Source organism: Oncorhynchus gorbuscha, linkage group LG13, assembly GCF_021184085.1.
Source record: "Oncorhynchus gorbuscha isolate QuinsamMale2020 ecotype Even-year linkage group LG13, OgorEven_v1.0, whole genome shotgun sequence".
NCBI lineage: Eukaryota > Metazoa > Chordata > Actinopteri > Salmoniformes > Salmonidae > Oncorhynchus > Oncorhynchus gorbuscha.
The window spans coordinates 51,659,839-51,731,927 of record NC_060185.1 but is presented as its reverse complement, the minus strand read 5'-3'; the positions used below and the strand labels follow the sequence as shown (position 1 = coordinate 51,731,927).

At 43.7% G+C, this 72,089-nt stretch overlaps 1 protein-coding gene and 1 long non-coding RNA gene across 7 annotated transcripts in view; both read left to right on the top strand.

The window, feature by feature from the left end:
• LOC123993120 overlaps nt 1-24,849 on the top strand; it is a 211,473-nt gene extending 186,624 nt beyond the window's left edge. For 2 of the 3 annotated variants that reach the window (XR_006831366.1, XR_006831368.1), the window contains exon 7: nt 18,757-20,046. This is a non-coding gene — a long non-coding RNA (uncharacterized LOC123993120). Of the gene's footprint in view, nt 1-18,756; nt 20,047-20,300; nt 20,382-24,499 lie in introns of those variants that run through there. The other variant, XR_006831367.1, reaches the window with a different exon arrangement.
• A 7,971-nt stretch (nt 24,850-32,820) lies between these two features.
• LOC123993119 (myeloid leukemia factor 1-like) lies at nt 32,821-59,738 on the top strand. Of its 4 annotated transcripts, none has more exons than XM_046294925.1 (8): nt 32,821-33,744; nt 41,526-41,688; nt 55,153-55,197; nt 56,317-56,403; nt 56,584-56,724; nt 57,965-58,124; nt 58,711-58,858; nt 59,071-59,738. In XM_046294925.1, the coding sequence occupies exons 2-8, from the start codon at nt 41,563-41,565 to the stop codon at nt 59,153-59,155; spliced, it is 792 nt and encodes a 263-aa protein (XP_046150881.1). In that variant the 5' UTR covers nt 32,821-33,744; nt 41,526-41,562; the 3' UTR covers nt 59,156-59,738. The 4 variants fall into 4 exon arrangements, with proteins under 4 accessions (XP_046150881.1, XP_046150882.1, XP_046150879.1 ...); XM_046294926.1 differs by lacking the exon at nt 32,821-33,744 and adding an exon at nt 35,978-36,174 and having other exon boundaries at nt 58,791-58,858; XM_046294923.1 differs by lacking the exon at nt 32,821-33,744 and adding an exon at nt 35,979-36,174.
• Nucleotides 59,739-72,089: the final 12,351 nt, after the last annotated feature.

The following is a 72,089-nucleotide window of genomic DNA, read 5'->3' as shown; positions in this document are numbered from 1 at the left end:
CACACACACACACACACACACACACACACACACACACACACACACACACACACACACACACACACACACACACACACACACACACACACACACACACACACTTGCGTACACACACACATACGTGCGCAAACACACTCACACACTAGCAGTGCACACATACCCACACAGTTCAAATCACTTTATCAATTAAATATACTGGTAAAATGTATCTTATTTCTCGTAAAGGATATTACCCCATGTTTCGATTAAAGCTGGACTGAGGTCGAAACATGCACTTGAATCACCCAGAATGCAAGATAATCATATTTGAACATTACAATAGGCATAATATTTTAGTATTGCACGCCCACATAATACACAGGCACTAAAACACACTCGTACATACAGAGAGGGTCTGGTCTTGAGGACGTCACGGTTCAGGCTGTGAAAGCTTCACATTTTAGTGGCACGCCGTGATACAGCACAGACACTGGCTGTCTGCTGACACCCACTCACCCTACACACACACACAGACACATACACACACTCACCCTACACACACACACATACACGGACACACACAGACACTGGCTGTCTGCTGACACCCACTCACCCTACACACACACACACACATACACGGACACACACAGACACGGAGTCGCACGCACAAACACACGGACACACACCTGTCTTTAGTTAACCCATAGTGCTGTGTGTGCAGTCTGCTCCCCTCACCCTTCTATCCCACCCTCCTTATCCCCCCCCCCTCCATCTAACACCCACCCACCTTGACAGTGCACTGGGCAGGGTAAGTGGACAGATCCAAGCCCACAAAACCCCACTCCCTTTCAGGGTAAATAGAAGGCTTATGGCTCAAGTATTAGGGTTGCGTCTTCAATAGCAGCCTATTCCTTTTTAGTGCACTATCCATAGGGCTCTGGTAAAACAAAGTTCACTATAGGACATGGTGTCATTTGGTGATGCAGCCTGGGTGCACTGTAATGCGGTCTCTCGTGACTCTAGCACAGTTTGTTTGTGTGTCGTGAAAAGAGGGCCTTTTTGGATTTGGATTTGGCTTCTTTGTTAACCAGATAAATAGAGGTTTTGCTGTCTGTCTCCATGTGCTGTTTCTGTCTATTTATATGTATGACGGTTGGGTTTTGTGTGGATCCCAGAAAGAGCAGCTATTGCTAAAGTCACAGCTAATAGGGAATTCACAATTAAACACATTGCATTATCAAATGCCCTCCACGCTATTCATACCATCAAAAAAAGCATAGAAATAAGAATGAATAGAATGGGCTTGGAAGCTCTAACCCTGGCAAATGACTGGTAAGGAGATGGTGAAGGAGATGGGAGCGCGGCGGCAGTGTCTGCCTGTCATTAGGCTCTGTGTTGGGGTAATTCATTAATTATTGGTCCCTTTATTGAGTGAAGAGTGGAGAGGATGCTTATCTCTCTAGGAGACGTCAGGGAGTCCAGGACGCACGAGGTGTCTGTCCTCAGCTGCTCTGACTAGGACGCTGGCCGTCAATATGGGGTCATGTACTCAGGGAGAAAACTTTGGGCACGGAGATCATCCATCCATCCAACCTTCATCCATCTGTCTGTCCTTCAACCAACCATCCATCCATCTTAAACCCTACTGAAAATGTAGGCTTCACATAAAGCATTGAAGAGATGGGATTGTGTTAATATCAATGCCATTTAGACACAAGGCTCTACGGTTGAGGAGAGGGCTGTCATAGACTTTCTTTGTTGCTATTTAGTTTGAAGTATTGTGATACTTCAGGTTATCAGAGTGAGCATTGGGTTTAGTATTTACACGGAGGTCGGTGGTCATAATGGGTGTAGGTGGGACATTAGTGTTGTGACAGGTGACTTCAAGGTGTCACACTGAAAATGACAGGGATCAAGGAGAGGGTGCACCCAGGGCAATTGACACAGTGATAAGGATTTTAGGACCATGGGGACTCGGCACGCGTCGCTTACGTATTTACTGGGGGGCGTGTGTTTTGAGGAGGTAGGGATGCTTGGTTGATAAGGAGCTGTGTGTGTGTTTGTGTGTGTGTGGTCCCGTGGGGGACCTTACAATGCGGCTGTGGCAGCGTCATTAGAACAGCTTGGCCACCTGCTGTGGTACTGGGCGGTCCCCTCCCTCTCTCGGACATCTGGCCCAGGCTGCCACTCTGTCCCCCTGGTGTGACCCCCAAAACCCCCTAGCAATAATGGCCAGCATGACGTGCTAGCATGCATAGCACAGCAGCACTGTACATCACAAGTCTTAAACATCACACATCACAGCACAGCAGAATGTAGCACACCACCCAACGTCACCGCACGGCAGCATGCTCCGTCACATCACAGCACAGCAGAATGTAGAATACCACCCAACGCCACTGCACGGCAGCATGCTCCGTCACATCACAGCACAGCAGAATGTAGCACACCAGCCAACGTCACCGCACGGCAGCGTGCTCCGTCACATCACAGCACAGCAGAATGTAGCACACCACCCAACGTCACCCCACGGCAGCGTGCTCCGTCACATCACAGCACAGCAGAATGTAGCACACCACCCAACGTCACCGCACGGCAGCGTGCTCCGTCACATCACAGCACAGCAGAATGTAGCACACCACCCAACGTCACCGCACGGCAGCGTGCTCCGTCACATCACAGCACAGCAGAATGTAGCACACCACCCAACGTCACTGCACGGCAGCGTGCTCCGTCACAGCACAGCAGAATGTAGCACACCACCCAACGTCACTGCACGGCAGCGTGCTCCGTCACATCACAGCACAGCAGAATGTAGCACACCACCCAACGTCACTGCACGGCAGCGTGCTCCGTCACATCACAGCACAGCAGAATGTAGCACACCACACAACGTCACTGCACGGCAGCGTGCTCCGTCACATCACAGCACAGCAGAATGTAGCACACCACCCAATGTCACTGCACGGCAGCGTGCTCCGTCACATCACAGCACAGCAGAATGTAGCACACCACCCAACGTCACCGCACGGCAGCGTGCTCCGTCACATCACAGCACAGCAGACCACACCACCCAACCGCACGGCAGCGTCACCCACACATCACAGCACAGCAGAATGTAGCACACCACCCAACGTCACCGCACGGCAGCGTGCTCCGTCACATCACAGCACAGCAGAATGTAGCACACCACCCAACGTCACCGCACGGCAGCGTGCTCCATCACATCACAGCACAGCAGAATGTAGCACACCACCCAACGTCACTGCACGGCAGCGTGCTCCGTCACATCACAGCAGTTCAACGTAAAACAGCACAGTTCAGCACAACGCAAGACGTATGTTGTCAGACAACACAGCACAGCAAAACAATACACATCACATAAAGAGCACAATAACCGCACAACAAAACACACCACATCACAATACAGCTCAGCCTAGCACATATCACAGCTCAGCCTAGCACATATCACAGCTCAGCCTAGCACATATCACAGCTCAGCCTAGCACATATCACAGCTCAGCCTAGCACATATCACAGCTCAGCCTAGCACATATCACAGCTCAGCAGCACATATCACAGCTCAGCCTAGCACATATCACAGCTCAGCCTAGCACATATCACAGCTCAGCCTAGCACATATCACAGCTCAGCCTAGCACATATCACAGCTCAGCCTAGCACATATCACAGCTCAGCCTAGCACATATCACAGCTCAGCCTAGCACATATCACAGCTCAGCCTAGCACATATCACAGCTCAGCCTAGCACATATCACAGCTCAGCCTAGCACATATCACAGCTCAGCCTAGCACATATCACAGCTCAGCCTAGCACATATCACAGCTCAGCCTAGCACATATCACAGCTCAGCCTAGCACATATCACAGCTCAGCCTAGCACATATCACAGCTCAGCCTAGCACATATATCTGCATCAGCTCAACCTAGCACATATCACAGCTCAGCCTAGCACATATCACAGCTCAGCCTAGCACATATCACAGCTCAGCCTAGCACATATCACAGCTCAGCCTAGCACATATCACAGCTCAGCCTAGCACATATCACAGCTCAGCCTAGCACATATCACAGCTCAGCCTAGCACATATCACAGCTCAGCCTAGCACATATCACAGCTCAGCCTAGCACATATCACAGCTCAGCCTAGCACATATCACAGCTCAGCCTAGCACATATCACAGCTCAGCCTAGCACATATCACAGCTCAGCCTAGCACATATCACAGCTCAGCTCAGCCTAGCACATATCACAGCTCAGCCTAGCACATATCACAGCTCAACCTAGCACATATCACAGCTCAGCCTAGCACATATCACAGCTCAGCCTAGCACATATCACAGCTCAGCCTAGCACATATCACAGCTCAGCCTAGCACATATCACAGCTCAGCCTAGCACATATCACAGCTCAGCCTAGCACATATCACAGCTCAGCCTAGCACATCATCAGCAGCTCACCTAGCACATATCACAGCTCAGCCTAGCACATATCACAGCTCAGCCTAGCACATATCACAGCTCAGCCTAGCACATATCACAGCTCAGCCTAGCACATATCACAGCTCATCACATATCACAGCACATATCACAGCTCAGCCTAGCACATATCTCAGCTCAGCCTAGCACATATCACAGCTCAGCCTAGCACATATCATCACAGCTCAGCCTAGCACATATCACAGCTCAGCCTAGCACATATCACAGCTCAGCCTAGCACATATCACAGCTCAGCCTAGCACATATCACAGCTCAGCCTAGCACATATCACAGCTCAGCCTAGCACATATCACAGCTCACCTAGCACATATCACAGCTCAGCCTAGCACATATCACAGCTCAGCCTAGCACATATCACAGCTCAGCCTAGCACATATCACAGCTCAGCCTAGCACATATCACAGCTCAGCCTAGCACATATCACAGCTCAGCCTAGCACATATCACAGCTCAGCCTAGCACATATCACAGCTCAGCCTCAGCCTACACATATCACAGCTCAGCCTAGCACATATCACAGCTCAGCCTAGCACATATCACAGCTCAGCCTAGCACATATCACAGCTCAGCCTAGCACATATCACAGCTCAGCCTAGCACATATCACAGCTCAGCCTAGCACATATCACAGCTCAGCCTAGCACATATCACAGCTCAGCCTAGCACATATCACAGCTCAGCCTAGCACATATCACAGCTCAGCCTAGCACATATCACAGCTCAGCCTAGCATATCACAGCTATCACAGCTCAGCCTAGCACATATCACAGCTCAGCCTAGCACATATCACAGCTCAGCCTAGCACATATCACAGCTCAGCCTAGCACATATCACAGCTCAGCCTAGCACATATCACAGCTCAGCCTAGCACATATCACAGCTCAGCCTAGCACATATCACAGCTCAGCCTAGCATATCACAGCTCAGCCTAGCACATATCACAGCTCAGCCTAGCACATATCACAGCTCAGCCTAGCACATATCACAGCTCAGCCTAGCACATATCACAGCTCAGCCTAGCACATATCACAGCTCAGCCTAGCACATATCACAGCTCAGCCTAGCACATATCACAGCTCAGCCTAGCACATATCACAGCTCAGCCTAGCACATATCACAGCTCAGCCTAGCACATATCACAGCTCAGCCTAGCACATATCACAGCTCAGCCTAGCACATATCACAGCTCAGCCTAGCACATATCACAGCTCAGCCTAGCACATATCACAGCTCAGCCTAGCTCAGCCTAGCACATATCACAGCTCAGCCTAGCACATATCACAGCTCAGCCTAGCACATATCACAGCTCAGCCTAGCACATATCACAGCTCAGCCTAGCACATATCACAGCTCAGCCTAGCACATATCACAGCTCAGCCTAGCACATATCACAGCTCAGCCTAGCACATATCACAGCTCAGCCTAGCACATATCACAGCTCAGCCTAGCACATATCACAGCTCAGCCTAGCACATATCACAGCTCAGCCTAGCACATATCACAGCTCAGCCTAGCACATATCACAGCTCAGCCTAGCACACAGCTCAGCCTAGCACATATCACAGCTCAGCCTAGCACATATCACAGCTCAGCCTAGCACATATCACAGCTCAGCCTAGCACATATCACAGCTCAGCCTAGCACATATCACAGCTCAGCCTAGCACATATCACAGCTCAGCCTAGCACATATCACAGCTCAGCCTAGCACATATCACAGCTCAGCCTAGCACATATCACAGCTCAGCCTAGCACATATCACAGCTCAGCCTAGCACATATCACAGCTCAGCCTAGCACATATCACAGCTCAGCCTAGCACATATCACAGCTCAGCCTAGCACATATCACAGCTCAGCCTAGCACATATCACAGCTCAGCCTAGCACATATCACAGCTCAGCCTAGCACATATCACAGCTCAGCCTAGCACATATCACAGCTCAGCCTAGCACATATCACAGCTCAGCCTAGCACATATCACAGCTCAGCCTAGCACATATCACAGCTCAGCCTAGCACATATCACAGCTCAGCCTAGCACATATCACAGCTCAGCCTAGCACATATCACAGCTCAGCATATCACAGCTCAGCCTAGCACATATCACAGCTCAGCCTAGCACATATCACAGCTCAGCCTAGCACATATCACAGCTCAGCCTAGCACATATCACAGCTCAGCCTAGCACATATCACAGCTCAGCCTAGCACATATCACAGCAGCCTAGCACATATCACAGCTCAGCCTAGCACATATCACAGCTCAGCCTAGCACATATCACAGCTCAGCCTAGCACATATCACAGCTCAGCCTAGCACATATCACAGCTCAGCCTAGCACATATCACAGCTCAGCCTAGCACATATCACAGCTCAGCCTAGCTCAGCCTAGCACATATCACAGCTCAGCCTAGCTAGCTCAGCCTAGCACATATCACAGCTCAGCCTAGCACATATCACAGCTCAGCCTAGCACATATCACAGCTCAGCCTAGCACATATCACAGCTCAGCCTAGCACATATCACAGCTCAGCCTAGCACATATCACAGCTCAGCCTAGCACATATCACAGCTCAGCCTAGCACATATCACAGCTCAGCCTAGCACATATCACAGCTCAGCCTAGCCATAGCAGCAGCACATATCACAGCTCAGCCTAGCACATATCACAGCTCAGCCTAGCACATATCACAGCTCAGCCTAGCACATATCACAGCTCAGCCTAGCACATATCACAGCTCAGCCTAGCACATATCACAGCTCAGCCTAGCACACAGCTCAGCCTAGCACATATCAGCTCAGCCTAGCACATATCACAGCTCAGCCTAGCACATATCACAGCTCAGCCTAGCACATATCACAGCTCAGCCTAGCACATATCACAGCTCAGCCTAGCACATATCACAGCTCAGCCTAGCACATATCACAGCTCAGCCTAGCACATATCACAGCTCAGCCTAGCACATATCACAGCTCAGCCTAGCACATATCACAGCTCAGCCTAGCACATATCACAGCTCAGCCTAGCACATATCACAGCTCAGCCTAGCACATATCACAGCTCAGCCTAGCACATATCACAGCTCAGCCTAGCACATATCACAGCTCAGCCTATCACAGCTCAGCCTAGCACATATCACAGCTCAGCCTAGCACATATCACAGCTCAGCCTAGCACATATCACAGCTCAGCCTAGCACATATCACAGCTCAGCCTATATCACAGCTCAGCCTAGCACATATCACAGCTCAGCCTAGCACATATCACAGCTCAGCCTAGCACATATCACAGCTCAGCCTAGCACATATCACAGCTCAGCCTAGCACATATCACAGCTCAGCCTAGCACATATCACAGCTCAGCCTAGCACATATCACAGCTCAGCCTAGCACATATCACAGCTCAGCCTAGCACATATCACTCAGCCTAGCACATATCACAGCTCAGCCTAGCACATATCACAGCTCAGCCTAGCACATATCACAGCTCAGCCTAGCACATATCACAGCTCAGCCTAGCACATATCACAGCTCAGCCTATCACAGCTCAGCCTAGCACATATCACAGCTCAGCCTAGCACATATCACAGCTCAGCCTAGCACATATCACAGCTCAGCCTAGCTCACATATCACAGCTCAGCACTAGCTCAGCCTAGCATATCACAGCTCAGCCTAGCACATATCACAGCTCAGCCTAGCACATATCACAGCTCAGCCTAGCACATATCACAGCTCAGCCTAGCACATATCACAGCTCAGCCTAGCACATATCACAGCTCAGCCTAGCACATATCACAGCTCAGCCTAGCACATATCACAGCTCAGCCTAGCACATATCACAGCTCAGCCTAGCACATATCACAGCTCAGCCTAGCACATATCACAGCTCAGCCTAGCACATATCACAGCTCAGCCTAGCACATATCACAGCTCAGCCTAGCACATATCACAGCTCAGCCTAGCACATATCACAGCTCAGCCTAGCACATATCACAGCTCAGCCTAGCACATATCACAGCTCAGCCTATATCACAGCTCAGCCTAGCACATATCACAGCTCAGCCTAGCACATATCACAGCTCAGCCTAGCACATATCACAGCTCAGCCTAGCACACAGCTATCACATATCACAGCTCAGCCTAGCACATATCACAGCTCAGCTCTAGCACATATCACAGCTCAGCCTAGCACATATCACAGCTCAGCCTAGCACATATCACAGCTCAGCCTAGCACATATCACAGCTCAGCCTAGCACATATCACAGCTCAGCCTAGCACATATCACAGCTCAGCCTACATATCACATATCACAGCTCAGCCTAGCACATATCACAGCTCAGCCTAGCACATATCACAGCTCAGCCTAGCACATATCACAGCTCAGCCTAGCACATATCACAGCTCAGCCTAGCACATATCACAGCTCAGCCTAGCACATATCACAGCTCAGCCTAGCACATATCACAGCTCAGCCTCAGCACATATCACAGCTCAGCCTAGCACATATCACAGCTCAGCCTAGCACATATCACAGCTCAGCCTAGCACATATCACAGCTCAGCCTAGCACATATCACAGCTCAGCCTAGCACATATCACAGCTCAGCTCTAGCACATATCACAGCTCAGCCTAGCACATATCACAGCTCAGCCTAGCACATATCACAGCTCAGCCTAGCACATATCACAGCTCAGCCTAGCTCACATATCACAGCTCAGCCTAGCACATCATCACAGCTCAGCCTAGCACATATCACAGCTCAGCCTAGCACATATCACAGCTATCACAGCCAGCCTAGCACATATCACAGCTCAGCCTAGCACATATCACAGCTCAGCCTAGCACATATCACAGCTCAGCCACATAGCACATATCACAGCTCAGCCTAGCACATATCACAGCTCAGCCTAGCACATATCACAGCTCAGCCTAGCACATATCACAGCTCAGCCTAGCACATATCACAGCTCAGCCTAGCACATATCACAGCTCAGCCTAGCACATATCACAGCTCAGCCTAGCACATATCACAGCTCAGCTCAGCCTAGCACATATCACAGCTCATCACATATCACAGCTCAGCCTAGCACATATCACAGCTCAGCAGCACATATCAGCTCAGCCTAGCACATATCACAGCTCAGCCTCACAGCTCAGCTCAGCATATCACAGCTCAGCCTAGCACATATCACAGCTCAGCCTAGCACATATCACAGCTCAGCCTAGCACATATCACAGCTCAGCCTAGCACATATCACAGCTCAGCCTAGCACATATCACAGCTCAGCCATATCACAGCTCAGCCTAGCACATATCACAGCTCAGCCTAGCACATATCACAGCTCAGCCTAGCACATATCACAGCTCAGCCTAGCACATATCACAGCTCAGCCTAGCACATATCACAGCTCAGCCTAGCACATATCACAGCTCAGCCTAGCACATATCACAGCTCAGCCTAGCACATATCACAGCTCAGCCTAGCACATATCACAGCTCAGCCTAGCACATATCACAGCTCAGCCTAGCACATATCACAGCTCAGCCTAGCACATATCACAGCTCAGCCTAGCACATATCACAGCTCAGCCTAGCACATATCACAGCTCAGCCTAGCACATATCACAGCTCAGCCAGCCTAGCACATATCACAGCTCAGCCTAGCACATATCACAGCTCAGCCTAGCACAGCCTAGCACATATCACAGCTCAGCCTAGCACATATCACAGCTCAGCCTAGCACATATCACAGCTCAGCCTAGCACATATCACAGCTCAGCCTAGCACATATCACAGCTCAGCCTAGCACATATCACAGCTCAGCCTAGCACATATCACAGCTCAGCCTAGCACATATCACAGCTCAGCCTAGCACATATCACAGCTCAGCCTAGCACATATCACAGCTCAGCCTAGCACATATCACAGCTCAGCCTAGCACATATCACAGCTCAGCCTAGCACATATCACAGCTCAGCCTAGCACTCATATCACAGCTCAGCCTAGCACATATCACAGCTCAGCCTCAGCACATATCACAGCTCAGCCTAGCACATCATCACAGCTCAGCCTAGCACATATCACAGCTCAGCCTAGCACATATCACAGCTCAGCCTAGCACATATCACAGCTCAGCCTAGCACATATCACAGCTCAGCCTAGCACATATCACAGCTCAGCCTAGCACATATCACAGCTCAGCCTAGCACATATCACAGCTCAGCCTAGCACATATCACAGCTCAGCCTAGCACATATCACAGCTCAGCCTAGCACATATCACAGCTCAGCCTAGCACATATCACAGCTCAGCCTAGCACATATCACAGCTCAGCCTAGCACATATCACAGCTCAGCCTAGCACATATCACAGCTCAGCCTAGCACATATCACAGCTCAACACATTATCATGATCTCAGCCTAGCACATATCACAGCTCAGCCTAGCACATATCACAGCTATTCAGCCTCACATATCACAGCTCAGCCTAGCACATATCACAGCTCAGCCTAGCACATATCACAGCTCAGCCTAGCACATATCACAGCTCAGCCTAGCACATATCACAGCTCAGCCTAGCACATATCACAGCTCAGCCTAGCACATATCACAGCTCAGCCTAGCATCACAGCTCAGCCTAGCACACAGCTCAGCCTAGCACATATCACAGCTTAGCACATATCACAGCTCAGCCTAGCACATATCACAGCTCAGCCTAGCACATTTTCTTCACAGCTCAGCCTGCTCAGCCTAGCACATATCACAGCTCAGCCTAGCACATATCACAGCTCAGCCTAGCACATATCACAGCTTTTCAGCCTAGCTATCACAGCTCAGCCTTTCTCTCAGCCTAGCACATATCACAGCTGCTATCACAGCTCAGCCTAGCACATATCACAGCTCAGCCTAGCACATATCACAGCTCAGCCTAGCACATATCACAGCTCAGCCTAGCACATATCACAGCTCAGCCTAGCACATATCACAGCTTTATCACAGCTCAGCCTAGCACTCACAGCTCAGCCTAGCACATATCACAGCTCAGCCTAGCACATATCACAGCTCAGCCTAGCACATATCACAGCTCATCTCATTTGTCACATATCACAGGCACAGCTCAGCCTAGCACATATCACAGCTCAGCCTAGCAGCAGTGTGTTACTTTTATCTTTTTCTCTCCCATTTCTCTTGCTACCAGAGATCTCATTTGTCAAGGCAGCAGCAGACAGGCAGCAGGGTATTAGTTATGCAAATATTGACGTGCCGCTTTGGCCTGGTAGCTATCAATTGAAATCAGCAAATCGATGGGCCTAATAGCTCCTCATTACGCACTTGATGCATTTTCAGTGCTAGCATCGGAAGCTGTCAGCGCGCCATAATCAATGCAGTCCAAAACTATTACCGGACCACGGGGCCAGACACCTTTTTAATAACCCAGCCTTTGTTTCTGTTTTTGCTATTTCTCAGGGCTGGGATGGGCTGGCTGGAGATGTGTGTTTTAAGATTTGCTGAGTGATCTGTGCCTTGTAGAGAGACACACTCATGCGCACACCAAGATAAATACCTGCTGGTAGCACTCGACACAGTCCTGTCCTTCGACCTCATAGCTTGGTTTTTGCTCTGACATGCACTGTCATACCTTTATATAGAGAGTTACTACAGGTGGACTACAATCAAGTTGTCGAAACATCTCAAGGATGATCAGTGAAAACAGGATGCACCTGAGCTCAATTTCGATTCTCATAGCAAAGGGTCTAAATACTTATGTAAATAAGGTATTTTTGTTTTTAATACATTTTTTAAAAATTCTAACAACCTGTTTTTTCTTATTTAGTCAATTTTATAATAAGGCTGTAACATATCAACATGTGGAAAAAGTCAAGGGGGTCTGAATAATTTCCGCATGTACTGCCTGCACCCGCACGCCTGACCAGCATCACCACCCTGGATGGATCCGACCTTGAATATGTGGACATCTATAAGTACCTAGGTGTCTGGCTAGACTGTAAACTCTCCTTCCAGACTCATATCAAACATCTCCAATCGAAAATCAAATCAAGAGTCGGCTTTCTATTCTGCAACAAAGCCTCCTTCACTCACGCCGCCAAACTTACCCTAGTAAAACTGACTATCCTACCGATCCTCGACTTCGGCGATGTCATCTACAAAATTGCTTCCAACACTCTACTCCAGCAAACTGGATGTAGTTTATGACAGTGCCATCCGTTTTGTCACTAAAGCACCTTATACCACCCACCACTGCGACCTGTATGCTCTAGTCGGCTGGCCCTCGCTACATATTCGTCGCCAGACCCACTGGCTCCAGGTCATCTACAAGTCCATGCTAGGTAAAGCTCCGCCTTATCTCAGTTCACTGGTCAAGATGGCCACACCCACCCGTAGCATGCGCTCCAGCAGGTGTATCTCACTGATCATCCCTAAAGCCAACACCTCATTTGGCTGCCTTTCGTTCCAGTTCTCTGCTGCCTGTGACTGGAACGAATTGCAAAAATCGCTGAAGTTGGAGACTTTTATCTCCCTCACCAACTTCAAACATCTGCTATCTGAGCAGCTAACCGATCGCTGCCGCTGTACATAGTCTATCGGTAAATAGCCCACCCATTTTTACCTAACTCATCCCCATACTGTTTTCATTTATTTTGTTTTCTGCTCTTTTGCACACCAATATCTCTACCTGCACATGACCATCTGATCATTTATCACTCCAGTGTTAATCTGCAAAATTGTAATTATTCGCCTACCTCCTCATGCCTTTTGCACACAATGTATATAGACTCTCCTTTTTTCTACTGTATTATTGACTTGTTAATTGTTTACTCCATGTGTTGTCTCTGTGACTCTGTGTTGTCTGTTCACACTGCTTTGCTTTATCTTGGCCAGGTCGCAGTTGCAAATGAGAACTTGTTCTCAACTAGCCAACCTGGTTGAATAAAGGTGAAATAAATCAAATAAAAGTATGTCCTCATGTATAAACTCAGAGCTCAGGCAGAGCTGAGAATTGTACAGTTGACCTGGTTTTGCTTTATTTCAATAATCGGCCATTTGGTTGGAATGTGGATTTTGGGGTTATAGCGATAACTTGACGTTTTCGGACTGAAAACATCAGTGTTCATCCAATGTGGTTTGAACGTATTCCCAGACCCAGTCATGTATTAAACAACATGTTTAGGCCTCAAGAAGAAGCACTTTGAGGCTTAAGGAAGTGCTACAGTATTTCAGTGTATAACTCTCAATGGCCCCTAGCGCTGAATGAAACTAACCGTTTGATGCCCAGTGAACCTGTGTTCTGTGTACTTAGCTTTGCGTGGGGTTACGCAAACAACAAGGTAGGCCACAGGTAGGCCAAGACCCACCGGGTATCCACCAATAGGAACATAGCTGCTCCATTTGCTCTGTTACCTTGGCATCCTGGTAAGGAACATGGTAAACAGAGATGAGTTCAAGTGTGTGTGTGTGTGTGTGTGTGTGCGTGCGTGCGTGCGTGCGTGCGTGTGTGTGTGTGTGTGTGTGCGTGCGTGCGCATCTGCGTGTTGGCGGGTGGTGGCAGGGATAAATCATTGGAGGCAAGGGTTATTGGAAATGCAGGGAGATGAAAGACTGAAGAAACCAGTAATTGCCTTAAAGATCAGACTACAAAGCATTACTTTGGATTTTACAAGGTCAGCCGGCAACAAAAGGGCGGGTAATTTATGAGCTCAGCGTAAAAAGAATAGCATAATTGCATTAAAAATTGATGATAATGAGCCCTAAAATGGGGAAGGTGGTTATTATGAAAGTTTGTATTTATCTTCCCCGGCTTGAATGATGGCTAGTGGCTTAATTAATGTCTTAATTTCTATAAATTAGCGGGCGAAAAAAAATCTAAGGCTAGACTATACCCTAAATTGAGCATTGAATTATACTTTACTGCAGTGCTAAGAGGGAGGGTAAGGGGAGGCAGGGACGTGCTATGGACCAACAGGACCATGTAGGATCATGCCCTGCCGTAGCGCCAGCCATCCCTACTGCAGCCAGCTCAACTCTGTCCAATTACATCCGCCATGTCAACAGCAGTAAAATTTGCCCTTTTCTCCCCGCTCGCATTTTTTATTTCTTATTTTAATGTCACCATTAGCGTGCTCTTTGCTTGCCTTTCGCAAATATAACACCAAAGCACCTTTGAAGGTACCTTTAATTTGTGACCGACCTCGAAACAACGTACAGTTCGTTTCCTTTATTTATTTGCTCAGCACAATGAGCGCCGTCGTAATTTAGCTCGCGATGGTATGCACTCAATTACTCGAATTAATCATTAGCAGCGATATATTCAGCTCTCGCTGTTGCTGATTGACAAACTGTGGAGCAAAGTCACATTTACAAAGACACCACGGTCTGGCACTGTTGGAATCTGTGGTCAAACAGCGCCCTCCTCTGTTTGGACTCTGTCACTGCAGCAGAAACGCCATTTCTCTTTTTTTCTCTGACACGCACACGCACACACACACACACATACACACTTTCTGTCCCGTATGGCTCAGGGAATCTGCTTTCTTTCTTTGGTGTTTTTGATTTTCTCTCCTCTCTCCACCCTTTTAATCAATGAAGTAGACAAACAGCTATTTAGAGGGCACAATACACTACACACACACACACACACACACACACACACACACACACACACACACACACACACACACACACACACACACACACACACACACACACACACACACACAGAGCCTCTCTCTCCACACGGCAAGTGGTACCAGAGAGCTAAGTCTAGGTCCAAGAGGCTTCTAAACAGCTTCTACCCCCAAGCCATAAGACTCCTGAACATCTAGTCAAATAGCTACCCAGACTATTTGCATTGCCCCCCCCCCTCCACACCACTGCCACTCTGTGTTGTCATTTATGCATAGTCACTCTCTCTTTAACTCTACCTACATGTACATACTACCTCAACTAACCGGTGCCCCCTGCACATTGACTCTGTACTCTGTTATTTTATTTTGTACCGTTGCTCTTTAATGACTTGTTACTTTTATCTCTTATTATTATTCATATTTTTTAAACTGCGCTGTTGGTTAGGGACTCGTAAGTAAGCATTTCACTGTAAGGTCAACAACACCTGTTGTATTTTGCGCATGTGACTAATAAAATTTGATTTGATAAGAAGCAGATCAATCACTAACCATTGTTAGGGTCATTATAACGAGTGAATACAAGGATGAAAAAATGTGAAGGCACTCAATATGGTCTAGTGTATTGATCATTCTGGTTTGATGCCCCACCAGGTCACTCATAATGGTGGTAAGACCATTTAAAGGCCTACTCCACTGTTTACAGCTATTTTTGGTCCTGACTTAGCTGGATAACTCTATGGAGAGTCATACAGCAGTTTAATGAATATATTGAGCTGTCATAAACGTGCTGTACATTGAAGGCATTGTCTTTCTAATAGTTTTACTGTCTGTTTATGTCCCCTCCTCCCTCTCTCTTCCCTCCGTCTTTATCTCATCGCCGACAGACCAGCGCTGCCAGTAATGCGGTGACAATCGAGTCGCGCCGCTAAATTCATTTTCCAGATAATGTGTCAATATTAAATATCAACTTTGACCTCCCGGGCTCTCCACTCTCCGCTACTCGGTCGGCACGGGTATTGATTTTTGTTTTGTATGTAGCTCGGCCCGTCCCTCTCTCCCTCTATCTCTCTCTCTCTCTCTCTCTCTCAAAGTCCATTATTTTTGATTTTCCTATGAAATACATATCTTTCCCCGCTGACATCTGACAAACAGCATATGGAAGTCATTTTATCTACCAATAATGTGTTTGTCAAAAAGTATGAGGCTTTAATGGATTCCATAGGCCTCGTCCGTCCACTCTGCCGCCCGCCCGAAGGTCTGTCATTGATATATCTGGGCAGATAGGGTGGGGAGGGGGCTTAGGTGTGTGTGTGTCCTTTATTAACTCTTACCTCCGAGGGCGGAGGGTTGATTCATCGATCACTGATTGAAAACGGGATTCATTGTTGATGGATTTGGCTCTCCGTCAAACTTGAACACACACATTCAGACACACACACACACACACATTCAGACACACACACACACATTCAGACACACACACACACACACATTCAGACACACACACACACACACACATTCAGACACACACACACACACACAGACACACACACACATTCAGACACACACACACACATTCAGACACACACACACACATTCAGACACACACACATTCAGACACACACACACACACATTCAGTCACACACACACACACATTCAGACACACACACACACACAATACTTTTTTATGATGCTGTGGCTGTCATGTGAAGGACAGGCCACAGTCTTCAGGAGGATATTGGGCCGGTGCTCCCGCTCTCCATCTCGCCGCACATTCAAGGTAATAACTATTTTTGGAGATACCATGTCTATTTTTCTTCCCCCTCTCCTCACACAACAAGACAGACTGTCATGGATGGAATGCTGAATTCCAGTTGTTAGTCAGTCTGTCCAGTTCTCCCAGTAAATATGAATGGAAACAAAGTTTGTTGGAACAACATTATGTCCTCCTCTTTTGTATCTTTTACCTCACTCTGTGCATGTGTGTACATGCGTGTGTGCGTGCGTGTGCACTGAGGCAAATAATGAGAAGTGTGTGTGAAAGTGTGTTGCTGTGCCACTCACGCTAACCTAATAAAAACCAGAACAAATATGAATCTATTCATTAAACACGCGGCCCAGAAAGATCTGTTGTGACAGCTTCTCTGTGGCTGGTAATGGGTGCATTTAATTCCTGTCATTAGCTCAAACTGGTGTGTCTTCGTTGTGTGTGAGTATGTGTGTGTGGTTATTTGTCCGTGTGTGTGTGTGTGTGTGTGTGTGTGTGTGTGTGTGTGTGTGTGTGTGTGTGTGTGTGTGTGTGTGTGTGTGTGTGTGTGTGTGTGTGTGTGTGTGTGTGTGTGTGTGTGTGTGTGTGTGTGTGTGTGAGACACTCATCCGTGTCATTCATTGTGAGCCCACACCTGTTCATTGAAACTCTGGAATTTCCCTACCAGGTACTGTAGTCACAGCTTCTGTTATTGAAGCATATTGCAGACTCACTGGAGGTCTCTCTCTGTGCTCCTCTCTCTTCTACATGGAACTCAAACAGAGACAGGGGTATCTCTCAGATTGACAGCTGGATAGATGGAAGTGTGCAGGGGAGGATGAATGGATAGGTAAGCGAGGGATAAATATTGACTGATTGGTGGAGAGATTGACAGGCGAAAGAAGAAAATGATGGTTCAGATTCTTACAGTCCCTACCTTTCCAGACACACGTTCATAAATCAAAAATGTGCCTTCCGCCTACGTCTTTTTAATTTGATGCGTAAAATGTGGATTTCATTTTTCTTACACTTAAATCGTTTCATAGTAAGATAATCGACTGTGCTTACTGAGATTTGCTTAAATGGGCAATCAACAGTTGAAACAATAGCAAAGCGGACACCCAGCTTCAGTTTTGATAAAAAGTTGAGGGATGGGCCTAGAGAAATGTAACAACTCTTAAATTCATAGACAGAACTATTGATGCAATGACTGACCATCCAATATATTACAGATATTGTTTTAAGCATATTTTGAGGCTACACCGTGTTTGTTTGCAATGACAATGTTTAAAAACATTCTAATATATATTCTATTTAGTCTGATGTTTTCCTAATCATACTGTGATCCTCGGGTACATCCCAAATGCACTACTTTTGACCCATAGGGCTCTGTTCAAAAGTAGTACACGATATAGGCAATAGGGTGCCATTTGGGACCGATCAACCTCCTGTGTTTGTTTTGTTTGTTTGTCTTAAGTGTCTTGCCCTGTGTATCTCTCTCTTTCACGGGGGTAGGCCCCAGACCTGACCCCCTGTCAGGTCGCCTTAGCTAATATCTCCTTTGTTTTTTTTAAATACAAAGATTTGGTCACATCAGAGATTTCTTAGCAAGTGCCAAAGAGCATTACTGCCAAGAGAACATGGACAGAGTCAAGCATCCTAAATGTAATCGGGTTCACTTCCCCAGATATCCCTCTTGTGTCAACGTGATTTGAGGGCAGCTAACAAATCCCAGTGTGTATGACCTTTCCCCCCTAACGCTGCTAACCTCTCTCTCACTTTCTCCCTCTGACTCCCTCTCTCCCTCTCTATCTCTCCCCCTCTCTCAATCTCTATCTCTCCCTCTCTCTCTCTCTCTTTCTGTTTCCAGAGGGGACGTCACTGGCTGATCATGTGCGAAGGATAAAGGACATTGAGGCCATTGAGAGTGAATCCTTTGTTCCTCAGGCTTTCAAATCATCCCGAGACAGTGTCAAGGTGCGCTTTCTCTCTCTCCTTCTCTGTTCGCTTCTTTCTCTCTCTTATTAGATTTCCTTCCTCCCCCCCTCCAGTTTTTATTCCATCTGTCCGAGGGCGGCTCCCGGACCCAAATTAAACCATTCCCATTCAATGCCGTTTGCTCCGTCTGTTTGTTCAGGACGAGAAAAGGGGCCGGTCGGGACTGTTTTTTGATCTGCTCGGCCGCCACAAAAGCGGGATAACCGCCACAAAAGCCACCGCGGCGGATTTCTGTCCCTCGCCCTCTCTCTCTCGCTTTCTCTCTCTCTCTCTCTCTCCACAGACACAGCGACAGAAGCACAGAAGTCATTATTGAAATGCTCCTGCCTGGGAAAACGTGGAGGATATTAGATTTGTTGGCAATCATTGCCGATCCTGGGAGGGTTAGGACAAAAGGTGACAGTCCAAGTGGAGCGGGTTGATAGATTACACCAGGCACTGGGACCGGGTCCTGTATCTATCCCTCTGTGTGCTGTTGCTCTCTCTTTAAAAATAAAAATAAATGTTTTATCTCTCTCTCTGTCTTATCACGACTGTACCTGGCCTGTGTAAGTGGTATGAGAGGAGAACAAGGAAAGGGACGTGATTGCGTATGGTTGTCTTCTTACCTACCTTAGTTGAATGCACTTATTGTACGTTTCTCTGGATAAGAGCGTCTGCTAAATGACCAAAGTGTAAATGTCATTGAGGTACTTTTTATAGTTAAGTGTTCTGAGGCCCCCAGGGGCCAAACACCTGCAGCCCTCTTCAGTTAGCACTTAATTAGCCACCGATTTACACATGGCATGTTCAAATAGAGGCCCTAATGAAATAATGAGGATACAGGGTGTGAGGAGAGTGGTGTGACCCCCCTAGCTGCCAAGTCCTAACCTCCTTCCATCCCCACTCGAGTAGGGGTGAATTTTCCATCAGGCTCCACACGCGGGCACATACACCCTCATCAGTGTCCCTCCCGGCTGCAGGAAGTGCATGTGTTAAACAAAGACACACGCACACTGCTCAGAAGATCCAGTCAGTACTTTAGACTTATACTCACATTGCCATCTTCTGGGCAAACACCAAACTACATCTGCTGCCTCTGTTATTCCTCTGCATGGGTGTTCTAGCTCGTTAATGCCAGCAGCACATTGTTTTGTTCTTGTCAGAAAACTTGATGTGACAAATAAATGGTACATTACACGACTATCCCATGTGATTGATTTGTTTGGTCTGACCTGGTGTGATGTAGAGTTCCAAAATTCAGATGACTTTCCCAAAATTCCAAGGTTTTCCAGAAATGCCGTCTGGAAGATTCCTAGAATTAGAAAGGAAAAAAGGCAGGAAGTTTAGAATCCCATAACCAGGATATCTGGAGAACTTAGAAATGTTGCAGCCCTAGTGTAATGTTATATCAACGGGCCTTCTCTGTGTTTTTAGACATCCGCAGACATTACAGACATCAGCTCTCTACCTACTACAATCCGCTACAACGGCAGCGACACGCTAGCACACCCCAGGGTATGTTCTCCCCTGTCACACACACACTATTTTCCGATTGGGGGACACAAACACACACACACACACGAATATGAAGTATCGCATAGATTGTCTCAGGGTGTTGGGCCCACTTATCACCCACACATGTCCCCTCAGACTCTTTGACTCTAACACACACACACACACATCCCACCCCACGACAATCAAGAATTTCCATCCACACAGAGTCAGGCCTTAGGATAGGAAATGAAGCCTAACTTGAATCTCTCTCTACCCAGACACCCCCCCCCCCCCCTTTGGAAGAGCTGTGTGGAGTCATTTATCTCCCTGCGGAGGAAAGTGAGTTAGCCCTGACACATGCAGATCAACCCACGACAGCCTGATCTATGGCAGCAATATGCCCCAGGCGGGGGAGAGCCAATCAGGAATAATGATTCCCCATTACCCCTACTGTAGATACTGTCATCTCAAACTCGTTACTGCTGCGACACCCCAGAGCCTGGGCGAGAGGGGGGGGGGGGGGGGCACTGATCTAGTCACCGTGTCAAACCCTAGATAACACACAGGGAACGGTGTACACCCCATACTGTGGGTTAGGCCATACACGTATGTGTGTGTGTGTCGTCGTGTTTAAGGCGAGAGATGAGTGATTCACAAGGCCGCTACACAACAGACGCTGCATCTTTAGCTCTCCTAAGCTATCAGACGCACATTGGATAAATCAAACATCATTATATACACACAGAGACACTGGATATGAAGAGATGGAAATGATCTGTCTTTCGAACGGGTTTTCTTTGTCAGGCGGCCCGTGCTCTGCGAACGGCTGCAGTGGATCTTTAGGGTGTCCTTAGCCTCCAAATTGTAGAAAACAAAATAGACACCTGCACCTCAACTTGCCTTAACTGAAGCAAATTGTGTGACCTGGTTGTAATCATATGGATCTCATGACAAATGTTCTTATCAAGGCAGAGACTTTGGGCCTCTTAGTAGGGTTGTACCAATGCACCAATTTGTAAGTCGCTCTGGATAAGAGCGTCTGCTAAATGACTTAAATGTAAATGTACCAAAATCCTGGAATTTTGGGTAAGATACCGGATATTTGCATTCCTACATCTTGGTGTGCTGAGGGGGGGGGGGGGGGGTGATATATTCTAGACAATAATCCACTTTAAAAAATCATATACTAGACATATATCCTAACCAGACAGTTTATTAGGTACACCCATCTAGTACCGGGTCAGATCCCCTTTGCTTCCAGAACAGCCTGAATTCTTGCTGGTATGGATTCTACAAGCTATCAGAAACGTTTGTTGCTCTATTGCTATCAAGGGACCTAGCGTTTGCCAGGAAAAAATTCCCTACACCACTACACCACCGCCACCAGCCTGTACCAGGCAGGATGGGTCCATGGACGCGTGCTGCTTACGCCAAATCCGGACTCTGCCATCAGCATGACGCAACAGGAACCGGGATTTGTCGGACCAGGCAATGTTTTCCCACTCCTCAATTGTCCAGTGTTGGTGATCGCATGCCCACTGGAGCCACTTCTTGTTTTTAGACAAGGATCAACGAGTTGTACATTCCGAGATGCCGTTCGGCACACCACTGTTGTGCGCCATTATTTATCTGTTTGTGGGCCGCCTGTTAGCTTGCACGATTCTTGCCATTCGACCTCTCTCATCAACGAGCTGTTTTCGCACACAGGACTGCCGCTGACAGGATGTTTTTTGTTTGTCGCACTATTCCCGGTAAACCCTAGACACTGTCATCCATGAGAAACCCAAGAGGGTAGAGCTGTTTCTGAGATTCTGGATCCGGCGCACCTGTCAACGACGACCATACAACATTTGAAGTCGCTTAGGTCACTCGTTTTGCCCATTCTAACTTTCAATCAAACAGTACCTGAATGTCTCAATGCCTGTCTGCCTCCTTTATGTAGCAAGCCACAGCCACATAATCATTTTTGTGAACGGGGTGGAGTACCTAATAAACTGTTCGGTGAGTGTACGCTTCTGTCACCCACCACAGCCATGAACCCCCAGTAGTATCCCATCATGGCTAATCTGACATGGGTTCAAAAAGTGATTTATTTCAAATGCTTTGAGCGTTCTTTTGAGTCTGTCCGAAGTTCCCGGTGAGCAGAGTTTGCACTTTTGGGATTAATCCACTGGTTACGATGCGCCAGCCACATGTACACTGAGTGTACAAAACATGAATATTGAGTTGCTGGCCCATGTTCACTCCAATGCTTCCCACAGTTGTGTCAAGTTGGCTGGATGTCCTTTGGGTGGTGGAAAATTCTTGATAGACACGGGAAACTGTTGAGCGTGAAAAACTCAGCCGTGTTGCTGTTCTTGACACAAACCAGTGCCCCTGAACACTTACTACCATAACCTTTTCCTTGGCACTTAAATATTTTGTCTGGCCAATTCACCTTCTGAATGGCACAAAAAAACAACCAATGTCCCAATTGTCTCAAGGTTTAAAAGTCCTTCTTTAACCTGTCTCCTCCTCTTCATCTACAACGATTGAAGTGGGGATCATAGCTTTCACCTGGTCAGTCATGGACAGAGCAGATGTTCTTAATGTTTTGTACACTCGCTTATCCAAAGTGACTTACAGCAGTGACTGCTTCTTTTTGCGCCAGTAGCCCCCGTTGGGATTTGGACCCACAACCCTGCTGTTGCTAGCTCCATATTCATACCAACTGAGCCACGTAGGACCATTACATGGCAGGCAAGCTCAATTAAGCACCTTTCAATCAACACAATTCTGTGGCTGACTTATGGCCATGTGCGAGGTTGGGGTCAATGCTAGGTTAGTTCAGTAGGGCGGAGCACACACCCGTGTGTCAGGCTCATGACCATTGTGGCAGGTCAGTGTGCTGCCCGGACGGGACGGGATGGGGGCTAGTTTTGACACATCCTGCGTGTAAAAGCACACTGAGCACCAGGAAGAGGTGTCAATGTATGACGGAGCACCACACCAGAGTGAGCTCAGTCAGGGAGCCTCCCCTCCTACTCCCGGATCTGACTCAGTAGGCCCTACACACATACACACACACTCGTACGCAGGCATGCACATGCGTATAGACACATGCAAGCACACACACATACATCTTGTTCTCCTGACCAAGTCTTCTTCTAATGTACACTGAACAAAAATATAAACGCAACATGCAACATTTTCAACTGAGTTAGTTCATATAAGGAAATCAGTCATATGCCCACCCACTTGGGAGCCAGGCCCACCTACTGGGGAGGCAGGCCCAGCCAGTCAGAATGAGTTTGTCCCCACAGAAGGGTTTTTATTACAGACAGAAATACTCCTCAGTTTCATCAACTGTCCGGGTGGTGTCCGACCATCCCGCAGGTGAAGAAGCCAAATGAGGAGGTCCTGGGATGGCGTGGTTACATGTGGTCTGTGGTTGTGAGACCGGTTGGACATACTGCCAAATTCTCTAAAACGACATTGGAGGCGAGGCGGCTTATGGTAGAGAAATTAACATTAAATTCTCTGGCAACAGCTTTGTTGGACATTCCTGCAGTCAACATGCCAATTGTACACTCCCTCAAACATCTATGGCATTGTGTTGTGTGACAAAACTGCACATTTTAGAGTGGCCTTTTATTGTGCCCAGCACAAGGTGCACCTGTGTAATGATCATGCTGTATAATCAGCTTTTTGATATGCCACACCTGTCAGGTAGATTAATTATCTTGGCAAATGAGAAATGCTCACTAACAGGGATATAAACAAATTTGTGCAATGTTTGTTGTTGTTGAGAAATATGCTTTTTGTGCGTATGGAACATTTCTGGGACCTTTTATTTCAGCTCATGAAACATGGGACCAACACTTTGCATGTTGCGTTTTTATATTTGTGTTCAGTATAGTAATATTCAAGGTTACTGAAGTACAGCATTGATTGTCTCAGTGTGTTTCACCCACTAATCCCTCACTTTCTCAACCACACATCTCCCCTCAGACTCTTTCACATGCACACACACATACACACCTTTCTCCAGACCCTGTCATTCATTCCAATAACTTCTCTGTCTGGTTGTTTGTGTGTTCTGTTATCTACTCATTTGTATCTAACCAGTGCACTGTGCTTGTCTCTGTCTTCTCTTCTAGTTGTTCCTGGACAAGGAGAAGGCCGAGGAGCTTTGGCTCAACAGGCTGATGTCTCTCCGCAAGGAGAGGCTCATGGGTAGTCCTGTGCCATGATTGGACGAGCTCTAATTAGTCTATCCTTGTCAGGCAACACCGTCAGGAACAATCCCCTGTCCCTAAACATGAATCTTTATACATTTTTATTTAATCCCTCATTCACTGGACTTCCCTCAGACTTTTTGTCAAGAAACTACAATGTTTCAAGAAGATTTGTATTTTGTCATTTAAAAAAATTAAGATTTAAAATAATAGTTTAAGATTTTTTTTAATTTATAAACTTGGATTAGCTAACACAACGTGCCATTGGAACACAGGAGTAATGGTTGCTGATAATGGGCCTCTGTACACCTATGTAGATATTCCATAAAAAATCCATAAAAAATTTTCAGCTACAATAGTAATTTACAATATTAACAATGTCTACACTGTATTTATGATCAAATTGATGTTATTTTAATGGGCAACAAATGTGCTTTTATTTCAAAAACAAGGACATTTCTAAGTGACCCCAAACTTTTGAACGGTAAATATATTAAGTAGGAAAGAAATTCCACGAAATAACTTTTTTTAAAGTACACATGTTAATTTAAATGCATTCCAGGCGACTACCTCATGAACCTGGTTGAGAGAATGCCAAGAGTTTGCAAAGCTGTCATCAAGGCAAAGGGTGGTTACTTTGAAGAATCTAAAATATATTTTGATTTGTTAAACACTTATTTGGTTACTAAATGATTCCATATGTGTTATTTTATAGTTTTGATGTCTTTACTATTTTTCTACAATGTAGAAAATAGTCCAAATAAAGAAAAACCCTTGAATGAGTAGGTTTGTCTAAACTTTGCACTGGCACTGCATATGTGTGTGTACATACAGTTTGGACACACCTACTCATTCAAGGGTGTTCTGACGAATTGAGGCTGTTCTGAGGGCAGAGGATGTAACTCAATATTAGGAAGGTGTTCCTAATGTTTTGTACACTCAGTGTATGTATATAGTATAATGGTGTGTATCGACAGTATATGAATAGGAACGGTGTTTACATCAGTAGTTATATACGATGAGCCTTGACTAGAATACAGTATATACATATGAAGTGGGTAAAACAGTATGTAAACATTATTATAGTGACCAGTGTTCTATGAATATGTACATAGGGCAGCAGTCTCTAAGGTGCAGGGTAGAGTACCGGGTAGACGCCTGCTAGTAACAGTGACTAAGTTCAGGGCAGGGTACTGGGCCGAGGCTGACTGAGGCCGGCTACTGGTGACTATTCAACAGTCTGACGGCAAGACGGAGAAGCTGTTTTTCAGTCTCTCCGCCTCAGCTTTGATGCACCTGTACGATCTCCGCCTTCTAGAGGGTAGCAGTGTGAACAGGCCGTGGCTCGGGTGGCTGAGCTCCTTGATGATCTTCTTGTCCTTCCTGTGACACCGGGTGCTGTAGATGTTCTGTAGGGCAGGCAGAGTGCCCCGTTGATGCGTTGGGCTGACCGCATCACCCTCTCGAGAGACCTGAGGTTGGGGACGGTGCTCTCAATGGTACATCTGTAGAAGTTTTTGAGGGTCTTAGGGGCCAAGCCAAATTTCTTCAGCCTCCTGAGGTTGAGGCGATGTTGTGCCTTCTTCAACACACTGTCTGTGTGGATAAACCATTTTAGGTTGTCTGGAACTTGAAGCTTTTCACCCTCTCCACTGTGGCCCTGTCGATGTGGATGGGGGCGTGCTGTCTCTGCTGTCCACAATAAGATCCTTCATAGTGTTGACATTGAAGGATAGGTTGTTTTCCTGGCACCACTCCGCCAGGCCCTCACCTCCTCCCTGTAGGCTGTCTTGTTGTTTGAAAATCAGGCCTGCCACTGTTGTCGTCAGTCGAGTAGATTTTTGACGACAGTCAGGTGACTACCCAGCTCCCTCAGATGTGTCAGCTCTATTCTACCTGTTCTTAACAAAGCTCGAATGACTTATGATGCTGACCTATCCCCCTGTGGGTGTCAGGAGAGTCACAGGACACAAATAGAGCCCAGCGTTCTGTGTTCCTGTCTGGTGGCTGAGGGCTGGGCTGGCCAGGTTCAGACTGACACTCTATTTGTGGGTTGGGGCAGATGGTAGACATAACAGGACTGGGGAAGAGATGAAGGGCTGTGGTTAGCTCTCCTACTCCCAGGCTGCCCGTGTACTAGTGAAATTCCACTTTGTGAGCGTGATCATACAGTTGAAGTCGGAAGTTTACATACACTTAGGTTGGGGTCATTAAAATGTGTTTTTCAACCACTCCACACATTTCTTGTTAACAAACTATAGTTTTGGCAAGTCGGTTAGGTCATCTACTTTGATGCATCTTGATGGAGGTTGAATGTCTGATGTTGGGTAGATCACGGGGTAGGACTCTGGATGTTGGGAAAGGAGCCCTGGAGGTATCTGCTGTCTGGCGCTGCAGAACCCCTCTTTAGATTCTGTAGAACTAGAACAGAGTAAACAGGAAGAGGGGAGGAGAACGGGGAGGCGGACAGCTGCAACAGAGAAAATTCACAGGTAACCGATCAAGTGGCTCTATTAAAGGGGTAGTTTTAGTCATCTAACTAGTTATCTTGCAGTACAGATGGGTCAACGGAATGGTTGAGATGGACTACGGGCCCTGGGTTGTCATATCCATGGTTGGTCAGGCAAATGTTTTGTTGCTTCTAATCCATGCAGTCCACACCGACTGCTTGCATAATTCAAGGGAGCACACAATTAGATAGTAAGATATAGAGTTAGATTACTATTAACTAACTTTAGCTACTTCAGTAGATGTACACTTCACTTTCATAACGCACATGAACAGTGTTGTAAACACTAGCTAGCTGGATAACATTCCATTATTTATACAGTATCATTTGAAAACACCTACTCACTCAACGGTTGTTCTTTATTTTTACTATTTTCTACATTTTAGAATAATAGTGAAGACATCCAAACGATGAAATGGCACATTTGGAATCATGTACAGTTGAAGTTGGAAGTTTACATATACTTAGGTTGGAGTCATTAAAACTCATTTTTCAACCACTCCACAAATTTCTTGTTAACAAACTATAATTTTGGCAAGTCGGTTAGGACATCTACTTTGTGCATGACACAAGTCATTTTTCCAACAATTGTTTACAGACAGATTATTTCACTTATAATTCACTGTATCACAATTCCAGTGGATCAGAAGTTTACATACACTAAGTTGACTGTGCCTTTAAACAGCTTGGAAAAATCCAGAAAATTATGTCATGGCTTTAGAAGCTTCTGATAGGCTAATTGACATCATTTGAGTCAATTGGAGGTGTACCTGTGGATGTATTGCAAGGCCTACCTTCAAACTCATTGCCTCTTTGCTTGACATCATGGAAAAATCAAAAGAAATCAGCCAAGACCTCAGGAAAATAATGTATACCTCCACAAGTTTGGTTCATCCATGGGAGCAATTTCCAAACACCTGAAGGTACCACGTTCATATTTACAAACAATAGTACGCAAGTATAAACCCCATGGGACCACGCAGCCGTCATACCGCTCAGGAAGAAGATGTGTTCTGTCTCCTAAAGATTACATACTTTTGTGTGAAAAGTGCAAATCAATCTCAGAACAACAGCAAAGGACCTTGTGAAGATGCTGGAGGAAACCGGTACAAAAGTATCTATATCCACAGTAAAACAAGTCCTATATCAATATAACCTAAAAGGCAGCGCAGCATGGAAGAAGCCACTTCTCCAAAGCCTCCATAAAAAAGCTAGACTATGGTTTGCAACTGCACATGGGGACAAAGGTCGTACTTTTAGGAGAAATATCCTCTGGTCTGATGAAACAAAAATAGAACTGTTTGCCATAATGACCATCGTTATGTTTGGGGGAAAAGGGGGAGGGGGGGGGGGCTTGCAAGCCGAAGAACACCATCCCAACCGTGAAACACGGGGGGTGGCAGCATCATGTTGTGGGCGTGCTTTGCTGCAGTAGGGACTGGTGCACTTCACAAAATAGATGGCTTCATGAGGGAGGAAAACTATGTGGATATGTTGAAGCAACATCTCAAGACATCAGTCAGGAAGTTAAAGCTTGGTCGCAAATGGGTCTTCCAAATGGACAATGACCCCAAGCATACTTCAAAAGTTGTGGCAAAATGGCTTAAGGACAACAAAGTCAAGGTATTGGAGTGGCCATCACAAAGCCCTGACCTCAACCCTATAGAACATTTGTGGGCAGAACTGAAAAAGCGTGTGCTGAAAAAGCGAGGCCTACAAACCTTACTCAGTTACACCTGCTCTGTCAGGAGCAATGGGCCAAAATTCACCCAACTTATTGTGGGCAGCTTGCCGAAGGATACCTGAAAAGTTTGACCGAAGTAAAACAATTTAAAGGCAATTCTACCAAATACTAATTGAGTGAATGTAAACTTCTGACCTACTGGGAATGTGATGAAAGAAACAAAAGCTGAAATAAATAATTCTCTCTACTATTATTCTGACATTTCATATTATTAAAATAAAGTGGTGATCCTAACTGACCTAATACAGGTAATTTTCTTTTAAATATCAGGAATTGTGGAAAAACTGAGTTTAAATGTACTTGGCTAAGGTGTATGTTAACTTCCGACTTCAACTGTACCTCACCATTTTAAGACTTTTATTTGCAAAAAAAAAAATCTGAGTGAATTATTGTTTATGTGGCCTTGTATTTGTGTTGTTGTGTACATCATGAGCACAAGAGGGTGTGTTCTCTGTCATATGCATACTCGAGCACTTGTGTGTGTGAGAGATAGTGACTGTGCGCACGCTAGTGTGTACATGTCTGTGTTGTATGTTGAGGGTGGGCTTCAAGTGTCTGTTTGTAACTCTCAGCAGATGGTCCTCCTTACATCAGTCAACCACATGCCAGAGTGTCGGGTAGCAGAACCCACTCCCAGAGAGCCGGGTGTCCTTACAGTCAGCTGCTACTAAACATTTAGACAAAGGGCCACTTTTGTCAACTTCAAGCAGGAGGATTCAGATTTCTGTGTGATGAGCACTACAGTTGGCCTTCTGACAAAGACTTGAATACGTGGCTTATTACTTATTAGAAGCACAGGGTTTAATGTAGAGGTTTTTGGTTTACTTTTGTTGTTCGTTTCATAATTGCCCCCAGCAGAGGGGTTTGAGTTTCCAGATAATCTAGAGACATTATATCTTCATCATTTCAATTTAAAGTTTTAATATTTTGTTGTTTACTTTTTATGTGCATTGAGATTATTTTCTGTAATGGAAAGTTAAATAAATGATTATTATTCAGCACATTTGAAGTTGTGGCTTTAGAATTAGGAATTAGAATACTAGAATGGGAATTAACCTAATTATGATGGCATAAAGGTCAGCCATTTTGGTCAGGGAGTTGGTTTGCCAGTAGCCTGGGTACCAGTCTCTGTAGCTTACATTCCACTCCTTGCCTCTGCTTGTCATTGCCAAAGAGAGTAGCCTTTCGGCAATCTTCAAACATGAACATTCTATCATTAATGAGCTCGAGGAGATCAGAGGATTTGATCCAGATTTGTTAACCCTCACAGCTATCGTCCAATCACAATGTTTATACAAATTAGACTGAAAAAACGTTTTCATAACTTTGATAGATGCTGTAAAGGAAGCACTGGAATGCAGACATTCCATTGGCCAAATTGGTGCACATTCAACAAATCTGATCTAACAAAGTGGATATTCGTAATGATTTATGTATTGTAACAGGCCCACTGTGACGTGGTAAGGTTGGAACCAGGTGCAGAGAAGAGCTCAGACAAGGAATCAGTGGTTAAGGATAAACATAATACTTTACTGAGATACAGTAGCCACAGAATCCCAGTACACATGAAACATTTAAAAAACTTAACGTCTGGTAAATTCACTCAGAGACGACGGCACGCGCTAAACAATTCAAGCTTCTGCGAAGGACCACAGAAAACACACCTTTTTTTAACAGGGACACAAATTATCATGAAATAATAAGACACACTTGAGACTAATAAAAGTCTCTTGGGCGGTCTCTGCCACCCTCTCATGCCTTCTTTTCATGACGGTGCTAGCAACCACGTGAGTGCTAGCTACCAACTTGAACAACTTGAACATTAAGCTAGTGAGTGAGTGGCGTTACAAATGGACTATACTATACAAGTTAAATGTTTTACCTACGATGAAAGGTTTTTATCCCACATAGCTACATGTAGCCTACTTGGACACCTGGTCCCCACATTTCCCATTCTCCCATGCAGAATTGCCTGAAGCCACAGAGCTCTTCTCGCAGGCTCTATTTCCCAGCGTGGGAGCATTGAGAATGACACAAATATTAATTTTCACAAAGTTTGCCACTTCAGTGTCTAGATATTTTTGTCAGATGTTACTATGGAATACTGAAGTATAATTACAAGCATTTCATAAGTGTCAAAGACTTTTATTGACAATTACATTAAGTTGATGCAAAGAGTCAATATTTGCAGTGTTGACCCTTCTTTTTCAAGACCTCTGCAATCCACCCTAGCATGCTGTCAATTAACTTCTGGGACACATCCTGACTGATGGAAGGCCATTCTTGCATAATCAATGCTTGGAGTTTGTCAGAATTTGTGGGTTTTTGTTTGTCCACCCGCCTCTTGAGGATTGACCACCAGTTCTCAATGGGATTAAGGTCTGGGGAGTTTACTGGCCATGGACCCAAAATATTGATGTTTTGTTCTCTGAGTCTGTCAGGAAGCTTGGCCCCAGTGATGTACTGGGCCGTACGCACTACCCTCTGTAGCGCCTTACGGTCAGATGTTGAGCAGTTGCTATACCGGCGGTGATGCAACAGGTCAGGATGCTCTCGATGGTGCAGCTATAGAACATTAGTGAGGATCTGGGGACCCATGCCAGATCTTTTCAGTCTCCTGAGGAGGAAAAGGTGTTGTTTTGGTGTGTTTGGACCATGATAATTTGTTGGTAATGACACCAAGGAACTTGAAACCCTCGACCCGCTCGACTTCAGCCCCATCAATATTAATGGGGGCCTGTTCAGACCTCCTTTTTGTAGTCCACGATCAGCACTTTTGTCTTGCTCAAATGAGGGTGTGGTTGTTGTCCTGGCACCACACTGCCAGGTCTCTGACCTCCTCCCTATAGGCTGTCTCATCGTTGTAGGTGATCAGGCCTACCAATGTTGTGTCATCAGCCATCTTAACGATGGTGTTGGAGTTGTGCTTGGCCTCTCAGTCGTGGGTGAACAGGGAGTACAGGAAGGTACTAAGCATGCATCCCTGAGGGGCCCCAGTGTTGAGGATCAGCGTGGCAGATGTGTTGTTGCCTACAATTACCACCTGGGTGGCCCGTCAGGAAGTTCAGGATCCAGTTGTAGAGGAAGGTGTTTAGTCCCAGGATCATTAACTTAGTGATGAGCATTATGGGCACTATGGTGTTGAACGCTGAGCTGTTGTCAATGAACAGCATTCTCACATAGGTGTTCCTTTTGTCCAGGTGGGAAAGGACAGTGTGGATTGAGATTGCGTCATCTGTGAATCTGTTGGCGCGGTGTGCGAATTGGAATGGGTCTAGGGTTTCCGGCATGATGGTGTTGATATAAGTCATGACCAGCCTTTCAAAGCACTTCATGGCTACAGACGTGAGTGCTACGAGGAGGTAATCATTTAGGCAGGTTACCTTCGCTTTCTTGGGCACAGGGACTATGGTGGTCTGTTTGAAACATGTAAGTATTACAGACTCGGTCAGGGAGAGATGTCAGTGAAGACACTTGCCAGTTGGTCCGCACATGCTTTGAGTACACGTCCTGGTAATCGGTCTGGCCCAGCAGCTTTGTGAATGCTGACCTGTTTAAAGGTCTTGCTCACATTGGCTATGGAGAGCATGATCACACAGTCTTAGTCCTGTATTGACGCTTTGCCTGTTTGATGGTTCATCTAAGGGCATAGCAGGATTTCTTATAAGCATCTGGATTAGTGTCCATCTCTAGCCTTTAGCTCGGTGAGGATGTTGCTTGTAATCCATGACTTCTGGTTGGGAAATGTACATACGTCCCTGTGGGAACGACGTCGGCGATGCACTTGTTGATGAAGCCGGTGACTGAGGTGGTATACTCCTCAATGCCATTGGATGAACCCCAGAACATATTCCTGTTTGTCCTAGCAAAACAGTCCTGTAGCGTAGCATCTGCATCATCTAACCACTTCCGTATTGAGCAAGTCACTGGTACTTCCTGCTTTAGTTTTTGCTTGTAAGCAGGAATCAGGTAGAATTATGGTCATATTTGCCAAATGGAGGGCGAGGGAGAGCTTTGTATGTGTCTCTGTGTGTGGAGTAAAGCTGGTCTAGAGTTTGTTTTCCTCTGATTGCACGTGACATGCTGGTAGAAATTAAGTTAAATGGATATAAATTTGCCTGCAATAAAATCCCTGGCCACTAGGAGATGACAGGGATTTAGATAACTCCCCTTTTCTGATGACAGGGATTTGGGCCTTGTCTTGACAAAGCAGTAAACCATGCAACCATGCAGGGTTTATACACATCATTGGTTACGACATTCTATTTAATACCGACTGGATCTATTGGAAACAATCTAACGTTGGGCATTCTGATGTAATACATTTCATTGTAAACATAAACATTGAGCGCGGGGAGAACAGAGGATTCACGTTTATTGCATTTTTACCACCATCCAATGTGATCACATCACACCAGAGAAGCTCTCGCCATTCAAACTTCCACACAAGTCAATTGTGAACACTGTAGCCTATTTTATATCCAGCAAGCAAGAGTAAGATAGGGCCTTCCCTATATATTGTAGTGGTTTCAGGGGTTATGTGGTGGATAGACGGTATGTGCCTGCGAGGTTTCTTTGTTTTCTGGCTGCCAGGACCACGGACAGCAATGAGAAGTATTCCCCAGAGGCAGAACCATGGACAGCTCAGGGGAAACCTAGACCGCAGCAGAACAGCCACACCTGTCTCCAGTTGTAATCAGAGCCAAACTGCAGACAGGTGAAACCAATCAGGGCCTCTACTTAACTGTGCCCTGGGTTTTATTTTTTGTATTTGCTTTGACCCCGCCAGGTGAAGGAGTAGGAGGTATTTGGGGAGACCGAGTGTACGGTGGAGAATGTGGTTTACTGGAATAAAGGAACTGATGATTTCAACAAGGATTGAACCAAAGACCACGATTGAAGGACCTTCCACAGGTGATATAGTGTTTACTCTGTTTTTTTAAACCTGATAATAAACCCTTTTAACCTTTCACTTGGACTGGTGGTGTGTTTTGTATGTGTAAATCCTGCCTTACAAAGATCTTGGCGCTGAAACCGCTAGAATAGGTATTTATTGATCCTCCGTTACATCTTGACGTGTCATGTTGTAACGTACAGCACGCATAAAGCAACTATTTCTGTCTTACAATCTCTCTCCACCAGGTGTAGCACTTCTCTCATTGTTTAAAAACAATAAATGGACAGTGACTGAGGTAAGGGGGGATACCTAGTCCCAAAGCCGCTGTTTACTTCTAAGATCACTTTAGCACCGCACTAAACTTGATTCAAATTCGACACAAACCTTCAAATAGGAATGTAATGACACATTATATCAACTCTTTATAGTTGTATTTACATTTTAGAGACGTTAAGGTGATAAGTTGGACAGATCGAGTGAAAAAAACAATTTTCCCACACGACATCTGTCCTTCTCACTATCACGCATTAGTTTCGCTTCCCCACCCGCCATTTTTTTAAAGACCCGACGGGGCTCATTGCCTACTTGAATTATGCAGAAACGGGCAGCGTTTAGGTCATGTAATTGATTTTGTTGGAGAGGGGAGAAATTGTGATTTTTACAATGTTATTGACATTACAGTTGATCTGGAAGTATTACATTTTCGGGGTGCTAAAATAAGGGCAATTGTATGGACCAAGGCGATGTATGAGTTTACGTTAGTAAGCTAGCCAACTTTAGCCAGTTAGCTTGCTTGCGTTGTGAGATCAGAAGGCTTGGATCAACTCTACTCCTTTGTCAGAGTCCAGTGTGCACTCTGAATGCTAGAGTGAAACGATCTGTGTTTATCTGACAACTCTCTGAATTTACAAATGCTCAGAGAGCCTTCTGCCACTCCAGGATGAATTTACGAACACCCCTTTAATAAGAGAGGGGGCCTCCGGAGTGGCGCAGTGGTCTAAGGCACTGAGGTTTGATTCCATGTAGCAGCCGGCCGCGACCGGGAGACCAATGGGGCGGTGCACAATTGGCCCAGCGTCCTCCGGGTAAGGGGAGGTATGTCCTTGTCTCATCACATACTCCTGTTTTGGTACGGGCTCAGTGCACGCTGACATGGTCTCCAGGTGTACGGGAAGCTGGGTTGTGTATTGGAGGATGCACGGGAAACCTGGACACATCACACCAGAGAAGCTAGACTCTATCCCAATATAACTACCAATTGGGGGGAAAAAATGAAAGCAAGCCACGATGACTCGCATATGTGCGAGCCCGGTGAGATGAGACGGGTGCCAGTTTTGCGTTTCTTTCCTCAATGAGTTGTAACTTAAGGAATTAATCTTGTAGGCTAATGTTTTTCTTATTTCTCTCTCCAAGCCACTTTGAACAACCCGATGATGCCTTCTCACAAGGCAATTACTGTCGTTACCGCATCAGGTCGTAACGGTATTGTTTGTTTCCACTTCACTATGCCACAGCCAAACAACGGAAGTGATGGATTCGAATTCCGCTTTACTTCCCTACTGCATGGCAAACTTGCCAGAGTAAATGATTTGAAAGACACAACAAACGCCATAGAGTATAAAAGTGAAGTGTATATGTATTTCATTCATGTTCGTTAACGTTAGCTAGACTTACTAGTAGGTTAGTTCTGTTGCGATAATGTGTTGTGTCGGAGACATCCACCCAGCCGATTACTATAATGATAAACTATAGGCTACTTAACTATAATATGTTAGTAAGCATCCACACTAGAGGAAAGTGTATCGTTCTATAGTCCTGTCAATCAACAGATTACGCATCCTACTGCACGTTGCCTATTATAAGACCATTCATGTGGTCGCTAATGCACAGATACTCATTCAGTGCTTTCAGGGTGTGTTCATTGTCATAGTGACAACAGCAAATAAAACTATGTACAGTACATGTAGGCCCAATGAAAAGTAATATAGTACATCGTATTTAAATGGATAAATTCAACAACAAACGCCATTTAGCCTACACATCTTTTACAGCATTTCCTCGTTGCTGAAGTGGCACACGCTTGTAAAATACGGCAAAACATCGAATATCTTTTTTTCTCTGGAGCGAGCTGCGTTGTCATGACAGCTTCTGACAACATAACGTTCTTCTGATAGATCCTGCTCGAGCTGTGAATAGCCAGCCAACCAGATGGCTCTACGGAGGTCATGTGGTTCCTGGTTCATAAAGCCCAACGTTCTGAAGTGTAGCAAGGTTCCATAGTAACTTCATTGGCACCGTGCGCGCTTGGCTGTGGTACACTGGGTAGTAGAATCCGCTTCATAGCGCTAAACAGAAAATAGATATTTCATACTTCACTTTTCCTCTCCAACACCCGTGGAAATGTTTAACAGTCTTCTCAGGGAATTTGACGAGGACCCTTTCTTGTCGTAAGTAGTATCGATATTGTATTCTGCCACTCATTAATTCGACAGAATGAAGATTCTTCTCGAAAAATTGTGTTCTTTTAAATACCAGTCAACACCACTTTGAACGACGCGTTGCTTCAGATAATGGACAATAACGACTGTATGCTACCCACCCCTTGTCTACAATGACAGTCTGGAAGCTATTGTCAATAATGTTATATTTTAAGAGCCACATTCACAATTAATAGTTTGCAGATATTATTGTGGGGCAATTGTGTGCCCAATTTCAATGCTTTTATCAGCATAGCTTATTACATCAGCTGTTCCAGATTTAAAAACGGCTTCTATGTCGCCAGGCCATCAGACTGTTGAACAGCCATCACTTGCTGGCTACCTGCACGGTACTCTGCCCTGCACCTTATGCCCCATGTGTGTATATATATATAGTCACCTAATTTTCTGTTAATATACTGTTGTTTACTCTCTGTATGTATATACTGTATTCTAGAAATAGCTCATCCTAATATACAATATACCTTCCAAATTATATAATGTAGGTGTCTATATTTATATTATGGCTGCTACTGAACATACAATTATCCTTCCAAATTATATACTTTCAGTGTCTATATTTTTATTCTGGATTTTGACGCTGCTCACTCTGTCTACCCCTGGATTGTTAATTGGACTCATTCTGTCATTTCTTGATTTGTTGTTTACATTTTTTTATATTTGTGTTGAATTTGCTAGACTTTCTACTGCACTGTTGGAGCTAGTAACATAAGCATTTTGCTGCACCTGTTGAAACACCTGCACAACTTTGATTTGAGATATTACTCAATTTAAATGACAACTAACGCACACTGAAATCCATGTTTTATGTGTCAATAGCTACTGGTTGATATGTAGGCTACAGTAATAGCATAGTACTTACGACTCAAGGAATAGAGTTACTGGTGTCAGCAAAATATTGGTCAATGTTTTTCAATAGTGAATATATGCTTTGAGTAAGTGTAGCCATTCCACAGGAAAACTTTGAGAATGTAATATCTATTAATCACCTAGCTTAGACACTTGTCATACACTATATGGCTAAAAGAATGTGGACACCTGCTCATCGAACATCTCATTCCAAAATCATGGTCATTAATATGGAGTAAATAATTGTCTAGAATGTCATTGTATGCTATAGCATTAAGATTGCCCTTCACTGGAACTAAGGGGCCTAGCACGAACCATGAAAAACAGCCCTTAACCATTATTCCTATTCCACCAAATGTTAGTTGGCATTACGTATTGGGGCAGGTAGCGTTTTCCTGGCATCTGCTAAATCCCGATTTGTTTGTGGTGACGAGTGATTCATCACTCCAGAGAACGCATTTCCAGTGTCCAAAGGTGGTGTGCTTTCTACCACTCCAGCCGACGCTTGATATTGGGCATGGTGATCTTAGGCTGATGTGCGGCTCCTTGGCTATGGAAACACATTTCATGAAGCTCCCGACAAACAGTTCTTGTGCCGACGTTGCTTCCAGAGGCAGTTTGGAACTCAGTCGTGAGTTTTGCAACCGAGGACTATTTTTACGTCCTACACACTTCAGCACTCAGCGTTCCCATTCTGTTAGCTTGTGTGACCTAACACTTTAAAAAATATATTTTATTTAATCAGGTAGGCCAGTTGAGAACAAGTTCTCATATACAACTGCGACCTGACCAAGATAAAGCAAAGCAGTGTGACAAAAACAACAGTTACACATGGGATAAACGTACAGTCAATAAATAACACAATAGAAAAGGTCTATGTACAATGTGTGCAAATGTAGTAAGATTAGGGAGGTAAGGCAATAAATAGGCCATGGAGGCGAAATAATTACAATTTAGCATTAACACTGGAGTGATAGATGTGCAGATGATGATGTGCAAGTAGAGATACTGGGATGCAAAACAATAAATAACAATATGGGGATGGGGTAGTTGGGTGTGATATTTACAGATGGGCTGTGTACAGGTACAGTGATCGGTAAGCTGCTCTGACAGCTGATGCCTAAAGTTGAGGCGAGAGACATTAGTTTCCAGCTTCAGTGATTTTTGCAGTTTGTTCCAGTCAATGGCAGCAGAGAACTGAAAGGAAAAGAGGCCAAAGAAAGTGTTGGATTTGTGGATGACCAGTGAAATATACCTGTTGGAGCGCGTGCTATGGGTAGGTGTTGCTATGATGACCAGTGAGCTGAGATAAGGCTGGGTTTTACCTAGCAAAGACTTGTAGATGACCTGGAGCCAGTGGGTTTGGCGACAAATATGAAGCGAGGGCCAGCCAACGAGAGCATACAGGTCACAGTGGTGAGTAGTATATGGGGCTTTGGTGACAAAACAGATGGCACTGTGATAGACTGCATCAAATTAGCTGAGTAGGCTATTTTGTCAATGACATCGCCGAAGACAAGGATCGGTAGGATAGTCAGTTTTATGAGGGTATGTTTGGCAGCATGAGTGAAGGATGCTTTGTTGCGAAATAGGAAGTCAATTCTAGATTTAATTTTGGATTGGAGATGCTTAATGTGAGTCTGGAAGGAGAGTTTACAGTCTATCCAGACACCTAGGTATTTGTAGTTGTCCACATATTCTAAGTCAACCGTCCAGAGTAGTGATGCTAGTCGGGTGGGTGGGTGCGGGAAGCAATCGGTTGAAGAGCATGCATTTAGTTTTACTAGCATTTAAAAGCAGTTAGAGGCCACGGAAGAAGTGTTGTATGTCATTGAAGCTCATTTGAAGGTTTGTTAACACAGTATCCAAAGAAGGGCCAGATGTATACAGAAGGGTTTTGTCTGTGTAGAGGTGGTTTAGAGAATCACCAGCAGGAAGAGCGACATCATTGATCTATACAGAGAAAAGAGTTGGCCCGAGAATTGAACTCTGTGCCACCCCCAGAGACTGCCAGAGGTCCGGACAACAGGCCCTCTGATTTGACACACTGAACTCTATCTGAGAAGTAGTTGGTGAACCAGGCGAGACAGTCATTTGAGAAACCAAGGCTGTTGAGTCTGCCGATAAGAATCTGGTGATTGACAAGAGTCGAAAGCCTTGGCCAGGTCGATGAAGACGGCTGCACAGTACTGTCTTTTATCGATGGCGGTTATGATGTCGTTTAGTACCTTGAGTGTGGCTGAGGTGCACCCGTGACCGGCTCGGAAACCAGATTGCATAGTGGAGAAGGTACGGTGGGATTCGAGATGGTCAGTGACCTGTTTTTTGACTTGGCTTTCGAAGACCTTATATAGGCAGGGCAGAATGGATATAGGTCTGTAACAGTTTGGGTCCAGGGTGTCTCCCCCTTTGAAGAGGGGGATGACTGCAGCTGCTTTCCAATCCTTGGGGATCTCAGACGATATGAAAGCGAGGTTGAACAGGCTGGTAATAGGGGTTGCGACAATGGCGGCAGATAGTTTCAGAAATAGAGGGTCCAGATTGTCAAGCCCAGCTGATTTATACGGGTCCAGGTTTTGCAGCTCTTTCAGAATATCTGTTATCTGGATTTGGGTAAAGGAGAACCTGGAGAGGCTTGGGCGAGGAGCTGCGGGGGGGCCGGAGCTGTTGGCCGAGGTAGGAGTGGCCAGGCGGAAGGCATGGCCAGCCGTTGAGAAATGGTTGTTGAAGTTTTCGATAATCATGGATTTATCGGTGGTGACCGTGTTACCTAGCCTCAGTGCAGTGGGCAGCTGGGAGGAGGTGCTCTTGTTCTCCATGGACTTCAGTGTCCCATAACGTTTTGGAGTTGGAGCTACAGGATGCAAACTTCTGCCTGAAGAAGCTGGCCTTAGCTTTCCTGACTGACTGCGTGTATTGGTTCCTGACTTCCCTGAACAGTTGCATATCGCGGGGACTGAGGGTGCGACAAAAGAGCTATCTAAGGCATTTAGGGCAGGGCTGGGGGCTCTACAGTGAAATAAAACAATAATAATTATCCTGTAGGCATATTGACATTAGGGAGAGGCATGTGTAGCGGAGTGATCATAGGGTCCAATGAGCAGCAATGGGTGAGTCAGGGAGCTGTTCGGTAGTTGCTACTACGCTAGGCGAGCTGGAGCTAGCGGGCCGTGGCCAGCAGATGGGTATTCGGGCGACGTCGCAATGGAAAAGCCTGTTGAAACCAACTCGGACGATTACGTCGGCAGACCAGTCGTGATGGATTGGCGGAGGTCTGTGTCGGCAATAAAGGGTCCAGGCCAATTGGCAAAAGAGGTATTGTAGCCCAAGAATTAGCTGGTAGACCTCTTTGGCTAACCGGGAGATGGGTCTAGCTCAAGGCTAACTGGTGCTAGCTTCGGTACAGAGGTGCTAGCCAGGAGTAGCCACTCGGATAACAGTTAGCTAGCTACGATGATCTGTTGTAATGGTCCAGAGCTTGCGGTAGGAATCCGGAGATGTGGTAGAGAAAAAAATATGCTCTGGGTTGATCTCGAGCTGTGCAGACTGGCAGGTATTGACCGAGCTGAGGATGGCTGGTGTCCGAGTTAACGATGAAGACCGCTAAGAGTGGCTAACTGACTACTAGCTGGCTAGCTTCTGATGGGGGTTCCGGTTCTAAAGTATAAAAATAGCAGATCCATACCACATTGGGTGAGGCGGGTTGCAGGAGAGCATATTCAGTCCGCGGCTAAGCCGTTGTTCCTACTAGACAATAACAGCACTTACAGTTGACCGGGGCAGCTCTAGCAGAGCAGAAATGTGATGAACTGACTTGTTGGAAAGGTGGCATCCTATGATGGTGCCATGTTGAAAATCACTGAGCTCTTCAGTACGGGCATTCTACTGCCAATGTTTGTCTATGGAAATTGCATGGATGTGTGGTTGATTTTATACTCCTGTCAGAAACTGGTGTGGCTGACTTAGCTGAATCCACTAGTATGAAGGGGTGTCCACATACACACAAGTATCTTAGGCCTGGTCTAAAATCAGATAAACGTTACCGTACGACCCCCATCGCTCCATCTTCAGTCCACAAACCAGCCCTTCCCTCGCAATGCCCGGATGCGTGTTGTTGTTATGACTATTTCGGGAAAAAATCTATATATACAGTACCAGTCAAAAGTTTGGACACACCTAGTCATTTAAGGGTTTTTCTTTATTTCTACTATTTTCTACATTGTAGAATAAGAGTGAAGATATCAAAACTATGAAATAACACATGGAATCATGTCGTAACCAAAAAAGTGTTAAACAAATCAAAATATATTTTATATATATTTGAGATTCTTCAAAGTACAGCTCATCAAGGTATGACCATTTTGTTTTTCACTCATCAGCACAGTCATCAATTCTGCAAAGAAGTCTCTGGGAACTTTGAGGCTGATTAAATCTCTTCCTCTTCTCCACAGGGATCCATTCCAGGCACACAACACACATGTACAACAGATGATGCGGAGTTTATCAGAGCCCTTCGGTCGGGACTTCATGCCCAGTCTGACAGGCGGATGTGACAGGGGCCGCATAGCTGGGGGCCAACCCAACACTAACATGGCGCTACAGGAGGACCACAGGGTGAGGACCGATGCTCTTACTGTGACTCACTGACTGGGGTAGGGTGACTAGGGCTAATGTGTTGCCATGGTGACCCAGGACGATGGTGACAGGTGTGTGTAATAATCAGCAGTCTGGTGACCTGGAGGCCAGAGAGGGAGTATACGTGAAGGTGTGGAATCATATTCCTGTCCCAGGGGTTGGTCAGTTCCTTGTAGGTACTGACATTTCATACTGTCCTCTTCATCTGTGTCAGTGAGTGAAGGAACCTAAACACCTGCACCACAACTCCCCCCCCCAGCTGAAAGAGATACAAAAGAAAAGGGCTTAGGTTGACTGGGGTCGTGATGGAAAATGGCCATGGTCGTGTAACCGGATCCCTCCTGCAGCCGGGTCAAGCCAGCGATGCTGTACTGCTTATTGAACCTCTGCTGCTGCTCTGCTGGGGCACTGGTGGGTTGTAGAAGAACAACCCCCTCACCTTTCTGGACAGCTATCTTTGGCCTGAGGAAGGTATATTTAGAGCATTGTTCCACTGACACACTGCTTTCTCACTCAAACACACCAATGCCCCGAGTTGTTGAAAAGACAAAACAGACATGTTTGGTTTCATAGCTGTTTGGCCTGTGGTCAAATGTAGCAAATCTGAAAGAACAAACTGTTCACGTTTCTCATGACATTGGTTATGAGTTTATCACAATATAGTTATGTTTTCAGGTAGGCTTGAATCCTGACTTGATATCCTCGTACATAACGTTTTCGTGCAATTCATCCATTGACATTAATGCATGATTGCCACGTTAAGTGTGCGCAAAGTTACGATTCAGCGTCGTGTGTGTGTGTAGTTAATTTTCTCTGTAATTAAGAACAGTCCTGTTCCACACCTGAATGACAGTTTCACAACAGTTAAACACTAGTCTATTTGCTCAGCTTTGCAATGCAGTTAGATACATTTTCTATCAGAAGGCAAATATACAATGTAGGCTAATGGGAAGCCCCCTCCCAAAAATGTTTTATAACCCTACTCTAGGTAGAAGAAAACACAACCATGTTTTTAAAAATCCCTAATGTCTCCCATTAATGAAATGGATGGTTGTGTAAAAATATTTTTCTGCAAAAGTGGTTAGAAATGTTGATACACCCCCTAAAGCACAGAATAATGCCTGGCTGGAGGGGGGTGGGCCACAGGCTCATGTAACCCAATATTGCAAGCTCTGATATTGCTAAAATGTGGAATACAAGTAGTCAGTTGTCTGCCCTACGTACACAAACAAACAGCATTAGGATATCATAATGCATCCTGGAAATATAGACCTGTAAACACAGTGATACAATAGGCAGAAATGTAAACTATAACTATTTATGATTAATGTAAGCTTTACTTTTTGCTAGCTGATTCAATTCTAATTCCAATTATAATTTTCCATGTCAAATGTACTCTCATTCATCCTGCCGGACACAAATACATACAGTTACACATGTTTTTTGATGTTATGGCTAGTGTAATCTGCTCTAAGGAAAGCAAGTGGGCTCCGACATTGGAATTAGATTAGATGTTTTCATAATTGTGTACAACCCTCATGCACTATGCATTGGGGCAGGTAGCGTTCTCCTGGCATCTGCCAAACACAGATTCGTCCGTTGGACTGACAGATGGTCAAGAGTGATTCTACACACCAGAAAACGTGTTTCCACTGCTCCAGAGTCCAATGGCGGTGAGCTTTACATCATTCTAGCCCAAGCTTGGCATTGCACGTGGTGATCTTAGGCTTGTTTGTGGCTGCTCGGCCATGGAAACCTATTTCATGAAGCTACCGACGACCAGGAGAACGCTACCTGCCCCAATGGATAGTGCCAACTGTAAGGTTTGGTGGAGGAGATATATTGGTCTGGGGCTTTTTTCATGGTTTGGGCTTGACCCCTTAGGTCCAGTGAATGGACACCTTAATGCAACAGCATACAATGACATTCTAGACGATTCTGTTCTTCCAACTTTGTGACAACAGTTTGGGGCCCTTTCCTGTTTCAGCATGACAATGCCCCCATGCACAAAGCCAGGTCCATACAGAAATGGTTTGAGAAGATTGGTGTGGAAGAACTTCACTGGCCTGCACAAAGCCCTGACCACAACCCCATCGAACACCTTTGGGATGAATTGGAACGCTGACTACAAGCCAGGCCTAATTGCCCAACCTCACTAATGCTGTTGTGGCTGAATGGAAGCAAGTCCCCGCAGCAATGTTCCAACATCTAGTGGAAAGCCAGTCCAGAAAAGTGGCTGTTATAGCAGCAAAGGTGGGACCAACTCCATATTAATGCCCATGAATTTGGAATGAGATGTTTGCCGAGCAAACTTTTGGTCATGTAGTGTATTGATGGCATTACACACCAGCTCTTTTCATGCCTACTGACATGTGGCAGTACAATTCCATGGCGTCTCTGTCTGTAGTAACTGCCAGAGGGGGGAGTGATGGTGGAGTGGAGCTATCGTGAACAGTTCTGGGAGATTCAGGATGGCATTGACATTGAAGAGGTGCAAATCCTACTGTATGTGTCAGTGAGTGTCAGGTTGTGTTGGTTCAATGTGGTGAACACCTGCCTTATGAGCTTGTCATCATATGTGGTTACATCCTCCCCATACCCCATAATGTCACCATGTCAACATGTATGGAAACTCCATGGCAGACTGGGCATTTCAGGATGGCATTGACATTGGTGAGCTGCAATTCCTATGAAATGCAAAGGCCCACTGTTGATGGCATTTCTTGTCAATGAGTGTTAGGTTGTTGGAGCTAACGTAATTGCCAAGCTCCCTACCCCATATTACAACCTATGTGTTCTGATAATTGCATTGTTTGCACAAAATCAGATGGCAGTGAAGTCCACAAAGCATATTGCATGTACATTATCAGACACTTATGACCTATAGCATGGTCAAGCAAGTTGATGCCCCCCCCCTAAAGGAACCATAGTACAACCTATGTTGTGATAATTGTGTTGTTTGCTCTATAACCTGTTAATTCATATGGCTTGCGACTGTCATTTTTAGGCCTAAAGGCCGAGACAAGAAGAGACAGTGGCAGAATAAATTCAACCATGCCTTTGATTTATAACAAAACCGGATAGCAACCTCTGTCCAGTGAAGTTCACAAAGCATATTGCATGTACAGTAACAGAGTTACATGATCTACAGCATGGTCAAGCAAGTTAATGTTTCCAACAACTAAACAACTATTGATTTGGAACCACAGAGAGTTAACACAAGTCTCAAAAAATACAGGAGCTGCCTCTACTATTCCAGCACCATTTCAACTTAAACATCATCAAATACAGTGACAACTAAAAGATACCAAAAACAATTTAGTCCAACTTAAGCTAATTATGATGTGGTTGCGTGTGTGAGCATGTGTGTGCGCGCATTCGTGCAAGTAGAAAAGCATGTTGACTCACCCTGCTTGGAGAGAAAGGCCAATGCCATTCTCCTCTTTCATGTTGATAAAATGGCCTGTCACTCAGTACACTTTTATTTTCTGTTGTCCTAGGCTACCTGGCTCAAATGCTTGCTCGCTAGCCTAACTTCCATTCATGGTTAGCTAGTTAAAATTAGCCTTCTACATCTAGTTACATATTGAACGTCCATCCTCTCAGGCCAGGGGCACAACAATGAATTAATTAATGGGTGGATCAGAATCGCCGTTATAATCATTGGCCAGTACGGAGAATTAAGTAAAACCACAAGTCCAAATCCTTATCTCCATCCATGGCTAATTTAGGAAAGGGACCATTTTAGCTAGCTAGCTAGCTAGCCTCCGGAGGACAAAAACACAACGAGATGCAGCAATTCGACTTTTTCTGTTAATGACGTATGCTCTCAATGGGATTTGATAGTCGTGAAGCCAAATCCAAGCTGGCTTCCCTTGACTTTTTTTGGGGGGTGCACCAGGACCATTCACAGTTGAGCTCGCTCAGTTTAGCGCACCGCTGATTGGCAAAAAATGTTATACTTTTTTTAATCAAGGGAGGCCAAATGCTCTCTGACTTCCTTTGCCTTCAATGCTACGGGCAGCAAACAATGTCATACTCGTTTGGACAAGACAGCATCAGATAGATGGCCTACACGTAGAGAGACAGAAGAGGGGTGCTGTTTTGGTCACTCTGATGCTTTCACTTGTGAGATACATTCAGCCTCTTGTGAATTGAAGGAAAATGATGAAACACAGAGAGACAAAAGATTATTTTATATTTTTTTAATGTTTTCTTTGACAATTTTTGGGGGAAGCCTGGCTTCCCTTGGTATCCATGAATACACACCACTGCTGGAATGTACAATATTTCACCATTATTATGTTCATAATTCTTCAAGCTCTGTTAAATTGGTTGTTGATCATTGGTAGATTACCATTTTCAAGTGATGCCATAGATTTTGAAGCAGATTTAAGTCAAAACTGTAACTCTGGCTCTCAGGAACATTCACTGTCTTCTTGGTAAGCAACTCCAGTGTAGATTTGGCCTTGTGTTTTAGGTTATTGTCCTGCTGAAAGGTGAATTCATCTCCCAGTGTCTGGTGGAAAGCAGACTGAACCAGGTTTTCCTCTAGGATTTTCCCTGTGCTTAGCTCCATTTCGTTTTTTTTATCCTGAAAAACTCCCCAGATCCTTAATGATTACAAGCATACCCATAACATGATGCAGCCACCACCATGCTTGAAAAAATGGAAAGTGGTACTCAGTAATGAGTTGTGTTGGATTTGCCCCAAACTTAACACTTCGTATTCAGGACAAAAAGTTAATTGCTTTGCCACATTTTTTGCAGTATAACTTTAGTGCCTTGTTGCAAACAGAATGCATGTTTTGGAAACACAGTTTTCTCCTATCACAGCCATTCAACCATGTAACTGTTTTAAAGTCATTAGTCTAATGGTAAAATCTATGAGCGGTTTCCTTCCTCTCTGGCAACTGAGTTAGGACGAATGTGTCTTTGTCGTGACTGGGTGTCTTGATATCAAATCAAATTTATTTATATAGCCCTTCGTACATCATCTGATATCTCAAAGTGCTGTACAGAAGCCCAGCCTAAAACCCCAAACAGCAAGCAATGCAGGTGTAGAAGCACGGTGGCTAGAAAAAACTCCCTAGAAAAGCCAAACCCTAGGAAGAAACCTAGAGAGGAACCAGTCTGTGGGGTGGCCAGTCCTCTTCTGGCTGTGCCGGGTGGAGATTATGACAGAACATGGCCAAGATGTTCAAATGTTCATAAATGACCAGCATGGTCAAATAATAATAATCACAGGCAGAACAGTTGAAACTGGAGCAGCAGCATGGCCAGGTGGACTGGGGACAGCAAGGAGTCATCATGTCAGGTAGTCCTGAGGCATGGTCCTAGGGCTCAGGTCCTCCGAGAGAGAGAAAGAAAGAGAGAATTAGAGAGAGCATACATAAATTCACACAGGACACTGGATAGAACAGGAGAAGTACTCCAGATATAACAAACTGACCCTAGCCCCCTGACACAAACTACTGCAGCATAAATACTGGAGGCTGAGACGGGAGGGGTCAGGAGACACTGTGGCCCCATCCGATGTTACCCCCAGACAGGGCCAAACAGGAAGGATATAACCCCACCCACTTTTCCAAAGCACAGCCCCTACACCACTAGAGGGATATCTTCAACCACCAACTTACCATCCTGAGACAAAGCCAAGTATAGCCCACAAAGATCTCCGCCACGGCACAACCCAAGGGGTGGCGCCAACCCAGACAGGAAGATCACATCAGTGACTCAACCCACTCAAGTGACTCACCCCCTATGAAAGAGCCCTAGTAAAGCCAGTGACTCAGCCCATGTAATAGGGTTAGAGGCAGAGAATCCCAGTGGAAAGAGGGGAACCGGCCAGGCAGAGACAGCAAGGGCGGTTCGTTGCTCCAGAGCCTTTCCGTTCACCTTCACACTCCTGGGCCAGACTACACTCAATCATATGACCCACTGAAGAAATGAGTCTTCAGTAAAGACTTAAAGGTTGAGACCGAGTTTGCGTTTCTCACATGGGTAGGCAGACCATTCCATAAAAATGGAGCTCTATAGGAGAAAGCCCTGCCTCCAGCTGTTTGCTTAGAAATTCTAGGGACAATTAGGAGGCCTGCGTCTTGTGACCGTAGCGTACGTGTAGGTATGTACGGCAGGACCAAATCAGAGAGATGGGTAGGAGCAAGCCCGTGTAATGCTTTGTAGGTTAGCAGTAAAACCTTGAAATCAGCCCTTGCCTTGACAGGAAGCCAGTGTAGGGAGGCTAGCACTGGAGTAATATGATCACATTTTTGGGTTCTAGTCAGGATCCTAGCAGCCGTATTTAGCACTGACTGAAGTTTATTTAGTGCTTTATCCGGGTAGCCGGAGAGTAGAGCATTGCAGTAGTCTAACCTAGAAGTGACAAAAGCATGGATTCATTTTTCTGCATTGATACACCATCCAAAGTGTAATTAATAACTTCGCCATGCTCAAAGGGATATTTAATGTCGGCTTTTTACATTTTTACCCATCTACAAATAGGTGCACTTCTTTGCGAGGCATTGGAAAACCTTCCTGGTCTTTGAGGTAGTCATTGAAAAATCATGTTAAACCCTATTATTGAACACAGGGTCCATGCAACTTATTATGTGACTTGTTAAGAAAATGTTTACTCCTAAACATTATTCCACTTTCACATTATGGGTTATTGTGTGTAGGGCAGTGACAAAAAAATCTCTATTTAATCCACAGCTATTTTCTGTCCTCCTCTGGGTTCATTGACTTCAATACAAAACCTAGGAGGCTCATGGTTCTCACCCCCTTCCATAGACTTAGTAATTATGACTTTCGGAGGTTGTTCTCCAACCTATCAGAGCTCTTGTAGTATGAACTGACATGTTGTCCATCCAATCAAAGGATCAGAGAACGAATCTAGTCATGAAAGCATAAGCTACAGCTAGCTAGCACTGCAGTGCATAAAGTGTGGTGAGCAGTTGACTCAAAGAGTGAGAAAGACAATAGTTGAACAGTTTTGTACAAATTAACTTCTTAAAAAATGAAGAGAAGCAGCAGAGAGAGTGCTAGCTATATTTCATTGTACTTTTTTCTTCTTAGTTTACCTTTCACTTACTTAGCCTAACTCAAACAAAAACAGAGAGGAATGCAATTTATGTTCCCTAGCTGGCTAAGGCTATTCAACACTGCAACTCTTCCAAGTCAAGGTAAACGTTCGGTTTTATTGATGTATTGCCAACGGGGCCCGCCATTGTAACTGCTAAATTGAAACTTGCTGTACACTACTGACTGATTGTACATATGTATTGGATTTGGGGTTTACTAAGGAGTTAGTTCTAGTTTGTTGACCATACCATTAATATGGTGACAACGAAGTAGGCTTTGTGGTGTTTAGCGATTATAGTATGATGGTTTGGCTTGGAGAGGTTTTTGCACCAGTTGTGTTGCGCACTGGAGTCCACAAGCGAAGGGAAAAGGTGAGAGGAGGAGAGCGTGTAGATGCGAGAAAACATTATAGAACTAGGAAAGTGATGATGCTGTTATGAAAGTGAACTGTGTTTGCGGTTAATCAGAGGTGTATTCATTTGGACGATTCTGTTGCAAAATGTTTCTCAAGCGGGAAAAAACGGAGGGAATTACCTAAATTTGTCTAATATAAACTCCTGTTTTAGTTGCATAACGGTTCAATCAATCAATTGTATTTATAAAGCCCTCTTTACATCAGCAGTTGTCACAAAGTGCTTCTACAGAAACTGAGCCTTAACCCCCAGAGAGCAAGCAATGCAGATGTATAAGCACATGGTGGCTAGGAAAAACTCCCTAGAAAGGCTGGAATCTAGGAAGAAGCCAGGCTCTGAGGGGTGGCCAGTCCTCTTCTAGCTGTGCCAGGTGAAGATTATAAGAGTGCATGGTCATTAAGGACAGATCGTTCTTCAAGATGTTCAAACATTCATAGATGACCAGCCGGGTCAAATAATAATCACAGTGGTTATAGAGAGTGCAACTGTTTGGACTAATGATTATACACCCCAAATCAGCTAGATGGAGGCAAAAGTATGTACGGCGGTATTGAATGTGTCTGTCAACTTGATGTTATACACTTTTTTTTAGGCTAGGTTGTAGCAACCTCATGATGGGTGTAGGGCAAATTCGAGTATCATGCAGTAGGCTACTAGCCTAAACCTATCGACGTTACATTGAGTTGGGTGAATGGAATATGAATGACAGTCATCCATTATGCTGTAATAGAAATAAGGCCATGCCCGTAAAGAAAAAAATTGTCCTCCCTAATCTTAAATTGCACTCGGGTTGCAAAGCTACCCATAGTTTACCAAAGTTACCGGAATCTTCAGTAATTTTGTCTATGGCAATCTAGCATAACTTGAATACTTTATATGAATATATTATTTTTTATGTTTTATATCTGTGCTATATTGTCCATGAGTTTCTAGTAGATAGACCATATGGTTCAAGAGAAAATGGCCTAATTAATGAAAAAAGCATCTCATCAAACAATGGCATTATTTTCAATTAACTCTGCAACTCTTCCAATAATGACTGTTTCACATTGAAAACTAAATGAATGCATGCTGACATAGTAAAATAAAAGAAACTTTGTAAAACATGAAACACCAATGGTATTCACTAAGTTGATGGTTCATATTAAGGATAATGTTAACAGCTTTGTGATTCCCTTGTTTATTTGAAAATCATCTTGTTTAATTATTTTCTATGTTTTACATGTGATAAGACCAGAGAGAGGGCCAGAGATAATTACAGACACCTGTTAAAATCTGAAGTACCCAAAAGGGCCACAAGATGTCTTGTGATATATTACATAAAATCCTTGAAAGATACCAAAAGTCTGGTAGTTTACTGGTAGACTTAGAATGTTTCCTGTAATATAACCTCCCTTTGCAACCTCAAACGGCACCGACCGCCACTGCTCAAAATCTCAAGCCCTTTTTGAGGATTGGCCACTACTAGTCTAATGGTCATATTCATTAGGATATGAAACTGTTTTAAAACGTTTTGCAACAGATTCCAAAAATGAGTCCAAGTTGTCTCTCCCTTTTTCAGTCCCTTTTCTTCAATTTTGTTTCAAATGAACATGACCCAGATCGGTCTAACGGGCCTTTGCTCCAATTTCCCCCTGAAGACACCTTCTTTCTCCCAGTATGGTCTCATGATGACCGGGCAGCTGCCCTGCTCTAGAAGACCTGAGGTGCTAAACTTAGTCCCTGTGTCCCTAGCTAATCCTGCACCCCTCCCCGTGTGCCCAGTATATTTATCCCTGGTAATTACTTTCAACGGATGCCAGCCTCAGCGCTGTCTCGCTGCTCGCGATCCTGTTCCTTAATATTATTTCTCTACTCATGCTCTCTCTCTCTCCTCACAGAGGCAAGCACTCCAAGTGGCCTCTCGTTGAGTGTGCTTCTCCAATGGCACGCTATTCCATAAAGTAGTGCACTACATAGGTCATAAAATAGATTAGGATAGGGTGCTATTTGGGACGTAGCCACTGTTTTAGAGAGCTTTAAAGAGCGCTACTGTAGCTAGCTTGCGCACAGTCGAAGCTGTCATTAGTAAGATAGTGTGTGTGTGTGCCTGTGGTGCACTGTGCACAGCGGTGGCTAGTTCTGTAGCAGTGGGCTGTTGTTGGGATCTTTGAAAAGCTACTGGTAGATGCAGGGGCGGATTAGGAAATCACAGGGCTTTGCTTTGTTTTTATTTTTTTTTCTTCTTCTATTGATTCTACAGACTAGACCAGACCAGATTAGTCTTTTTTCAGCAGGAGGCATTTGCTTTCTAAACTGTAGGTTTTTCCCCCGGTTGTATTTTAAAATCTGCAAAAGGCAAAGCGACAGCATGGTAATATAATCCATAAATGGCAATTCCCATTCAAATACGACTGGCATCCATTGCTAGTGTACCGATGAGTTTAACAGTCAAATTGCCAGGGTAAGAGGTTACAAAACCTTTTTTATGGATGACCATATGTCTATATCCACAACATAACAAGCTGTATATTTGGCGCGCATGCTGCCCAAACTGCATTCTTCCCGACTGTTGACATACCTGTAACTGCCAAAATAAAGGAAATACTTGAGTACTTGAGTATATGTTATAGTGCGGGGTGCATTTTCTATGCAAAGGCGCATTGGATTTTTTTGTCAGCTCGTTTTCGCCCAACACCCTTTTAAGACACTTTATGTTGGTGTTTCCTTTATTTTGGCAGATACCTTTATGCGCTTGTGATAAAACTTAATCCATAGTTATTTTTTTATAAGCTTGATCCTCTGTGGTTAAATTATGCTCTCTGGCGTGAGAGTGGGCTCCTGTGGTTTGGTACAAATTATTATAATTTATTTTCTAAATGTAATTTATTTTTACCCTTGGTCCTCTGACTCACATAAAAGATCAGTCACATTTATTTAATATGCCGTTTATTTTTATTAATCATTAACCAAATCAAGGCAGGACCCCCCCCCCCCCCCCAGTTACCTATGTGGGCCCCCTACCACCTCTACTCCCCCCATCTGATGAGCAGGCTGTCATATATATATATACAGTATCAGTCAAAAGTTTGGACACAGCTATTAATTCAAGGGTTTTTATTTATTTTCCAATTGACTGCATTGTAGAATAATAGTGAAGACATCAAACTATAAAATAACACATATGGAATCATGTCGTAACCAAAAAAGTGTTAAACAAAAAGATTTGAAGAGATTCTTCAAAGTAACCACCCTTTGCCTTTGACAGCTTTGCACACTCTTGGCATTTTCTCAACCAGCTTCACCTGAAATGCTTTTCCAACAGTCTTGAAGGAGTTCCCACATATGCCGAGCACTTGTTGGCTACTTTTCCAGGTCGGGTGATTGGTGAGGCCAGGTCATCTGATGCAGCACTCCATCACTCTCCTTCTTGGTCAAATAGCCCTTACACAGCCTGGAGATGTGTTGGGTCATTGTTTTGTTGACTGGCCAATAAGAAGAAAAGGTTAAGATGGGCAAAAGAACACACACTGGACAGAGGAACTCTGCCTAGAAGGCCAGCATCCCGTAGAGTCGCCTCTTCACTGTTGACGTTGAGACTGGTGTTTTGCGGGTACTATTTAATTAAGCTGCCAGTTGAGGACTTGTGAGACATCTGTTTCTCAAACTAGACACTATTGTTCTTGTCATCTTGCTCAGTTGTGCACCGGGGCCTCTCACTCCTCTTTCTATTCTGGTTAGAGCCAGCGTTGTACGATATCTTCAGTTTCTTGGCAATTTCTCACATGGAATAGCCTTCATTTCTCAGAACAAGAATAGACTGAGTTTCAGGAGAAAGTTATTTGTTTCTGGCCATTTTGAGCCTGTAATCGAACCCACAAATGCTGATGCTCCAGACAGTCAACTAGTCTAAAGAAGGCCAGTTGTATTGCTTCTTCAATCAGAACAACAATTTTCAGCTGTGCTAACATAATTGCGAAAGGGTTTTCTAATGACCAATTAGCCTTTTTTTAAATGATAAACTTGGATTTGCTAACACAACGTGCCATTTGAACACAGGAGTGATGGTTGCTGATATTGGGCCTCTGTACACCTTTGTAGGTATTCTATTAGAAATCAGCCGTTTCCAGCTACAATAGTCATTTACAACATTAACAATGTCTACACTGTATTTCAATGGACAAAAAATGTGCTTTTCTTTCAAAAACAAGGACATTTCCAAGTGACCCCAAGCTTTTGACCGGTAGTGTATATAATATTTTTTTGAAAACATTTTCTTCTTCTTGGGCCCCCATGGGCCTAGGCCCAGGGGCGTCATCCCCGGTAATACCCTACCTTAATCCGGCCCTGGGTGGATATGGTTGTGGGTGCTGTGTTTTGTGTAGTTACATTTGCGCTTCCATCTGCTTGACAAGTGTGCTCTGGCACCCACTGCAGAAGGCTTATCAACTATGACAGATATTTTGGCTCCCCTACTGATCTCAAGTATCACGCATGCTTTAGAGAATCCGCCCCCTGTATCAGATACATGTGTACACGAGCACACACACATGCATACACATACATACACACACACACACAGACATCAGCACATGCACGGATGCATTCACGCACGCAAACAAACACACGCAACACACACACATTCACAGCATCGTTGAAGGAAAGCTACTGTTTCTCTTGGCGGTTTGCTGAGCATTCCATCCCCCCATCCTGTGAATATGTTCCGTCTTCCTTCTCAAAGGCTGTTTGGGACATCACATTTCCTTCCTTTCCATCATACTCAACTACTTGCTTACTTAATATCACCATTCATAAAATACATTGAATTCAGTTTGTTTCATTTGAGTTCACTTTATTTATGTGTTTTGATTATAAAAGGAAATGGCCACATTGTCACTAAAGTTAGACTCTGTATCATTAATCTGCTGACCAGTTTGCATTTTTTGGGGGTGGCATCTTTAGCCTCCCCAGTGGTCACTAACAGTTCCTAGAACCCATGCCTTCCCAGCTCGCTTATCCCTCCCATCCCTGAGAGCTGAAATAAAAGCCCTGGCATCAGTGTGACTCATAGCTTCCCTTTGAACAGCGAGAGGGGGGAATAGTGTAAGATGCGATGCCATGACAGGCTGGGAGGGGGAAAAAGAGACCATGAGCTCAAATAATCGAGCAGTAGCACAACCATCCCCAAAATAATGTGTTAAAGCCCCTCCGAGTCCATGACATTTTGCACTCTCAACCTCTGCGGCCTTCTAAAAATATGTCCGCCACAGGAGTGTAATGGGCATTTATTTGTTCATAGATGCCATTCAGAGATATAATTGCCTGTCGTGCTACATACACGCCTGTCAGGGGCAGCGAGGAGCGTTTTACATCACCGTGACCTTTGGAAAAGAGCTGAGCGAGCAGCCGAGATAGACCCAGACTCTTCTCCCCCCGCCCGCGCATTGGGTCCTTGCAGGGTTTCTCAGAACGAGGATCTGTTTTCGGTGTTAAACCCCCTGTAATCCATGGAAACAGGTCCCAATTACACGGAGAGCAGAGCTCTCTCAACACTCTCCAGGCTGAGATCCAGCCTTTAGCCCAACCTCTCTCCCTCTCTCTGGTGTCTGTGTCCACATACGGTGCCCCTTGCCTGGGTTGGGGTGTTTGGGATGCCTGCCCAGGCATCCAGGGGTTATAAACACCCTGGGGTAGAGAGTCGGGAGCAGCGGCTAGGACTGAAAGTCTTTCTCCTAATTTGTACATTCAGCAGGTTCAAGGCCCTGTGGGAAGGGTACAGGTTCAGATTCAAAGTGTAATATAACGAGAGACGAAAGCTAAAGAGACTATAGACTACATACTGAGAACAAACTGAATACATTTGTAAGGACGGACACTATTTTGAGTCTGCCTGCCTCAGTGATGCGTTGTGCTTTCTCGGGCTTCTTTGTGTGCTTGTGTGTTCATTCTGTATTGTACCGCTTTTCAGGGGATGAGCCAGTCGCTTTCACCTTTCGGCAGTATTGATAGCACGGTTAGTACGGCAGACTGCTCAAATGCTATGATGCAGCACGATTCCTTGTTTCATTCCCAAACTAACCATTGGCACGTACTAACCCCCCTCACTTACACTATGTCTTTATAGATCCACACACACAGCCAGTTTGAAACTTGAAATTTACCATAATATCTGTTTGATTGTGAATCTGAACAAAAGGCCACATTCACAGTGCCATGTAAAATTGGTTAGATGTGAGAGTATGCATGTGTTCACCCCATATCAAGTGAATGTGTAGGCTTACTAAGCTACGTGTGTATGTTTGCATGCGATCAGTATCAGTGGCCTGGTTGTTTTACGAGCTGGTTGACCCCTCCCCTCAAGTGTTGGGTCGAATATTACCCCAGCCAACTGGCACCCACAGCGGACCTCTGCTGGCTGGTACCCATAGTGGCTCAGCCTAGCACTCTAGCTCACTCTGACCGTCCTCGGAGACCTGTGGTTAGTTACTGGAACTTCCACTCCACTACAAGAGAGACTAGGATCATGTGGTTGGGTCGAGTCTTGTAAAACAGTCAAAGAGCTCTATTTAGACATGGACTTGCACGGGATGTTGATTTAAAGCCCTATTGACCCTGGTAAAAAGTTCTGCACTATAAAGGGGATAGGGTGCCCTTAAGGACGCAACCTAAAGCTATGTTAAGTATCAGTGTGTTTTTTGCTGTTGTGATGTTTGTTTCCACATCACAAAGGTTGCAAATGCCCAACTAATGCATGTTACTTAAACATATCTGTCCACTGAAGTGACAACATGTCAATGGGATGTAAACGGGGAGAATTTTGAGTTTCGTGTATCTCTGAAAAATGTATCTTTTAAAGATTTCCAATACAGTTAGCCTACATTTCTCCATGGATTTCAACAATCTAGATTATATGATTGATATGCTAGTGCAGCATGGGGTGAATCCTTACTTTAGCTTAAGTCAAGCTTTCACCCAGTCATGCCTTGATGTCAATGGGAAAATAATTGAAAATTCAACTTATGATGGCACAGTGTGGATGGAGGTTTTGTATAGTATATGGATGTCTGTTGTAATGGTGGTATGGACCATAAAGTTAGTTCTGAATGGCCCATTGTTCTTGTTCTCTCTGCAGGACATGGAGTCGAGGAACCCTTTCAGTATGTTGGACAGCATGATGTTCGGTGTGAGGAACAGGATGGGGAACATGCACAGAAACTTTGTGAGTCACGTTGTCTCTTCTAATACCCCACACAGCCCGTACAAATATAATTACTAGAAGGGGCATAGTATTAATTTATTAATTATATTTCTATGACAAGACTTTGTTCCTCATTATTTTAGCATGTGTGTTCTGCATGGCTTCATACTCACCTCAATCTGTGTGTGTGGTGTTTTCCAGGAGAACCTGTCCACAGACCTGAACGCCAACCCCACCGCCCACTCATTCAGCTCCTCCTCAGTGATGACCTACTCCAAGGTTGGAGACGAACCCCCCAAAGTGTTCCAGGCCTCCTCCCAGACACGGCGTGCTCCCGGCGGGGTACGTACACTCAAGTATGGCCAGAGATAATGCTGAGAGGCTGGGGGAGGTCTCTCCAAGCTGATACTGCACTGAACACTAAGGGAGAGGTCGTTTATGAGAACTGCAAGAGCTTATATGAAGAGTTTTATTCCAAAACACTATACACTGTATCCATTTTCAGAAATTTTGGTAAATTAGCTTATTGTTTAAAAGAAAGTATTTTTTCACTATCTAACCATGGCAATGGGGTTGTTCAATAACAGACATGTATTTGTTTAAAACCTAGCACTTGATGGTTTCATTTCAGATAATTTATTTAGTAAATTGCTAAATATCTCTCAGTGAAATGAGTAGTACTGCTAGGCTTTACACAGTCAAATGTAACATAATGTTTTCTTTATAAAGAACTATACACCTTTGAAGTTTGACATTCATATTTTTACAAACAATTAAATATAGTAGTATGAGATCTTTATGTAAAACATTTACATTTTAGTCATTTAACAGATGCTGTCATCCAGAGCAAATTAAAAGTAAGTGCATTCATCTTAAGATAGTTAGGTGTGACAACCACATATCACAGTCAAATATACAGGATATGAACATTTCATTCCAGCTGAGTGTACAAAACCATTAAGAACCTCTTCCTAATATTGTAATACTGTTGAGCATGAAAAACCCAGCAGCGTTGCAGTTCTTGACACACTCAAACTGGTGCGCCTGGCACCTACTGCCATACCCCATTCAAAGGCACTTAAATCTTTCGTCTTGCCCATTCACCCTCTGAATGGCACACACAGACAATCCATGTCTCAATTGTCTCAAGGCTTGAGTCATTCTTGAAAGTCATTCTTCTTGTCTCCTCCCCTTCATCTACAATGATTGAAGTGGATTTAACACGTGAAATCAATAAGGGATCATAGCTTTTTTTTCTGGACAGTCTGTCATGGAAAGTGCAGGTGTCATAATGTGATTGAGATTTTTTTCATACACATCTAAAAATCTATTAAAACATCTGTATAATATTGTACAAACACATACAACGCACACATAAGCAATCATTTCTGATGTGTTTTGGAAATAAAACTGTTCATATAAAGTTAGGCCTTTTGGTTTCAGTTCCTTTTTAAGGATTTACACAAAAATAACATCTGGCCAACTGTCTGACACAGCAAGAACTTCTGATGCTTGCTTTCTCAGTCCTTATTGGCCGTTGCCTCTTTGGTAACTCATTCTGATTGGCTGTCCCCTTGTCTAGATTAAGGAGACTCGGCAGTCCCTGAAGGACTCAGAGAGTGGCCTGGAGAAGATGTCCATTGGACACCATATCCAGGACCGGGGACACGTGCTGGAGAAAAAACACAACAAGAAGACAGGGGAACGGGAGCTCAACCAGGACTTCCAGAATCTGGATGAATGTAAGTCAGTTGTAGAGTAAGGGAGCCAGCATCCCCCCCAACAAAAACAAAGGGTAACACTTTACTTTAACCCTGCAGATAATATGCATTATGATGTGGTTATAATGAATTGTAAGATGTTGTAAGAACGTTATGTCTTATTATCATCTCATAATGATCCTTACTTGAGTTGAAAATAAAGAGACATAACATATTATAAGCATTATAATAAAACATTACAAAGGAGCATAAATGCTTATCAAGTAATAACACATTATTATACTTGCAGTCTTTAAGTAAAGTGTTACCAAAAATGTATTAAGTGTTTTTTTCTGATGCTTTGATCATTCTTTTAAGGCATGTAGGCTATAATCCGTGTTCGATGAATAGTCATAAACAAAGACATAGTAAATTATATCAGAGGACTCTCCTCTCCCAGCTCTGTTTGGGGTTTGAAGTCTGAGACATTCCATAGACTACAGTTATGTTCCTATCTCAGAAAAAATAAGGTTTCAGATTCCAAGAAACTGCTCCTCGCCAGGCTCATCAGTGATGCATAAATGGTTCCTAACCCCTAATCCCTGACCTCTGCCCCCTACCCTCATAGCCGAGGCACAGTCCTTTGACAAAGAGTGGCAGCAAGAGGTGTCTAAATTCCGACCATTTGTCCCCATGTCCCATCTGGAGGCCCCCAAGCCCAGGGCAGTGCACCGGGCAGCCCTCGCCGCCGCCACCGGCCCCGACCAGGGACGGAGGTCAGTCATCATGTGTCACAGGTCATATAATGACAGTTCCGCTCAAGGAGGAGTGGCCGTAAGCCCAAACAAACCATTTCTCGATTCTACATCACTTTGAATTTAGGTTATGATTGGAATGTCAAGTATTGTACTATGGTTGATCAACAGTTTATTTTCATTTAGGTTGATCGATGAATGATTTATGTCTGCTTTGTCATTTTCCCCCTCAGGGACAAACGAAACCCAAAACCTGAAGGAAGGAAAATACACATTGACGATCTCAACGTCAAAGGCTCCGGCATGACGAAGCAGTAGAAATGTCTAGCGAATAAAGCTATGTCAGGCAACAAATCTTTGATGCTTTTTGATGCTCCAAAACAAGTTTGGTTTCCAGGTATTTTGTCTCACAGACAATCAGAATGACCCAGTTGTTGATATGCTTTTTACCCATTAATTTTCACACTACCAAGTAAAGAACACTTGTTAATGAAGTCAGGAACTTATTCTGTCAGAGTAGATCCACACAAGCTTCTTCCAAAAAGTTCAGTACTCCTGTGGAAGTAGCATCAAGACAGGGACACCATAAGCTACTAGCAAGTGATATATGATTTCATAATCATGATATGAGAGCAGACATAATTGTTCACAATTAGATAATACCGTATATTGGTCTATCATTGGGCATCAGATCAATGTCAATGTCATCTCAGAAAAACTATCCTGCTTTTGGAAATGTCATATTCACATTGTATAGATTGCATCAAAAGGAAACATACGTATATATTTATGCAGTTTGAAGTCCATAAGTGCACTTAGATGTCAAAATGGTGTACTTTTTTGTGTAATGGCCACCTGCTGTAATCTTTGTAAAAATTATAATACCCTTTTTATATTGTTATTTGATGATGGTTTCTTGTTTTTCACCATGCTATTAATTTATCCCATAAAACACAGAATTTATGGTTGGGAGGAAAGATTAATGTCCGGTTAATTCTGAAATATTCTCATGATGGGATTCTTATCGATTGACCTCATAAGATCCTCAAAAGTGAATGGTAGCATAGAGTATTCTTCAACTGAGTGTGTATTTTGAAGGTTCCAAAATGTCCTTTTTTTTGAAGGTACCAAAATGTATTTTACTCGTCATCAAGCATTATGTTAATCACTGTTCAGAGTGTCTGATACTGTACGGGAGAGCTGCTGGCTGTGCCTGTGGCAAATACATCTAGCAGGGTATTTTTGGAACAGACCTGTCAGTGACTCAGATGTCTGAGCGGTCGCACACAGCTGTTATGAAAACAGCGCTCTCTCGTGTCACGTGGCCCATGTGCTCCAGATTTAGTTGAACTTGTATATATATTTATGTCTCGTCGCATTTATATCAAGTGTCAAAATATACAGTTGAAGTTGGAAGTTTGCATACACCTTAGTCAAATACATTTAAACTCAGTTTTTCACAACTCCTGACATTTAATCCTAGTAAAAATTCCCTGTATTAGGTCAGTAAGGATCACCACTTTATTTTTTGAATGTGAAATGTCAGAATAATAGAGAGAATGATTTATTTCAGCTTTTATTTCTTTCATCACATTCCCAGTGGGTAAGAAGTTTACATTCACTCAATTAGTATTTGGTTGCATTGCCTTTAGCTTCTTATGGGCAGGTGGGATGGTAGCGTCCCACCTGGCCAACATCCGGTGAAATTGCAGTTTGTGAAATTCAAACTACAGAATTATAAATATTTAACTTGCATAAAATCACAAGTGTAATACATCAAAATAAAGCTTAACTTCTTGTTAATCCAGCCGCTGTGTCAGATTTCAAAAAGGCTTTACGGCGAAAGCACACCATGTGATTATCTGAGGACAGTGCCCCGCATACAAAACCATGAAAAACATATTTCAACCAGGCAGGTGCTATACGAAAGTCAGAAATAGCGATATAATAAATGCCCTACCTTTGATCTTCTGTTGTAACTGGGACCTTTTGGAGTGCCATCATAAATGGTCCTTCTGTTTGATTAATATCCTTCTTTATATCCATAAAAACTCAGTTTAGCTGGTGTGTTTCAGTCAATAATCCACCCAGTTTTCCTCCATCAAAATGCATACAAAATTAATCTGAAACGTTACTAATAAACTTATCCAAACAAATCAAACAACGTTTATATTCAAACCTTAGGTACCCTATTACGTAAATTAATGTTAAAATTTAAGACGGAATCGTTATTGTCATTACCAGAGAAAAATACCAAAGAACGCGCTCTGGAAACACTACAGCCAAAATGGGAGCCACCTAGAAAAACTTCATTTCAGGCTCATTTTTCCAAAAAACACCCCGAAACTCTTTCTAAAGACTGACATCTAGTGGAAGCCCTAGGAACTGCAATCTGGGAGGACTTTGCCTTATAATAAAAGTGACAGCCATTGAAAATAGTGGTAGGCCCCCCCAGAAAATTTGGGGGATGGTTTGTCCTTGGGGTTTTGGTTCTGTTATACTCATAAACCTTATTTTAACAGTTTTAGAAACTTTAGTGTTTCCTATCCAAATATACCAATTATATGCATATCCTAGCTTCTGGGCCTGAGTAACAGGCAGTTTATTTTGGGCACGCTTTTTATCCGGATGTGAAAATACTGCCCCCTACCCAAGTGAGGTTAAATTGTTTAACTTGGGTCAAATGTTTCGGGTAGCCTTCCATAAGCTTCCCACAATAAGTTGGGTGAATTTTGGCTCATTCCTCCTGACAGAGTTGGTGTAACTGTGTCAGATTTGTTGGCCTCCTTGCTCGCACACGCTTTTTCAGTTCTGCCCACACATTTTCTATAGGATTGAGGTCAGAGCTTTGTGATGGCCACTCCAATACCTTGACTTTGTTGTCCTTAAGCCATTTTGACACAACTTTGGAAGAATGCTTTTTATCATTGTCCATTTGGAAGACCCAATTGCAACCAAGCTTTAACTTCCTGACTGATGTCTTGAGATGTTGCTTCAATATAGCCACATAATTTTCGTTCCTCGTGATACCATCTGTTTTGTGAAGTGCACCGGTACCTCCTGCAGAAAAAAAACCCCACAACATGATGCTGCCACCCTTGTACTTCACGGCTGGGACAGTGTTCTACAACTTGCAAGCATTTTACCTCCAAACATAACGATGGTCATTATGGCCAAACAGTTATATTTTTGTTTCATCAGACCAGAGGACATTTCTCCAAAAAGTACAATCTTTGTCCCCATGTGCAGTTGCCAACCGTAGTCTGGATTTTTTCCTTGCTTAATAAGGCATTTGGAAATTGCTCCCAAGGATGAACCAGACTTGTGGAGATCTACAATTTATTTTCTTAGGTCTTGGCTGATTTCTTTTGATTTTCCGATGTCAAGCAAAGAGGCACTTGGTTTGAAGGTAGGCCTTGAAATACATCCACAGGTACACCTCCAATTGACTCAACTGTTGTCAATTAGCCTATCAGAAGCTTCTAAAGACATTACATAATTTTCTGGAATTTTACAAGCTGTTTAAAGGCACAGTCAATTTACATATGTAAACTTATGACCCCCTGGAATTGTGATACAGTGATTTATATGTGAAATAATCTGTAAACAATTGTTGAAAAATGACTTGTGTCATGCACAAAGTAGATGTCCTAACGGACTTGCCAAAGCTATAGTTTGTCAACAATAAATTTGTGCAGTGGTTGAAAAACACATTTTTAATGACTCCAACCTAAGTGTATATTAACTTCCGACTTCAACTGTATTAAGGAATCACCTATAATGTTAAATCAACAAATGCTCATACAGTGGGGCAAAAAAGTATTTAGTCAGCCACCAATTGTGCAAGTTCTCCCACTTAAAAAGATGAGGCCTGTAATGTTCATCATAGGTACACTTCAACTATGACAAACAAAATGAGAAAAAAAATCCAGAAAACCACATTGTAGGATTTTTTAAATGAATTTTTTAAATGAATTTATTTGCAAATTTATGGTGGAAAATAAGTATTTGGTCAATAAAAGTTTCTCAATACTTATATACCCTTTGTTGGCAATGAGAGGTCAAATGTTTTCTGTAAGTCTTCACAAGGTTTTCACACACTGTTGCTGGTATTTTGGCCCATTCCTCCATGCAGATCTCCTCTAGAGCAGTGACATTTTGGGGCTGTTGCTGGGCAACACAGACTTTCAACTCCCTCCAAAGATTTTCTATGGGGTTGAGATCTGGAGACTGGCTAGGCCACTCCAGGACCTTGAAATGCTTCTTACGAAGCCACTCCTTCGTTGCCCAGGCGTGTTTGGGTGTGTTTGGGATCATTGTCATGCTGAAAGACCCAGCCACGTTTCATCTTCAATGCCCTTGCTGATGGAAGGAGGTTTTCACTCAAAATCTCACGATACATGGCTCCATTCATTCTTTCCTTTACACGGATCAGTCGTCCTGGTCCCTTTGCAGAAAAACAGCCCCAAAGCATGTTTCCACCCCCATGCTTCACAATAGGTATGGTGTTCTTTGGATGCAACTCAGCATTTTTTGTCCTCCAAACACGACAAGTTGAATTTTTACCAAAAAGTTATATTTTGGTTTCATCTGACCATATGCCATTCTCCCAATCTTCTTCTGGATCATCCAAATGCTCTCTAGCAAACTTCAGACGGGCCTGGACATGTACTGGCTTAAGCAGGGGGACACGTCTGGCACTGCAGGATTTGAGTCCCTGGCGGCGTAGTGTGTTACTGATGATAGGCTTTGTTACATTGGTCCCAGCTCTCTGCAGGTTATTCACTAGGTCCCCCCGTGTGGTTCTGGGATTTTTGCTCACCATTCTTGTGATAATTTTGACCCCACGGGGTGAGATCTTGCGTGGAGCCCCAGATCGAGGGAGATTATCAGTGGTCTTGTATGTCTTCCATTTCCTAATAATTGCTCCCACAGTTGATTTCTTCAAACCAAGCTGCTTACCTATTGCAGATTCAGTCTTCCCAGCCTGGTGCAAGTCTACAATTTTGTTTCTGGTGTCCTTTGACAGCTCTTTGGTCTTGGCCATAGTGGAGTTTGGAGTGTGACTGTTTGAGGTTGTGGACAGGTGTCTTTTATACTGATAACAAGTTCAAACAGGTGCCATTAATACAGGCAACGAGTGGAGGACAGAGGAGCCTCTTAATTAAAGAAGAAGTTACAGGTCTGTGAGAGCCAGAAATCTTGCTTGTTTGTAGGTGACCAAATACTTATTTTCCACCATAATTTGCAAATAAATTCATTAAAAATCCTACAATGTGATTTCCTGGATTTTTTTTCTTCTCATTTTGTCTATCATAGTTGAATAACACACATGGAATCATGCACTAACCAAAAAAGTGTTAAACAAATCAAAATAAATTTTATATTTGAGATTCTTCAAAGTAGCCACCCTTTGCCTTGATGACAACTTTGCACACGCTTGGCATTCTCTCAACCAGCTTCATGGGGAAGTCACCTGGAATGCATTTCAATGAACAGGTGTGCCTTGTTAATTTGAGGAATTTCTTTCCTTAACATGTTTGAGCCAATCAGTTGTGTTGTGACAATGTAGGGGTGGTATACAGAAGATAGCCCTATTTGTTAATACACTGTGATGGAAAATGTTATACTGGTGCTTTTCTATTTTATACATATCTGTGTTTTATGTTTGCTTTTCTAATAACTGGTTTCTGTGTTCATGCAAGTGACTGAATGAACCCTCACTGTCAGTATTTGCAGTTCGCCCAGACCCTTGTTTTGATATCTGTTTCAAGGTCTCAGCTTAGAGAAGAAATGTTGTGAGGTATGGTCTGTCACAATCATGACCTAGTATTGGTCAGTCACATGAATGAAGCAAACTTTAATGGTGAATTAATTATAAGCTAAAACATGCAAATATGACTTGTCTGCAGTATATAAGAGAACTAACAAGACTGTCCCGTTAGAGCTTCTCACAGATGTTCACTATGGCGCATTAAGTTTGTTTATGAAGCGTGAGGGAAATTCCTGTCTGACTAAAAGACAACGAAGACCAGACCCTTACTGTGAGCTGCTCAGGAGGTAATACATACTGTAATTTGCAAACAATTGAGGGATGGCAACTGATTTCAGTAAGTCAATTTAAATTAATCTGCATAAAGAAATATATATTGATAAAAAATCGAAGGCGAGTAACGCTTAAAAAGCAGAGGTGGGAAAAAGTACTCAATTCTCATACTTGAGTAGAAGTAAAGATTCCTCACTAGTGACTCCTGTGGTGGGCTGGGTGCAGTGCATGCTGACCAGGTCGCTAGGTGTACGATGTTTCCTCTGACACAATGGTGTGGCTGGCTTCCAGGTTGGATGCGTGCTGTGTTAAGAAGCAGTGCGGCTTGGTTGTGTATCAGAGGATGCATGGCTCTCGACCACTCCCGAGTCCGGAGACTACTTAAGTAGTACTTTAAAGTATTTTACACTTAAGCACTGATAAAAAAAGGTACCCATATTTTTATTCACTAGTTTTATGAGAAGAGGTAACGGTACAATGGAAAGCCCCGCTGACAGCTGTCTGCAGGCATTTACAAGAAACTTCTACGTGGTCTGCAGCCACTATAAAATGACACAAGGTATTTTTGAATATGGGGTGTTATATGTATAGCAAGTAGCGGCAAGAGAACCGTTGAAGATACATATGGTGCATAACAAGAAACAACAAGAGGATTGTTGAAGATGCACATGGGGTAATGAGGAAGTGTGTTTGGGAATAGTACTGAGTGAATGTGGATGTGAGAAATGACATATTAAGCTGATTGAAATGTGAATAATAATGGGATTGAAATGATTAATATTAAGATTGGAATTTGGATAATCAGATTGAATTTTGGATATTAAGCTGATTGAAATTTGGATAACAAGATTGAGATTCAAATGTACCTATAAATGATTGGGTGAATGAGAGCTGTCAGGAGACTAGCACACCTGTGAAAGAGGTGAATGAATGCCACAACCAGTTCTGTGGGCTGAGTTTTTCAACATGTAACATTATCTAGTGTTCTGTCCACCACCGCCATTGGATCTAGAGGTAAAGTATGTCTCAGAAATGTCTCAGAAATCTCCTACGTAACATGTCTTTTTAGTGACGAGGACAACATGATAACATGTCTCATTAGTAACGAGGATAACATGTCTCTAAGGATAACATGACTTTCAATTACATGAGGATAATGTGACTCATCAGTGGAGTTTGATGGTATAACGTTATTATGTAAGTGGAGATATGAAAGGAGAAAGATACCCGAATCCCCAAATATATTGGTTACTAGAGATAAAGTAACATAATATTGAAGATAATGGGTTACTGGAGATCTGATGAAGTAACAATAGAAAAAATTATAATACTACATAACTTGCACACCCACACGTAGACATACGTAAGTGGTGTAAATAGTATTCGGAGAAATGTTCAGAGTGGTCCCTTTGTGGATAATGTGAGGTATGATAAAGTTAAAACATTGTACGGGACTTTCCCCAAACCAATAGGATTTTTATTTTTGTATTGCTTGTAACTGTTTCCGGTAATGCTGTTAGGGGAATAACCTGCGTGTAAATGTAATCTGCTGCTGTATTTTATTGTGTTATCTGTGATCGACTTGTTTGTCTTGTTGAGTTTCTTAATCATTGTACCTAAACTGTATGTGTAAACATAAAAGAGACCTTGGTCTCAGTCTGTGTTCCTTGTTGAAATAAAGGTATAATAATAATAAAATGATTAATAGAACCAATGAACGTTGAACATGATTTTCTGTTAACTAAACTTAAAGGCTTCAATTTATTCCACTCCCAATGGAGTTTTCATTGATATCCCAAACAATGAGATATTAAACCAATGAGTAAGCAGGCAAATTGAACCACTCCCCCAGGAGGGGTGGTGGTCTGACACTGCCTCCTAGTCTATTTTGTCTCAGGTGCCAGAAACCTTATGGATAGAACATTCCAATGACAGTGGACTGATAGGCCGGGCTAGCCCAGTTATAATAACTGTTTATCTCTCCCCTTCGGCACATTACATATGAATCTTAAAATAATATACATTTAATTAGTGTGAAGCAGAAAGTGAATAATTCAACAGAAATGTGAAATAAATATTAAGAGTAACATTGTTAGGGTAAACTAAAATGAAAACAAGGCCTTCCAATATGGAGAATGTTTGTTTTGTTTTAAACATTGCAATAGGGGGAAATGCAGAATGTTGTTTGAGAGTGATCCGTGTGTATTAGTAGTAGTAGATTGAGAAGGTTTACCTATTGGGAAGAAGGGAATCCTTAGTTGAAGGAAATTGATATGGAGACTAGTGAAAGTAAGAAAGTGAATAGTAATTGGCTTTCAGGTAGTATTCTAATAATGCAATATTTGAGTAATTTGAAGAAGATTGAGCTTTGGGACTGATTAAATTAGAGACAACTCACTCTTAAAGGCCTGGTCCACTGCTCTCATGTTTAAAGTCATCTGTTGTTTGGGTTGGAGATAACCTTCTTGTTCAGTTTACCACCGGTAAACATTGAACTCAAACAGGCTGTAAGAGAGACAGTGGGGTATTTAGGTAAAGTTTGTACAGAATTGTATGTCAATGCAACAGATCAAAATGACAATGATTACAAGAGAGGGGCTCTGGGATCGTTTCCTTTAGAAGGTGCCTATTCAATGTGTCTGAAGTATAATTCATATACAACTGATGGAATGTCCGCTACCAAGTTGTTTTTAATGTTTTATCAATGATTCTGTATCTCTCCCTTTGAAAGGCTTCCTAAGGCAAGTGCCTTGGGATAAATAGAACCACTGAACTGTAACTCCGCAGTGAGATCGCCAAGGTGAAAGGGGAGTATAAGACACTTTGGGAAAGAAATATGGTTTCAACTATGTGTTGTTATTCTCTTTGACATTTGTTTTAGAAATCTGTATTAAGTATATTGGTAGTAGTAATCATTTGTGAATCAGTAAATCATTTGTCTGGATTTCCTGAATCAGAAATGCCCTAAACTAAACTGTTGTTCTGATCTGTCCTCTCTCGAGGTTATGGCGAAGGTGACCACAGATGTGTCTAGATGCATGGGAGAGAGAATTTGACCAAGAACAGTGTGAACCTCAACACCCCTAACTGGCTGAAGCAATGGCTAAAATGTTATTCATTATGGTCCTTCACCACTTCTACCGTGAGACCTGAGAACTGAAACACTATATGAAGAACATGACAAAATGCCAGAAGGATGAGTGACATAAGGGAGGGGGGTGGTCAACCATGTCCATAATTGATTTAGGCTTATCCAAAATTGTTTATTTGGGGTATCAAGTTGATTGTGGAGGTCTGCACACTGTGAAATATATAGATCATTTAGACTAAGAATGCTTTGAGATACCAATCTGTCATTACCAAGAGAATAGTTAACACTAGAAATATGAGATGAATGTATTGGATGTCAATGGAAATGTACATTCTGACAATAAATGGTGTGTGCTAAGTTGGGGGTCTTAAATTAAAGATATAGAACCAATGTGAAGCACTAAAGACTATCGTTCTACATTTGGGTTGGATAATTTATCAACAGTTATAATTATGATTTGTCAAAGCAAGGCTTCTAGAAACAGAGCTATGCAGCTACATTTTGAGGAGAGCCACTAGATTGTAAATTGGTCTAACCCTGCACCAATCAAGGTTGGTGTCAAATTGTTATAATATGTGTTCTCTCTATTCCTTGTAAAAGTCAATAAGCATGTGCCCTAGACCAAATTTAAGAGATCTCTAGAAAAATTTAAGAGATCTCTAGAGATATGTTTCCCTCTGCTGGTCTTGTTTGGTTCTTTCCCTCCTAACTCTTCTATCTCTCTATCGTTCCGTTCCTGCTCCCATGTTCGTCTTCCCACACTTCGATCCTTTCCCCTGTTAGAGTCCCTATTTATTCCTTTGTGATCCGTTCTGTTGGTTCCTTGTTTTGTAACCATGGTAGAGAAAATAGGAAATGCTAAAATAATTGCGTAAATTGGCTCTGCAGGTCAAGGGGGCACTTGTGCAATCATTGGCGATGCATATTGTACTTTTGTCCCAGATCACATTGCCACCATTTAATTTTTTTTTTTTTTTTTTTTTTAACTAGGCAAGTCAGTTAAGAACAAATTCTTATTTACAATGACAGTCTAGGAACAGTGAATTTGTTCAGGGGCAGAACAACAGATTTTTAACTTGGGGATTTGATAAACCAACCTTTTGGTTACTGACCCAACGCTCTAACCACTAGGCTACATGCTGCCCCTGTTGCTAAGAGTCATTCCCCAAAAAAACAGAGTGGGTGCTTGCAACTTGGTTGGAATCCCTTGTTTGGAAGTTGGAGATCCCAAATTGCCCAATGGACAGCAGCATGTGTTTTTTTGTTTAGTTTGCTTAATTGTGTAATTAACATGCTAAGGCAATCTGTGCCTCCATAGCTGGTAAGATTCCAGCAACTATCATGTTTTCTGCTCCTCCAGACGATGAAGAAACTCAAATGAGCTGCCAACTCTGGATGAGCTCCCATTTCTCCCTGTAGATTACGGACGATGAGTAATGATTGAAGGTGGTTTTCCTTGAACAAGTTGAGGGTAAGGTAACCTAAACCCTTAACCTGTTTCCATTATGTGGAACACTGAGCTGAAGAGCCAGCACCAACTTTTTGAAGTTCTTAGCAGAATTGTTAAACGACAAGGTTTTTGATTTTGACGAAGTTGGATGTCCCACTTCTTGAAAACCATAGGTCAATACAACCCTATTGTGGTAAGAGATATGGACACAATGGTTAACATTGAGAGATTTATTCACCTCTGAATCTACAGATCCCTTATGTGTGTGTATTTTTGATACTCACTCACGCTGATCATAACCTTTTGATTGTAGATTTGAGCTTTATTAGGATTCATTATAATGATGTAGTTACTAGAAGTGTAACCTTTTATGTTTTATTATAATGATGTAATTTGATAGGACCTCCTTTTGATAGAAGCTCAAATCTAATGCTTTCTTCACCTGCTGCACTGGTCCCCGGCTGCCTGGATCTGTCTCTCCCAGTCTGGTACAGGTGCCCTCGCCACTCTCTCTCCTCCCACAGCTTTGCTTGCCTACATCGCTGACTTTTTATTGATCTGCTGTTGGATTATTTGAATAGTGATTCTTAGGGCAATAAACAAACATCTTGCTGTTGTTCATTTTGCTGTTGTCTCCCCTTGGCTTCAACAATGTTGGCGACACTTTTAGAGCCCGTTACTCTGTGATGGAAGAAATATATGACTGTTTCTCCCTCAAGTTTTGTGTCAAACCACAGGCTTGCTTTGTAAATACATGTGAGAACTATGCACATTTCTCCCAAACAATATGGGAGAAATCGGACCCTTGCACTTACATGTCAGGACTGTCTCTCTGGACTTTACACATCTCCTCAAATATGTGTCATTAAAGATTCTGGTGACTATGGATTGTCATTCAAGTGCTGTCTGTAAATCCAAATGTTGTAACCCCCGATCTAGACTTGCCATTATCTTGCTGCTTCTACTGTCTGGAAATGTGCAATCTAACCCAGGTCCTGACATTCTTACCCCTGCTGAATTAAGTAGTCAGAGTGGCCTGAAGTTTCTGCATATGAATGTAAGAAGACTTCTGCAGAAGCTTGATTTTGTGAATGTATGGATAAAAACTGCTAACCATGATGTATTTATGCTTTCTGAAACCTGGCTCAAAAAATCTATTACAGACAAAAATATTGACATAAATGGTTGCATTGTTTTTCGTACAGATCGTAAATCTAAGGGTGGTGATGTTGCTGTATACGTAAAAGACAAGTTCTCGGCGGTCGTTCTGACTTCTGTTACTAAACCTAAGCAATATGAATATCTGTCTGTGAACCTAAACCTTGGCTCACCTTTAAATAGTGTTGTATCTTGTTGTTAGACCTTCATCTGCTACTGCTGGCTCAATCAAAGAGGATTTCAGAGAATATTTTATATTCAACCTAGTTACACTCTTGACAATCCGAGTGAGATTATAGGTTGTCAACAGTGTAACTAGGTTGAATATAAAATATTCTCTGAAATCCTCTTTGATTGATTTGATCTTTTAACCAATACTCCTCGTTGTTTTAATGCTTCTGGTATTTTTGCAAATGACATAAGTGATCACTGTGCCATTGCCTGTGTGAGAGAGGGTCAAATTCCTAAGCAATATCCACATGTCATCACGAAAATAAACTGGAAACGTTTTGATATCCAAGTTTTTTTTACATGTATCTAGCATTGAATGAAATAGAATGGAATTAGTTAGTCCCTGATGTTGAACTAGCCTTTTCTTACTTTCACAATGCATTCCAGGATGTATGCAATAAGCATGCCTCTCGTTAAAAAAAATCAGGTATAAGGGCAGAGAGAACCATTGGCTTACTATTGAACTTACTAAAATCCTAAGGGAACGAAATGCTAAGTGGGCTAAAGCAAGAGGGTCTGGTTCGGCAGATGATTGGATGACTTTTAAACGTCTTCGAAATATGGGTGTGGCTATGGTCCGTAAATTGAAAGCAGACCACCTCCTGAAATCTACTTCGGGAAACATAAAAAAGACATCCACATTTTGGCAAGTAGTGAAAGGTTTGGAGTGCAAAAAAGATACACAGCTTCCCAAACAATTGTTGGTAGACACACAGATTGTAACTGAGAGAACCTCCATTCTGAAAGCCTTAAATCAGCATTTTCTAGATGCAGGCAGTTTATTTGAAAAGGTTAAAGGTATAATTGAGTGAATGAATTTACCTGACACCCCTGTGCACTATTTTCATCCTTCTTTTTTTCAGAAGTGCATAAAGCCCTGAAAGGAATTGATACAAAAAAAATCACTTGGCCCTGATGATCTAGACCCACGCCTCCTACACCTAGCTGCAGACATCATTGCTCCCCCTTAACATGTATTTTTAACCTCAAACTTGATGTTAAGGAAATCCTCAAGTTATGGAAATCTGCTGTTGTACTGCCTCTCCAGAAAGGTGTAGATCCTTCGCTACTTGACAACTATTGCCCAATATACAAAATTGTCTGTACTCTATGGTACTGGAGTCCTTAATTATTAGGCAGCTGAAGGACTACCTCCAAGAAAACATCTTAAATGGAATGCAGTCAGGTTTTAGATCTGGCCACAGCACTGTTTCAACAATATTGAAGGTTTTAAATGACATCCACTGTGCTCTTGACAAGAAGTTACATTGTGTGT

Bases quoted from the DNA above. Each gene is read 5' to 3' on its own strand.
- LOC123993119 (XM_046294923.1), top strand. From the start codon at position 36,128: ATGTTTAACAGTCTTCTCAGGGAATTTGACGAGGACCCTTTCTTGTC. The intron at 41,689-55,152 runs GTGAGGACCGAT...ACCGCTTTTCAG, and splicing joins CGCTACAGGAGGACCACAGG to GGGATGAGCCAGTCGCTTTC. The intron at 56,725-57,964 runs GTACGTACACTC...CCCCTTGTCTAG, and splicing joins CACGGCGTGCTCCCGGCGGG to ATTAAGGAGACTCGGCAGTC.